This window comes from Pristis pectinata, chromosome 3 (assembly GCF_009764475.1).
Source record: "Pristis pectinata isolate sPriPec2 chromosome 3, sPriPec2.1.pri, whole genome shotgun sequence".
Lineage (NCBI taxonomy): Eukaryota > Metazoa > Chordata > Chondrichthyes > Rhinopristiformes > Pristidae > Pristis > Pristis pectinata.
The window spans coordinates 70,937,377-71,009,465 of NC_067407.1; the positions used below are offsets into that span (position 1 = coordinate 70,937,377).

At 46.8% G+C, this 72,089-nt stretch overlaps 1 protein-coding gene and 1 long non-coding RNA gene across 2 annotated transcripts; one reads left to right on the forward strand and one right to left on the reverse strand.

Annotated features, from left to right (window-relative positions):
- Nucleotides 1-713: 713 nt before the first annotated feature.
- Nucleotides 714-49,059, reverse strand: nt5e (5'-nucleotidase, ecto (CD73)). Its single transcript, XM_052012426.1, has 9 exons — nt 48,648-49,059; nt 27,066-27,288; nt 26,798-26,986; nt 16,618-16,815; nt 14,859-15,013; nt 12,941-13,049; nt 9,196-9,345; nt 1,935-2,135; nt 714-1,845 (listed from the first exon to the last, which is right to left on the reverse strand). Exons 1-9 carry the CDS (start codon nt 48,963-48,965, stop codon nt 1,676-1,678), a joined length of 1,713 nt encoding a protein of 570 aa, XP_051868386.1. The 5' UTR covers nt 48,966-49,059; the 3' UTR covers nt 714-1,675.
- On the forward strand, nt 48,988-52,673 carry LOC127568546 (uncharacterized). The gene is made up of 3 exons (XR_007956025.1): nt 48,988-49,148; nt 50,857-51,052; nt 51,981-52,673. It is a non-coding gene; the product is annotated as an uncharacterized LOC127568546 (long non-coding RNA).
- Nucleotides 52,674-72,089: the final 19,416 nt, after the last annotated feature.

Genomic DNA, 72,089 nt, shown 5'->3' on the forward strand with positions numbered 1-72,089 from the left:
GCCATTGTCTTATGTTGTCGGACCAAGTTCCATGCTGACTTTGTGGGCCATGTGACAGTGGGAACACTGTTATTGCCAAGAAGGGCTGGTTAGACTGGTTAGTTTTTGCCAGTCCCCAAAGTCTTCAGTTTTACTGGAGTCACTCATACCTCTCCTCTAATCCAGATCTTTATCTATGTCAGACAGGGCTGTAATCAGGTCTGGTGCTGCACAGAGTCCACCCAATAGTACAGTTAATGAGTCTGTCCGTGGTCCAGCTATAATTGAGACAGGTGCCACTGTATAAACCAGGTCAGCTTTGAATGGATAGGAGCTGATGTGTACCTGTGTTGGAACAGCTTGGCTAGTATTGCCATTAAATCCCTCCAACAGATTGGGTGGTTTTGTTTGAAGGCTAATCCCCAATCAGAGCTGGATTTAGACCTGCCAATCCCAATTCAAGGACAGACCTTTACACCGTTGGGAAGGCTGGTTTTGACAAAGATGCAAGTGCAGTTCCATGCTCCCAACACTTTGGCTGCTTCTCTGCACAGCTTGAAAAAGAAATAATTAACCCTACAGAGAGAATAAAAAGTAAGGTTTGAATAAAACCCACACCCAACTATATAAAAATATTTTATCTATTAAAAATAATTAAAACAAAATTCATTGTGCTGCTCAAGTAAATTTTATAAGATTATATAAAATTACATTGCATTAGGTTTTATTCATGTTGTAATACATACATACACACTGATCAAAGATGTAGATAATCAACTAGTTTCAAAGTAAAACCGTATCATTAATCCTGTGTCAAAAATAATTTCCATTTATCTACATGTGCCATTAGCAAAATATAGCTCTTGTGCTTTGATTAAAGTGTCTTTATCTCAAAGGAAGAATATCCCTTGTGTACTATAGGGTCTACAGTCATCATGTCTGGGGGTTGTGTATTCTGTACATTCTGCAGGGTCCAACAGCCACAGTTCTGATGCTAAGGATCCTGTTTAAAAACAAGCCTGTGTGTTTATGAACAATGGGTTCTTCTTGCAATAACACAGCGTCAGTTGTGGCTCTGTGTCAGCATGCTTCCTTCCCGAGTCAGAAACTTCGTGATTCAAGCCTCAGTCCAGCAAGGTGAACAAGTTCGGGCTGACACTCCAGTGTGGTACTGAGGGGATGGGACTGTTACAAGTGCTGCCTTTATAATGAGATGTTCTACCAAGATCCAATCTGCCCAAACTCAGCTGGGCTTTAAAGATCTCATTTCATAGAACTGAGGGGCAAGGATTAACCATCATCCTAACCCAGTGCTCAGGTCAGTGATTATCCCTCCTGCAAACACCAAAGGCGGGATATCTGGTTACCCCTCTCAATGCCCTGAGAACTCTGTGTGCAAATTGGCTGCTGTATTCCACCATGAGAGTAGTGACAGTTCTCTGGATACACCACAATGGCTGTAAAGTGCTTCTGAACATACTGAGGTCAAGAAAGATGCTAAATAAATTACGGTTCTGTGATTGAATTTGGTGATTGGATTGTCCCTGGAGTGTACAGTCAGTTTGGGGACCAATTTGCCACTGGTTTAAATAGAAAGTTAGATCCATTGCTGTCAATGTGTCTAAATCATGTTGAATTATTTGAAAAAGGCAAGGAGCTACTTCAGTGAATACTCCACTGCAGCTGGTCTGAATTGCTAAAAGTGTAAGAGCCAGGCAAGAAATGAGAAGAGAGGCAGTGTGATGGTCAGTTTAATACCGGAGCGGGTCGCACTGTTATCTGTGAACAAGATTCGCCCTTCTACTGCAGGGTAAACCATCTGCATCTGCCTGATGTAACTTGAAACCACCGAAATATCAGTGCTGCCTAGAATGGCAAAAGAAAAATAAAATCCACATTAAAATTAGATTTCATATAAATATCATTGGTAACATTGATTGAAGGTGTGCAGTTACCGGTGTCATGTGTCAGCTTCTCATTCTTGAGCATGGAATATCCATCTCCCCCATTGGCGATGTAGGAGTTAGTGACGATTTTGTAAATCTTGGTATCATGGAGCGGTTGGTAGTGAGGCACTCGGCAGTCTGCACACAGTACATTGAGCTTGACCACCCGGGAGCCTGGAGGTCTCTTCAGGTCAAATTCCACCTGCAAACCTTGGAAATTCAGCACATCTGTCAGTCAGAGTTATACAGCTCGGAAACAGGCCCTTCAGCCCAACTCATCCACGTCGACCAAGGTGCCTACCTCAGCTACTCCCATTTGCCTGAGTTAGGCCCATATCCCTCTAAACATTTCCTATCTATGTACCTGCCTAAACATCTTTTAAATGTTGTAGTTGTACCCACCTCTACCACTTCCTCTGGCAGCTTGTTCCACATACCCACCACCCTCTGTGTGAAAAGTGTTGGCCCTCAAAACCCCTTTAAATCATTCCCTCTCACCTTAAACCTCTGCCCTCTAGTTTTAGACTCCCCTACCCTGGGAAAAAGACTGACCATCCACTTTATCTATGCACATCATAATTTTGTAAACCTCCATAAGGTCACCCCGCAACCTCCTTTGCTCCAGGGAAAAAAGCCCCAGCCTATTCGGTCTCTCCCTTTAACTCAAGCCCTCCAGTTCTGGCAACATCCTTGTGAAAACTTTCTGCACTCTCTCTAGCTTAATGACATCCTTCCTATAGACTGGCGACCAGAACTGCACACAATATTCCAATTACCTGCACTGTGGTCCATAGACTTCTGTGAATTGGCGATTCAATTGCTTATCTAGACACTTCTTGAATGTTGACAACAGGGACACAATCTGTCTTGGCTGGCACAGTAAATGTGAAAACCTTCTGTTGAACCCTCCGTCTGCTCAACCACACCCTCTCCCCAGCAGTCCTTCCCTCTTCATCAACCCTCATCCACACAGTCAAACCCTGCCCTACTTGCGAACTTCCAATCCTCTTGAACTCAACCCTGCCAAAAATCTTGCTGTCCCAACCTCTTCCACTGACAGCAGGGCAAACTCAACCTGAGGTCCACGTTCTGTGGACTGAAGTGTCAGGTTGGCTGGGCTGGTGGTGATGTTCAGGCCACTCTCTCTTTTTGCAGGATGAGGACATTTAACCACAGACTAAGGGTGATAGTGGGTCTTTCTGGGGGGACAGTTGTGGGATATCAAGGTTCTACCAGACCCCATTGGATACACGTTGGTTGTACCCATTTGGGACTATTTTGAATATCTTAAAAACTTTCTTCAAGTCATTCCTTAAAACTGGTAAATTTCAGAGAACACAGCCCAAATTCATGTAACCCCTCTCCGTGCTGTACTCAGAGTTCAGGTGTCATCCCAGTAAGTCTACACTGGGCTCCCTCCAACATCTCCCACCTTGCCTGTGGTCTAACCGGGCCTCAGTACACTGAAGTATAACTATGTCCCTCATACCACGGTCAGCCAGATGTAAAGGCCACCATTCCATTAGCTTCCTGTTGTTGACATTTCAATAATTTATGTCCATGGATCACAAGACCTTTCGGTTCTCCAATGATTTGTAGAAAAGAATTTTATTACAGGTCCAAAGTGAATCATAGTATTCCCATTCAGTAAATCTGCTTTCTCCTGTAATTTAAAGCATCAATGTCTATGACTTATGAAGACACCTGTCTCTCCCCAGCTCAGAAGCACAACCTTTTATCTGAGTCTCCAATTCTGATATAAATGCTCAGCTGCCAGCCTCAATGAGTATGCCACCACCATCACAGACTTTATCAGCAAGTGTGTGGAGGACTGTGTACCAAAGAAGACAATACAGGTGTTCCCAAACAGGAAACCATGGATGAACCGGGAGATCCACTCCCTACTGAAGGCGAGGACTGCTGCACACAAATCTGGTGATCCTGATCTGTACAAGAAATCAAGATATGATCTTCAGAAAGCTACCAGGGATGCCAAGAGGCAATACCGACTCAAAATAGAGTCCCTGACCAGCCATCAGTTATGGGCAGGGCTTACATGCCAATAACAGGCTACAAGACGAAGTTGGGCTGCATAGTTAACAACAGCACATCCCTTCCTGATGAACTTAACGCATTCTATGCATGTTTTGAACAGAACGGAAGTGGATTGTCACCATCCACCCTGACAGCCTCCAATGCAGCTGAACCTGTGATCACAGTGGAGGACGTAAGATCAGTCTTCCGGAGAGTGAACACGAGGAAAGCACCTGGCCCAGAGGGTGTCCCTGGCCGTGTGCTCAGATCTTGTGCTGATCAGCTGGTGGGGGTATTTGCAGACATATTTAACCTCTCCCTGCTTCAATCTCAGGTTCCCACCTGTTTTAAGAAGACCACTATCATCCTGGTACCGAAGAAAAGCAAGGTAACGTGCCTCAATGACTACTGACCAGTGGCTCTGATATCCACCATCATGAAGTGCTTTGAGAGGTTGGTCATGGCACCCATCAACTCCAGCCTCCCAGACAACCTCGACCCACTGCAATTCGCCTATTGCCTAAACAGGTCTACAGCGGACGCCATCTCCCTGGCCCTACACTCAGCTCTGGAGCATCTGGACAGTAAAGACACCTATGTTAGACTATTGTTTATTGACTACAGCTCTGTCTTCAATACAATAATCCCAAGCAAGCTCGTCACCAAACTCCGAGACCTAGGACTCAACACCTCCCTCTGTAACTGGATCCTTGACTTTTTAACCAAGAGACCTCAATCAGTGAGGATAGGCAACAATACCTCCGGCACAATTATTCTCAACACTGGTGCCCCCCAAGGCTGCGTCCTCAGCCCTCTACTCTACTCCCTATACACTCACGACTGTGTGGCCAGATTCTGCTCTAACTCCATCTACAAGTTTGCAGATGATACCACCGTTGTAGCCCGTATCTCAAACAGCGATGAGTCGGAGTACAGGAAGGAGATAGAGAGCTTAGTGGAATGGTGTCATGACAACAACCTTTCCCTCAATGTCAACAAAACAAAAGAGCTGGTCATTGACTTCAGGAAAGGGGGCGGTGTACATGTAGCTGTCTACATCAATGGTGCTGAGGTCGAGAGGGTTGAGAGCTTCAAGTTCCTGGGAGCGAACATCACCAACAGCCTGTCCTGGTCAAATCATGTAGATGCCACAGCCAGGAAAGCTCACCAGTGCCTCTACTTCCTCAGGAGGCTAAAGAAATTTGGTTTGTCCCCTTTGACTCTCACCAACTTTTACCGATGCACCATAGAAAGCATCCTATCTGGACGCATCATGGCTTGGTACGGCAACTGCTCTGCCCAGGACTACAAGAAACTGCGGAGAGTTGTGGACACAGCCCTGCGCATCACGGACACCAGCCTCCCCACCTTGGACTCTGTCTTTACCTCTTGTTGTCTTGGCAAAGCAGCCAGCATAATCAAAGACCCCACCCACCCAGAACATTCTCTCTTCTCTCCTCTTCCATCAGGTAGAAGATACAGGAGCCTGAAGGCACGTACCACCAGAGTTAAGGACAGCTTCTACCCCACTTTGATAAGACTATTGAATGGTTCCCTTATACAATGAGATGGACTATGACTTCACGATCTACCTTGTTGTGACCTTGCACCTTATTGCACTGCACTTTCTCTGTAGCTGTGACACTTTACTCTGTACTGTTATTGTTTTTACCTGTGCTACCTCAATGCACTCTGTACTAACCCAGTGTAACTGCACTGTGTAATGAATTGACCTGTACGATCGGTATGCAAGACAATAAACCAATACCAATTCCAATACTTGGTTGCAATCCCAACACAGGCCACTGTAGGGCACCACAAGTCACACCTTGCTGCTGAGGCATCCTGCCCATTATCCCGACACTGCTCCTGCTGTTCTAACAGTTTCTCAGGCAGATGGAGAATTTGCCCGCAATTCCAAACACTTCTGATGAGGTCTTTAGCAGGTGTCTTCTGGAAGCACATGTTGGTGACACCCATAGCCCCACACCTTTTCCACCACTACATCCTGATGAGGGGTCTCGACCCAAAACGTCAACTGTCTATTTCCTTCCATAGATGCTGCCTGACCTGATGAGTTCCTCCAACCTTTTGCATCTGTTGCTCCAGATCCCAGCACCTACAGAATCTCTTGTATCTCTTGTATAGAGGAGAAGAGTGTTTGGAAGTGAATATAGTTTTCCACCACTATATTCACTTCCAAACACTCACTCACAATTTTTCAACCATTTCAAACCTGTGCCACTACTTGTTCACCATCTGGAATGTCCGTTCATGCCTACCTTAGTTCACAACTGTAAATGTTGTGTTATCTCTCTCTCCATTTTCTTATGTAGTGGTGTGATGACCACAGGTTTACAGTTTAAAGAAATGGTTCCCAAACGATGGGACCTTTGGAAGATGGGGGGTTTTGACCCAAAACGTCAACAATTCCTTTCCCCCCCACAGACGCCGCTTGACCTGCTGAGATCCTCCAGATTGTTTGTTGCTGAAGATTATAGTTAATGTCTCTTTGAGCCTGGTGGTGAAATCGATCTGGTCCCTGTTTCTTGCTCTCCTTGAATGCTATTATTTCCTTTATTATTTTGTTCTGTTTGTGTTAATTTTGGAGAGTCCTTGATCTAATATTAAGAGCACAGGATGACCAGTATCATATCCTCTGCAATTATGCATACTGTGAAAAATAATAATTGAGCATGGAACAAATGACCTTATTGTCCTTTACAACACCATTTGCAACAAGGGCACATTGCAAAACATGGCATAAATTATGACATTGCTTGTGGTGTCATGAACAGTTTCATCACTTCTTGGTTTGTTTTTCTCACAGTTGCCAAGATGTGAACTCAGTTTTGTGGGTTTTTTTGCATGTTGTTCCTTTAGTTGTTTTTCCTTTTTAGGGAGGGGAGAGGGAGATCGAGGGGGAGGAGAAGAAACATGAGAGAGAGAGAGGAGGGGAAAACAGAGGGAAGTGGGGAGAATGGAGGAAGGGAAAGGAGAGTGTAGGGAGGGAGGGACAGGAAGGGCGGGGAGGAGGAAAGGATAGATAGAGGACGGAGGGAGAAGAAGGAAAGAGGCAAAGGGAATGAGAAAAAAGGGGGAAAATAAATGGAGAGAAGGGCAGGGAGAGAGAAAGGGAGAAAGATGGGGAAGTGGGGTAAGTGTGTGAAGAGAGGTGTGGGGAGAGAGAGAGAGATGAAGGTGACAATGTAGGGAGGGAGGCGTGTGGCACAGCAGTGGGAATCTCTCTCTCTTCACCTTTCCCTCATTCTACCCCTCCTCCTCTCTGTCCATATCCACCCACCATCCCTCACCACCTTGCTCCCTCTGTTTGAATAAGGGAAGTGTGATGAGTGATTGTTGCTGCTGGAGCAATCACTCATTGCGATCGCTCGGTGATTGTTTATTGTAGAGGATTGGTGAGTATTGTACCTCTCCACTCGCTGCTGAACTGCATCAGAGGATCTCTCAGTAGCGCGTGCTGCAGTGTGGAGGGACTGTCCCTTTGCCACTCTCCCATCCCCACCAACCACTCCACTTCTGGCACTCCCCATACAGCTGTAGGAAATGTAACACTGTCCTTTCACCTCTTCTCTCCCCACCATCCAGGGACCCAAACTGTGCGTCCTGGTGAAGTATTCATTCATACTCATACCATGAATGGTTGGGGATTAGTGAGTGTAATGAAACAGAGAGACTTAGGAGGACAAGTGCATAGTTCGTTGAAAGCAGCGTCACAGGTAGACAGGGTGGTGAAAAAAGCATTTAGCACGCTGGCCTTCATCAATCAGGGCATTGAGTATAGGAGTTGGGACATTATGTTGCAGTTGTATAAGTTGTTGGTGAGGCCGCACTTGGAGTAATGTGTACAGTTTTGGTCACCCTGTTATAGGAAAGATGTGGTTAAACTGGAAAGAGTGCAGAAAAGATTTACAAGGATGTTGCCAGGACTGGAGGGCCTGAATTATAGGACGAGGTTGGCCAGGCTAGGTCTTTATTCCTTGGAACATAGGAGAATGAAGACCTTATAGAAGCAATTAAAATTATGAGAGGCATAGATAAAGTGAATGGTAACAGTCTTTTCCCCAGGGTAGGGAAGTCCACAGAACACTATCTGACCTGCCGGACATTTCCAGGATTCTGCATTTGGTTTTGGGTCTCAGGACAGCCCTGGCCTGTTTTAACATGGATCTTTCTATGCTCTTGTATTTGATTGTTGGGATTTGGGCATCATGGGCATTTGTCACCTACCACTAACTGCCCTTGAGGAGGTGAGGAGATGGTGTTGAGATGCCTTCCTAAGGCATTGCAGTCCTTCTGGTGAAGGTGCAGTTTGGTGGGGTGTGACAGCCCTTCATCCTTCTATTAACGAGACGGCTCCTCTCAGGCAACCTTGGCCTCGCCCGACAGATCTTCTCTTTGCCCTGCCTACCCCTCCCTCAGCTTCTCTGGAACTTAAAACTAATTTGTTCTATTGCTTTCCTCGTTTCATTGAAGGGTCATTAACCTGAAATATTAACCCAGTTTCTCTCTCTACAGATGCTGCCTCTCCTATTGAGCATTTCCAGCAAATACACTTTTTTATTTCAGATTTCCAGCATCTCATTTTTTGATTTTCAATGATTGACAAGACTTAGCATGTTGTGGTCTAGTAAGACAATGCAAATGCCGAATTTAACTCACAACTGTCAACGCTACCATGTGGCGATTGTGTGTGCCCAGAGTGACTGCCCAGTACCCATGGTTGAGAGACTGCTGCTGTGAAAGGCAAGCGTGCACAAATTCAGCCAAGGGGAACTGGGAAACCAGGTGTGGAGGCATTCAGAAAAGATGTAAAGTGACAAAGTTTTCCAAAAGTCACCAGAGCTAAAGGCAAGGTTGGCCACACGCTTCTGTAAATAGAAGGGGAGAGGATGGATCTTTTCAATGACTGGGAAATGAGAGAATTACAGAACAAAAGTCCCAACAAGATTTATTTACTGGATAATAACAAGTAAACATTTATCAAACACTACGAATGATTGGTGGAGTATTTTGTTACCACACACGAGCACAGCGGCCGTGTCCCTGCACTCACTGGCCCAGCGGAGGGACACATTGACCACACACGAGCACAGCGGCCATGTCCCTGCACTCACTGGCCCGGCGGAGGGACACGTTGACCACACACGAGCACAGCGGCCGTGTCCCTGCACTCACTGGCCCAGCGGAGGGACACGTTGACCAGCGACCTTACCAGAGACCTGCAGGAACTCCCCGGTGTTCTGCCCATATCTTCTGACTGAATGCTCGAAAGCTGCTCTTATCGTAGAGCCTCGGATTTCGACTAGATCAACGGTGCTGCCGAATGGTAAAACTGACATCAGGGACTCCATTTGTATGATTCCTGTGTGCAGGGAACAAGGTACCAATGCATTACTTTATCTGATTATGGTGCTCCAGTGACCCACCATTCCCACTGTGTGTACCTTATGTCCAGCTGTTCCTGAACACAACTGGAGTCCTAGAGTTATACACCACGCAAGCAGGCCCTTCAGCCCAACTCGTCCATGCCAACTGAGATGCCCATTTAATCTCTGTTTGATCCGTATCCCTCTAACCCTTTCCTCTCCATGAACTTGTCTGAATGTCTTTTAAATATTGTCATTGTACCCGCCTCTACCGCTTCCTCTGACAGCTTGTCACATCTACCCACCACCCTCTGTGTGGAAAACTTTCTCCTCAGGACCCCTTTAAATCTTACCCCTCTCACCTTAAACATGTGCCCTCTAGTTTTAGACTCCCTTACCCTGGGAAAAAGGCTGTGGCCATCCACCTTGTCTATGCCCCTCATGAATATATAAACCTTCATCAGTCTTCTAAAAGGGACTGCATTCTTTCCTGCTGACACCCTCCCTCCCTGCCATGTGTTCCACTGATCTCCAGTATCCCCACAAGCTTCCTCTTCATTTGCTTGGTAATCGTTCTGAATTGATTCCCACTGATTCTCCAGCTGGATGAAACCCCCCTTTCCTGTTCACACTTTGCTTCTGTGCCCTTCTAGTCTGAACACCTCAAGCAGGTTCCCTGATCCCACAAGCTCCCCTCCTGACATCGTCCTGGAGTCCAGTTCTGCTTCAATATTCTTTCTGTAGTGTTGATGTTTCCAACATCTTCTGCCTTATAATCACACAATTCTGATCCCTGTTGTATGGTGTTATCCACTTGTGTTCTCATTTAGGGGATTTCTAAAATTAATGTTCCCTCTCAGCAGAGATCATTCAGCTCATCGAGTCTATGCCGGCTTTCCGAGCATCAAACTCATTTCCCCACCTATTTTCCTGTAACCCATTCTTTCTCATATGTTCATTAACTCCCCTCGATTCTCCCACTCACCTACACACCTACAGCGGCCAATTAACCTACCAACCTGCACGTCTTTGGGATGTGGGAGGAAACTGCAGCACCTGGGGAAACCGACACAGTCACAGGGAGAATGTGACACTCAGCACCAGAGGTCAGGACTGAAGACAGCACCCCCACTTGCTGGTGTCTCGATTTATGCATTTCTTTTGTTATACATGACCCATTCTATGAGTTAACAATTTTGTCCATATCAATTTTTTAAATAAAAAATGTGCTTTAAATCACTGAATGAGGTAGTTCATGACAGATTCTGTGTTCAATGATATGCAGAAAATCATAGGACATAGAACAGTACAGCATAGAAACAGGACCTTCGGCCTACCATGTCTGTGCTGGACATGATGCCAAATTACACTAATCCCATCTGCCTACACGTTGTCCATATCCCTCCATTCTCTGCATGTGCCTGTACCTGTCTAAATGCCTCTTAAACGCCACCATCGTATCTGCTTCTACCACCTCCCTAGCAGCCTGTTCCAGGCACCCACCACTCTCTGTGTAAAATAAACTTGCCCCACACATCCCCCTTAAACTTTCCCCCTCTCACCTTAAACCTATGCCCTCTAGTATTTGACATTTCCACCCTGGGAGAAGGACTCTGACTATTTACCCGATTTACGACTCTCATAATTTTATAAACTTCTATCAGGATCAGAATTAAAAACTCTTATCAAAACTGACACGGCTTTGGGTGGAGTTCTGATCCCAGCCAGTGCAGAAAATCTACCACCACAAACCTTTTGTTTCAGTGCCTCCCTATTCTGAGTGCCACTGAGCACCACAACGCCCTGCACAGATCACGGGCTAATTGATAACCAGCTGCAGTATTGGTGAGCTTTGAGCAGACTAACACTGCTTTATCAACTGACGTGTGCGCGCCTGCTCAGGGAGGCTGAGCTGGGTACGTAGTCCTGATTTCAAGTCCAACACCAAACTCCTCACAAAACAGTGGCTGAGTCACGTCTCTCTCGCTTCCTTGGCCCTGTTTAATCTGTTCACTCATATCCCTGAACAAACTCAATCATACAGAACTTTGCTGCCCAGCAAATTCTTGGAGTTGGTCCAGAAATCTGTCTGGGCACTTGCCTGTGGGATGCAGGTTTACACATCAGCAACACAGTACTCTGTACAGAGCTCCTTCCAAAGTCAAAGTTGAGTTTATTAGCATATGCACAAGTACAGGAGCAATGAAAAACTTACTTGCAGCAGCATCACAGGCACATGGCTCCGTGGGGAGATCTGGACACACTGACCCAGAACTCAGCAGTTCCCACAAACCCGGAGCAACAAGGATTTCATTGTCCAACACTGGCACAGGGACTGGGGTTGGGATTGAGACTGGCACCGGAATTGGGCCAGGGATTGGGACTGGAATTGGAATCGGGACTGGCACAGGGATTGGGATTGGTATTTGGGAAAGGGACTGGGACGGGGATTGGGAGTGGGACTGGGATTACCCCACCACCACCCCCAAGATGAGTCACTCGACCTATGCAGTATCCCATGGGAGCAGCCTGCCCAAAGCATGGTACCGATCCACCCACCCACCACCCACTGATCTCATTCCCCCCATCCTCCCATTACCCCATGTCATTCCAAGCTGTGACCACCCCTGATCCCCAATGCCACTGTCACTAACCTACATCTCCACCCTGCCTCAACATGGCACCAACCAAACCAGCACCCGAGACACTGACACCAGCCCCAGCCCACGATGCATGCCCCCCCTCACCCCCTCAGCTCCACCTCACGATGCCTCACCATCGAAGCTACCCCTCCACCCCATCCCACAATGCCCAGACCCCCGCCCACATCCAGCAATGATCAGGCCATCAGCCCCTGGCCTTCCCACAACCCAGGCATCACACCTTCACATGTAGGAACACAATCAGAACAGGGTCTATGACTGCACTGTGACCTTGACACAGGTCCATCCAGCATGGAAACAGGCCCTTCGGCCCACCGAGTCTATGCCGACCATCCTCAACCACCCATTTATACTGGTCTCATTTTACTCCGCCCCCCACATTCCCATCAACTCCCCCCCAGGTTCTACTACTCATGTACACACCAGCGGCAATTCACAGCGGCCAATTAATCTACTGACCAGCATGTCTTTGGGACGGGGAGGAAACCGGAGCAGCCGGAGGAAACCCATGCGGCCATCAGGAAGACGTGCACAGTCCACACAGACAGCACTTGAAGTCGGGATTGAATTTGGGTCACTGGCGCTGTGAGGCAGCGGCTCCACCAGTTGTGTCACTGTAACGTCCAACCCAGTGGCAAGTCCTGGTCCTGCCCGTGGTTGTTCCGTGCCTGTTGCTCATCCTGGGATCATTTTCTCCTTAGTTCCTGGGTGGGAGCTTCTCCAGTGAATGTTAACCCCTCAACAACTCTCCCTCTCAATGTACAGAGGACTGTCCATAACCTGAATTGGGCAATATTTTCCTTCAATTGAGTTATTTACTTCAAATTGCTCAATATGTGTAATTCCTAGTTGCAATAATTTTTAACCAAAGATATTACTGTTCATTGGAGATAAAATCTTTTCTGGGGCTATGAATTGTTGTACATACCACCATTGGCTCGTTCATCAATGGGTGCACGGATTCCACCGCCTTGTGTCATACAAATGGAGACGTGGTTCCAAGACATTCCATTCAGTCTTCGGATATTTTCCCGGATCTGAAATCATAGAGGGAGGGGAGGGGGGGAGGGAGGAGAGGGTAAGGAGGAGGGAAGGAGAGGAAAGGGAGGGGCAGGAGAGCAAAGAAGGAAGGAAGGGGATGGAGGGAAGGGCAGTGTTGATTCTATCAGTTCACTAGATTATTCTTATCTGATGGTTCTGTGGGACATCGGTGTCATTTGGGAAGTAATTGGTAATTGGCTTATTATTGTCACATGTACCGAGATACAGTGAAAAACTTTGTTTTGCATGCCATCCATACAGATCATTTCATCACATCAGTGCATTGAGGTAGTACAAGAGAAAACAATAACAGAATGCAGAATAAAGGTGCGGTAGTGTAGTGGTTAGCGTAACGCTATTACAGCGCCAGAGACGCGGGTTCAATTCCGGCCGCTGTCTGTAAGGAGTTTGTACGTTCTCCCTGTGTCTGCGTGGGTTTCCTCCAGGTGCTCCGGTTTCCTCCCACATTCCAAAAGACATACGGGTTAGGAAGTTGTGGGCATGCTATGTTGGCGCCGGAAGCGTGGCGACACTTGCGGGCTGCCCCCAGAACATTCTACGCAAAAGATGCATTTCACTGTGTGTTTCAATGTACATGTGACTGATAAAGAAATCTTATCCTTATCTTATATTAAAGTGTTACAGTTACAGAGAAAGTGCAGTGCAGGCAGACAATAAGGTGCAAGATCATAACAAGGTAGATAATGAGGTTGAGGGTTATTGTGCTGGGGGACCATTTAATAATCTTATAACATTTTCTTGCAGTCCCAGGCAGAGCAGTTGCCATACCAAGCCATGATGCATCCAGATAGGATGCTTTCTATGGTGCATCTATAAAAATTGGTGAGGGTCGACGGGGACATGTCAAATTTCCTTAGCCTTCTGAAGAAGTAGAGGCGCTGGTGTGCTTTGAGGAAACTGAACAATGGAACAGATTCTGTTACCACATATCCTCTCCCTACTGATGGCCAGAGACAGACAGCACTTGGACACAGCCTACACCTAGTTCCCCAGTGTGTCGATGGGTGGGGGAGTCTGGGGGAAGTTGATCGGAATGTGGGCTAAGTAAAATGGATTAGTGTGAATGGATGGTTGATGGTCGGCACTGACCCGGTGGGCCAAAGGACCTGTTTCTGTGCTGGATGAACCTATGTCAAGGGGAGGTGATGAGATCACAGCCTGGACCTTGGGACAGGCCGTGATGGGTGGTCGCTGCACAGTGCACGGATGGACCCAGTTATGGACCCACCACTCCAGGCATCAATGCTGCATGTTTCCTTGCATGTATAAAGGAAGTAGCCACTTCCTTTGTGTGTTGTGCACATGGCTGGTGCAGTGTAGTGACTAAGGAAGATCGGAGGTTGATTCAAAGTACAGTCCCTGCCTCAGCTGCTTGAAAAGGGACACCTCCTGTTGTACAGTGCGCAGGAGCCCACCACTGTCACCTGATCCCATTCACAGGAGAAACATTCCCTCTGGTGGACGTGAGTGGCTGTGGACAGTGAAGCTGTCCAGCAGGTTGCTGGCTCTGTGCACACGCAGGGGGTGAGGGTGAGAAACCAGGCGCAGTGCCCAAGTGAGGAGCAAGCTTCCAGCTCCCAGAGGTCCACAGGTCCCTCTGCATCTGAAGGAGGATGGGAAGAGAACGCTTGTAAAAATACCAGGTCTTTAGACCACTGGGCCAGACAGTGGCAGCTCTCCACAGGACAGGTGACAGGTGAAGCCACCCTTCCAATGATGCAGGTAAACAACAGCAGGGACACAGGGATGTTTCCAGTGTTTCCTGGTCATCACGTTTTGCTCACCATAGCGTCACAGATTAAGTTCCCCATATTGCATTCCTGATTCCGACAAGCCTCAGTCGTTCCGTTCAGGTAGACCAACGTTTGCCCAACGACTTTCTTCCCGAAATTGGCCAGGGCTGCTTTCCAGGTGTTTACATCTGCCAGCAGCTCCACATCTGAAGGGAGGTAATGTTTCATCGACACTGATGTGTGGGGTTAAATGAGCGCCCCCACCTTCCCACTCCCCACTACCCAGTCCCTCCCAGTTCAGTCCTTTCCTCAGGCCCTATCTCCTCCTCAGCTCTGATGGTAACAGCACAGCTTCCATCCCCAAAGAGGCACCCTTCACAATCAGTCCCAGCAGGTTATTCAGCTGCAGGAGCCAGCACACTTGGGCCTCAGCCTGCCTCCCCACCGCAGGTTTAACCAACAATATGGGGTGTTCAGTTTAGGTAATGCATTACTCTGCACCTTACACCTCCTGAGCATATACCAAAACTTCAATGTGGCCAACAAGACACGACTGAAGTGTGTTCACTATTGAACACCGCAGCTGATTTGTATGAAAACTCCCACAGCTGTAGCCTGCTAGCACTGGCACAATATGACTGGCAATGTCAGTTAAGGGATAAACATTAGCCAAGCTGCTCAGGGTCAGAGTAACTATTCAATGGCGAGAGATTTGAAGGGTGTTGATGTTCAGAGGGTCCTGGTTGTCCTTGGATACAAAGTAGAGTCATAAAGTCATAGAGTCATACAGCACGGCAGCACATTCCAGGCACCCACCACTTTTTCACGCAGAGGGTGGTGAGTGCATGGAACGAGCTGTAGCAGCGGTTGAGGCAGGTACAATAGTATCATTTAAGAAGCACTTGGATAGGTTTGTGGAGGGGCGGGGCTTAGAGGGATCTGAGCTGAACGCAGGAATTTGGGACTAGCTGGGTGGACCTGGTCAGCATGGACTTGTTGGGCTGAAGGGCCTGTAAACGTGCAGTATTGCTCTATTATTCTATGAGATGTGCAGGGCAGGTTTTTTTTACACAGAGAGTGGAAGGCACCCAGAATGCATTGCCAGGGGTGGTGGTGGAGGCAGATACAACAGAGGTGTTTAAGAGGCTCTTGGATAGGCACATGAATGTGCAGAGAATGGAGGGATATGGACCATGTGCAGGCAGAAGGGATTAGTTTAGTTAAGCATTTGATTACTAGCATAATTAATTCAGCACAACATCATGGGCCAAAGGGCCTGTTCCTGTGCTGTACTGCTCTATGTTCTATGTTCCTGCCTCTAGTTCCTTGTGCTGTTAGAGGTACCGAATCCAATGGCCAGTGGGCTTGCCTGTTGATCAGGGAGTGGGAGCCCAGGTTGAACCTTTAGTTGGTGATGAGTTGGGTAGTCAGTGTCAGTGAGGTGTTCACTCTCCTATATACCTGCCCACCTCCAGGACAGGATGGGCCAGTGAGGGAGCGTTGACAAGTGGACTTACCCCCATGACCCCCTGCAATCCAAACTCCAAGTCTAGGCTTGGCACCAAGACAGCCTGTACGCTGTCTGACAGGCCAGGGCTAGCAGGGGAAGGATGGAGCCAAATCGAGCCGTGCTGAGCTCCCGACTTTATAGCCCTGCGCCCATACCAGCAGCCTCCAGAGAAACAGGCAGCTGACTCTCCAGCTGCGGCCAGCGCCTCCACCAGAGAGCCCGGGGAGGGAGGGGGAGGGTGGCTTTAGTTCAGGGCACCAGAGCTCAGCAGAACCAGATGATGGTGCAGGTTCACATTACCCTGAGGGATGCTGCTGTCCAACAGTATTGGGTTCCCTTCACTCTTGGTCACCACTCCCTTCTTGTCGAAGGTCAGCTTCAGGTATCCAAGGTACTTTCCATATGCATAGGCCTGTACTACAGGAATCTTTTGGCCATAATCTGAGTGGACCATGAACGGGTAAGGCCCAGCCGGGACATCGTTGGAAGGAGCCTTGCCTGTGAAGACAAATAAACAACATAAGCAATGCAGACAGACGTGGTCTATGTAATTGTCCTCTTACAGTCCGAAGATTAAGTCTGGAAAAAGGCACAGGAGATCAGTGGTGTTTGGAGGATGAGAAGTGCAGAGTGTGTTTATACCATCCACAGCCTGTCTGAATAGATCAGCCTGACGGATGCAGTGCAGGCACTTGAGTGGCCTCTGTCCAGCCAGCAACAAACACACTGTTCACTGCACATCTAGAACATAGAATATTACAGCACAGTACAGGCCTTTCTGCCCACAATGTTGTGCCGACATCTCAGGGGTACTTGTCCAGGAGTGAGGGAGTGCCCAGTAACACAGAGTAAATCCAATACGGGAACAATGGGCTGGCACAAGATGGAAGGCTCTTGGTGGAGGAGATGGAAAGGAATAGAGATCTTGTCCTGTACCGGCTGGCCCCGGGTTATGAATGGGTTCCGTTTGTCCAGATGACCATAAGTCAAATTGGTATTGGTTTGCTACTGTCACATGTACCGAGGTAGAGTGAAAAGCTGTTTTGTGTGCCATCCAGACAGATTATGCCATACATAAGTACATTGACATAGTAAAATAAACAATGCAGAATATTGTGTTATAGTTACAGAGAAAGTGCAGTGCATGTGGACAAATAAAGTGCAAGGGCCACAACGAGGTAGAATGGGAGATCAATAATTCATCTTTCAGTGTATGAGAGGTCCATTCAAAAGTCTTAGAGCAGCAGGATAGAAGCTGTCCTTGAGCCTGGTGGTACGTGTTTTTAGGCGTTTGTATCTTCTGCCCAATGGGAGCGGGAGGAAGAGACAATGACTAAGGTGGGAGGAATCATTGATTACATTGGCTGCTTTCCTGAGGCAGTGGGAAGTGTAGACGGAGTCAACGGAGGGGAGGTTGGTTTGCATGATGGACTGGGCTGTGTTCACAACTCTCTACAATTCCTTGTAGTCATGGGCAGAGCAGTTGCCATACCAAGCTGTGATGCATCTGGATAGGATGCTTTCTATGGTGCATCTATAAAAGTTGGTGAGAGCTGTATGCTGAATTTCCTCAGCCTTCTGAGGAAGTAGAGGCATTGGTGTGTTTCCTTTGCCATAGTGTCCACATGTCTGAAAGTCAGAAAGTAAACTAAATCACTCGATATGTTGCCCATATCTCCACAGTATTGTAATGAATGGTATTGATTAACATGAACATTTACTTATTGTCTTCCCCTGTCTAGTTACAGTGGTACAGAATTAGGATGTCCCACACTCAGTGGGCCAGGTTTCATGGATGTTACATTGTTTAAGATAGTCAAGTATCAATAGAAGCAATCGCTCGACAATCTCCAAAGCAGCTCTCATAAGTGGCCTCCCGCAGTGAAGCTGGCAGCTTGTGTTCTTAAAAGACCATGGTGTCTGATTAGTGTGGGGAGGTTACATAGAAATGGCATTTTCCCATCTGGTTCTTGTTTGAATTTAATAATACTTGTGGAACTTGTTTATACATACAGGGTGTCCGTAAATCGGGCATTTGTAACACTGGAGGGCCATATTCCTAGAGCGGCTGACAGTGTTGACAGCACCAAGCTCAGTGACCTGGGGTCAGTTCAACAACCCACAGAAGTATGCCGCAGTCTCAGACAATGCTGACTTCCTCAGCGCCAGCACTCAGCACTCCACCAGTCAGGTCTTGGAACCAGTGTGTTCCTGATAGAACAAATTCACTCACATTCAGCTTCGCCCCACACCTTTCAATAACCAGCCCCAGGGACTGCCTGACACAACAGGCGGCACCACACCCTCTCTCTGCTGCAGAACACAGTGGTCTACAACCAGTGGCAGGAGGGAGGGGCGATGCTGGGGTCCTGTTACAGGGGGACCTGATGAGGGAGGGGCGATGTTGGGGTCCTGTTACATGGGGACCTGATGAGGGAGGGGCGATGTTGGGGTCCTGTTACAGGGGGACCTGATGAGGGAAGGGCGATGCTGGGGTCCTGTTACAGGGACTCTGCTCTCCTAAACTCCATACAGAGACGATACTGCTTGTTATTGGCTGGGTCTATGCTCAATGTGGGCTGAGGGAGGCCTCCTACTCACATCCCACTCCCCTCAGCCCACAACTCTGTAGAAGGGGCAAACACACTCCTCTTCCTTTCTCTCCCACCACTAAACCAGTCTTGTGCTCATTTTAAAGTCTGGTAGGGGTGCAAAGTCCTCCAGCACAGAAACAGGCCCTCCAGCCCACCATGTCTATGCCGACCATCAAATATCTATCTACACTGATCCCATTTACCAGCACTTGGTCCGTAGCCTTCTCTACCTTAGTGATCCAAGTTCTTATCCAGATGCTTCTTCAATGTTGTGAGAGTCTCTGCCTCCACCACCCCATTAGGCAGTGTGTTCCACATTCCAACCGTCCTCCAGGTGAAAATATTCTTCCTCAGATCCCCTCTAAACATCTTATTCCTCAGCCTCGAGTTCTAGACAGCACTGCTGTGGAGAAAGGTTTTCTACCCTATGCCCCTCACAACTTTGAGCACCTCTTTCAGGTCTCCCCTCAGTCTCCTTCACTCCAAGGAAAACAAACCCAGTCTCTCCCATCCCTTCTTGCAACTGAAACGTCCCAGGCAACATCCTGGTGAATCTCTGCACCCTCTCCAGTGCAATCACATCCTTCTATAGTGTAGTGACAAGAACTGCATGCAGAACTGCAGCTGCTTTATAAAGTTGTACTATAACCTCCCTGCTCCTACATTCTGTGTCTGGCTAATGAAAGCAAGTATCCCGTACACCTCCTGCACCACTGAATACGATTGTTCCCTGTCACGGAAACCAGCCTCCCCTCCTTGGACTGTCTTTACCTCTCACTGCCTTGGTGAAGCAGCCGGCATAATCAAAGACCCCACCCATCCAGGTCATTCTCTCTTCTCCCCTCTCCCATCAGGTAGAAGATACAGGAGCCTGAGGGCATATACCACCAGGCTTAAGGACAGCTTCTATCCCACTGTGATAAGACTATTGACTGGTTCCCTTATACGATGAGATTGACTCTGAACTCACGATCTACCTTGTTGTGACCTTGCCCCTTATGTCTACCTGCACTGCACTTCCTCTGCAGCTGTGACACTTTATTCTGCACTGTTATTGTTTTTACCTGTACTACATCAATGCACTTTGTACTAACTCAATGTAACTGCACTGTGTAATGAATTGACCTGTACGATCGGTATGCAAGACAAGTTTTTCACTGTACCTCAGTACAAGTGACAATAATAAATCAATACCAATACAACTCTCAGGTCTACTCGTCAACCCCTCCCCTTCCCATGCAGTCACAGGAGATGCAACACCTCTTCTCTTCCCACCTTCACGCACTAAAACAGTTTTTCCCATTGAAGCGCTTCCTCCAAACTATTGTTTACAATGTGGCCTCCTCTACACTGAAGAAACACAGAAGGGGTGATCGCTCTGTGGAGCACTTGTGCTCAGTCCACAGGAGTGACCCGAACCTTCCCGTTGCCTGTCACTTTAATTCCCCATCCCACTCCCACTCTGACCTCTGTTCGTGACCTCTTGCAAGGCCCAATACAAGCTTGAGGAACACCACCTCATCTTCCTTCTGGGTACGTTGCAGCCTTCCGGATTCAATACGTTTAGCCTTTCCCATTTGTATCTCACATTTCCCACAATCAGTTCTTTTCTCTCCTCTCTGGTACTTCAGATTTCATTGCACTCCTACAGACACACCTTTTGTTATTCAGCAGCCTTCCCCGTCCTCTCTGACTGGCTCCACCCCCACATCTGTCACTCAGTCACTCCTGGAAGCACCCTACCTTCTGTTTCTCTGCCCTTTCCCTCTTTCTTATCAACTGAACAGAACTTTTTAATCTGTAACTTTCCCCAGTCTGACAAAGGGTTATTGACCTGAAACATTAACCCTGTTTCTCTCTCCACAGATGCTGCCTGACCTGCTGAGTGTTTCCAGCACTACTTACCAGGAACCAGTGTCAAGATACCGCCAGTCTGTGTTATTCAGTGGCGAGCTCAGAGCCGGGATTTACACATGATGCAAGGCTGGGCTTGTGGCAGGGAGCAAGGACAGCTCAGGCTGGCTGAAGTCCATCCAGCCCTCCTGCATTTGCATACGTGTTGACCCAACCTCAGCAGTGGGAACAAATGGTTTTAGCCTGGTGGGTTGCCACTACTGCAGCCCCTCAGCTGTACACACACCAGTGAAAGTTGAGGGCAGACCTCTCATACCCAGCTTCACAGACAAGGCAAAGACCAGCGGGAGAATCACTGTGGGGAGAAGACAGTCTGCACAGGGATATGGACAGGATACAAGAGTGGAAAGAGGTGGAAGATGGAACATGACGTTGGAAAACACAAGGTTCATTTGGGAGGGAAAATGGAAAAAAATAGAATTCTTTAAATAGTCTGAAACCAGTAAATATTACTGTGCAGAGGAAGCATGAGTCATGCCTCTCATCTCTGTTCCAGCAGGTTCCAGGAACTGGAATCTATCGAGGAACATTTAAAATTCCCAAAGGATTTCCTGTTATCAAAACTCAGGACATATCCAATCCAGCTAATTATCAACCTGACACCCTGATCTTCCTGCTATCTGTCATGGTAATTCTCCACCCCTCTCCAAATCTGACCTCTCCCTCTGTCACCTCTGCACAGTTACAATGAGGTCTAATTGATGAAGATAGAGCTGTGGATGTTGTCAATGAGGGACCTTGACAAATGTAAGGTATTTGTCAAGCTCCCTCATGGGAGGCTCATACAGAAGCTGCAGATGCATGAGATCCACGGTGAATTGGCCAATTGGATTCAGAATTGGCTTGCCCATAGAAGACAGAGGTTAGTGGTTGATGGGACATATCCTGGCTGGAGGTCTGTGACTAGTGGTGTTCTGCAGGGATCCGTACTGGGACCTCTGCTGTTTGTGATATATATAAATGGCATGGATGAAAATGTAGATGGGTGGGTTAGTAAGTTCACAGACAACAGATTGGTGGTGTTGTGGATAATGTAGAAGATTGCCAAAGGATACAGCAGGATATAGATCAGTTGCAGATATGGGCAGAGAAATGGCAGATGGAGTTTAATCTGGCCAAGTGTGAGGTGTTGCACTTTGGGAGATCAAATGTAAGGGGACAGTACACTGTTAATGACAGGACCCTTAACAGTCCTGATGTACAGGGGGATCTTGAGGTCCAAGTCCACAGCTCCCTGGAAGTGGCTGCACAAGTTGATTGGGTAGTAGAGAAGGCATGTGACATTCTTACCTTTATTAGTTAAGGCATTAAGTTCAAGAGTCAAGAAGTTATATTGCAGTTTTATAAAACTCTGGTTAAGACCGCATCTGGAGTATTGCATTCAGTTCTGGTCACCCCATTATGGGAAGGATGTGGAGGGTTTGTAGAGGGTGTACCAGGATGCTGCCTGGATTAGAGGGCATGTGCTATAAGGAGAGGTTGGACAAACTTGGGTTGTTTTCTCTGGAGCGGCAGAGGCTGAGTGGAGACCTGATAGAGGTTTATAAGATTATGAGAGGCATAGATAGAGTAGACAGCTGGTATCTTTTTCCCAGGGTTGAAATATCAAATACTAGAGGACATGCATTTAAGGTGTGAGGGGGTAAGTTCAAAGATGATGTGTGGGGCAAGTTTTTTTACACAGAGAGTGGTAGGTGCCTGGAATGCACTGCCAAGGGTGGTGGTGGAAGCAGATATGATAGAGGTGTTCAAAAAGCTCTTAGATAGGCACATGAATATGCAAAGTATGGAGGGACATGGATATTGTGCAGGCAGAAAGGATTAGTCTAGTTAGCATTTAATTACTAGTTTAATTAATTTGGCACAACATCGTAGGCCAAAGGGCCTGTTCCTGTGCTGTACTGTTCTATGTTCTGGGGTGAGAACACCTTCCTTGTTCTGTTATGGACAGTCTCACAGCTCCAGCTAGCCTGGTTCAATCCTGACCTTGACACTCTGCAGTGAACCATCTGTCAGACCCTCTCCAGGTGGAAATAAGCACAAAGTTGGGGCTGAGTTTTTCTCCAGGGATCTCTGGGAATGTTTACTCTCCACTGCGGGATCTGGCATGGCCAGCTCACTGCTTGACTTTAGATCTGCTGCTGCAATAGCTGAAGCACTGGATCATTGAAACGAGGGATTTTTAGCCATATAGAGGATTTGATCTATAACTTTGGACAATGACACTTGTCTCTCCCTTGCAACAACAGCAGCTTCAGATACACAGTTTGGGACATAGCAGCATGGGGATAGGCAGTTGGCCACGAGCTGTGATTCTCTGGAACAGCCACAGTGGCGCAGCTGGTAGAGCTGTTGCCTCACAGCTCCAGAGATCTGGGTTCAATCCTGACCTCGGGTGCTGTCTGTGTGGAGTTTGCATGTTGGCCCTGTGACCGTGTGGGTTTCCCCCAGGTGCTCCAGTTTCCTCCGACATCCCAAGGGTGTCTGGGTTGGTCGGTTAATTAGTCACTGTTAATTGCCCCCAGGATGTGGGTGATAAGGAAGTATGTGGGTCATAAGGAAATGAGATGTGGTAAAGAGGACACAGCATCCAAGTTATAGCCGAGGAAAAAGGCAAGCAAGTGAGTGAGATATCACTTCACATATCACTGCAGATCCCTCCAGAACACCACCAGCTCTCCCTCAAGGCAGAGAGGATCCTAATGTGCACAGTGGGGATTAGTGTAGATGGGCAAAAAGGTCAGTGTTGATATCATGGGCTCAAGGTCCCGTGTCTGTGCTGTAAAACTCTATGACTATGACTCACTTCAAAGCTCCAATTTCCCTCCCTCTATAGCCAAGAAAGAATGAATTTTAAAGAGACTGCAACCCTCAGGGGACTGGGTTAATGTGATATTGCAATAGACTGAAACTTCCTGGACACACACGAACCAACCAACCTCTGACAGACGTCTGACTCCCAATGTCCCACTGCTGTGTGTGTCCGAGAGATGGGGTTGTCCCCGAGCGGTGAGTCAGCCTCAGGCAGCATGACTGTGTGGGTTGTAGGTTAACTGGCTGCTGTAAAAGTTGTCCCTAGTGTGTGGCTGAGTGACAGAATCTGGGGGAGTTTATAGAATGTAGGGAGAATGTGATTAATGTAGTGTTAATGTAACTGGGTGGTCAATGGTCTGTGCGGACTCGATCAGCTGAAGGGCCTGTTTCTGTGCTGTATGAATGTATCACCAAGGCCAATGTGTTCCTCTTGAGGTGGGACAATGAGAATTAAGGGACTCTTGGGGTCTAACGAGAGCCTTGTCAACCCAGACCATGACCCTACCTCTTCATACTCCAGCACCGCCAAGATCAAAAGTCCCTGAGCTTTTCAAATCACTGCCTGTACCTGCCCATGAGCTTTCTGTGTTTGTCCCCTAAACTTCTCAGCTTCCTCACAGCCACTAGTGCTTTGTTATTTGGAACACATTCTGGTGCAGGAATAGGCTCAAGTCACAGGACTGACAACGGACAGTGGGCCGAAGGGAAGTTGGCCAACAGGTCCTACTGCGCATCCCAATGGGCAATGTCATCGATAAATGAACCAGCATCAGTGTCCTCCCCCAGCACTGAGGCCAAAGTTACACTCAGGCAGCTCTGTGGGACAGGCCATGTCATTCACATGCCTGGCACCAGATTTCCCAAACAAACTCTCTATCTCAAGCTCTATCATGGAATAGATTACCAGGTGGACAAAGGGCATGCTCAAAGTCTCCTTCAAAATTTGCAACACTCCCACTGACTCCTGGGGAGTCTCTGGCTCAAGACTACAAAGTAGGGAAGGTGTGTTAGGATTGGTATTGAGAACCTTGAGCCCATTGCATTGGGAGCACACGGAAGACCTGCGTAAGTGGAGGAAGGAATCAGTTCACAACCTATCCACCTGGCCTGTCTATAGAAGAGTCTGTGGCTCTCACATTGGTCTCATCAGCGACCCCAGACTCATGGAACCGGAGTGGAAGTGGGTCCCCCTTGATACTGGTCCTGGGACTGTGCCAGAAGTAGAAGTGGGACGACAAGAAGTTGAGCATCCCACGTCTACTGTCCCACTGTAGCTACGGGTAGTTAACGTGGTCTTGGGAGTGAGAGTCAGGGCTGAGGGGGAGGGCAGGAAGAGCAGAAGACAGCAGGAATGTCTTGGGAAGGGGTGACCAGAAGAGTTTTCACTGGAGCAAAGTGAGGAGATAAAGCTTGTTCTGAACCAAAAGGAGATGTGGTAAGTTAAATCACCAAGCTCCACTTGCACAGTTGATGACCAGAAGACACCACCTTCTCTTAGAGGGAAAGTGTATGATCACTAAGAGGTTGTTGAGCTGGTTTAATCAGGACATGAAAGTGTCACCAGCAGCACTGATGAACTCAGAGCCTATCGAACCTTTTACTAATGAGTGGGGATATGGGAAGAGGAGCTGCCAGGGCTGTGGAGGTGGGCAGACTGATGGGAGAAGTTCAGTACAGACCAACATCACTGAATTAACAAATGAGGAGCATTTGATGTCTCTGGGCCTGTACTCGATGGAGTTCAGTAGGATGAGGGGGGATCTCATTGAAACCTACTGGCTACCGAAAGGCCTGGATAGACTGGACATGGAGAGGATGTTTCCATTAGTAGCAGAGTCTAGGATCCGAGGGCACAGCCTCAGAATAAAGGGACATCCCCTTAAAACTGACATGAGAAGGAATTTCTTCAGCCAAAGGGTGATGAATATGTAGAATTTGTTGCCACGGAGGGCTGTGGACGCCAATCATTGGGTGTATTTAAGGCAGAAACTGATAGGTTCTTGATTGGTAATGGGGTTAAGGATTACAGGGAGAATGGAGTTGAAAAAAAATTAGCCATGATTGAATGGCAGAGCAGACTCGATGAGCTGAATGGTCTAATTCTGTTCCTATATCTTATGGTCTGATTAATGTCACAGGAGTGGGAGGTTTGCCCACCTCCCCTAATGCTGAAATTCATCTTTTGGGAAATCTGTACAAAAGATATTTAGATACAAAATGGTTTAGCATCAAACCACAAACGCAGAGACCATGATCTCATACAGTAGCCAGCTCACCGTCATCAGTGCACCTCAACTCCTTACCTGAAACTAAGCAGGGCTCACTCTGGGGCCATGTCTGATTCTGGGGTTCTGCCAGGAACCTTGTCTCTTCTCACCCCCTGGCAGGTGGGCACAGATTTCACATCATTTGCCCCATCTTTTTTCCATGGTAGAAATGTCATGTACTGGAGGGCATGCACTTAAGGTGAGGGGGAAAAATTTAAAGGAGATACGCGAGGCAAGTTTTTTTTTACAAACTTGGTAAAACCCTACAAACAGGGTGGTGGGTGCCTGGAACACGCTGCCAGGGGTGGTGGTGGAGGCAGACATGATAGCGGCATTTAAGAGGCTTTTCGATAGACACATGAATATGAAGGGAGTGGAGGGATATGGATCATGTGCAGGCAGAAGAGAATTAGTTTAATTTGACGTTGTGTTCAGTGCAGACATTGTGGGTCGAAGGGCCTGTTCCTGTGCTATACTGTTCTGTGTTCTATGCCCATGGTGGCCAAGGCTGCCTACTAGAATTGTGGTGTTTAAGAACTGCTCCCTTGGTACAAGGTCTCCAGGCTGCTGACCACATCTGAGAGGTTGATGTGGAATGTGTGGATGGGGCAGAGGGGAGCAGTGTGATTACACGGACTAGCCCAGTGCCTTACCTGGAAATATAACTCGTGGACTCTACTGAGTTTTGTTGTTTAACTTTTCGACACACAGTGAGCTTTAAGAGCAGGTGTTCCCAGAAAGGTAGCAGGTTCAGCCATGCCCCAGAGAGAGCTGGATGAATACTTGAGTGGGAATAACTGGCAAAGCTGTGGGGGAAATGCTGGACGAGCTGCCAGCTGTGGCCCACACTGTGGTCTACTGTGAGCTTCAGATGCACAGAGAGGGTTGTACCTGTGTACAGGAAGGTATTACTGTGTCCTCCCACCACCACATCGACCCCCTTCACTTTCTGCGCAATCAGTTTGTCCGTCTCGAATCCTGAGTGGCCCAGAGCGATGATCTTGTTAATCCCCTTCGTTATGAGGTTGTTGACTTCCCGCTGCACAGCTTCAACCTCATCCTCGAAGATCAGATGTGGCCCTGGAACAATAATAAAGCACGTTGGTGGAAAGTTCGAAGCTCTACACTAGCGTGAGTCACAGCCTGGGTTGGTACCCACCTGGACTTGAAAGTACTGGGACTTCCTTGGTTGTATATCCAACCACACCGATCTTCTCCCCATTCACATCCACCACAGCAGAAGATTCATAGTAGCCTCGGAGGCTTGGTACTTGCTCTTTATCTTCTTTTAGGTTTGCGCTCAACACTGGGAAAGAAACATTCTGGAGAAAAGGCTCCAAAAGGCCCTCTGCACCATTGTCGAATTCATGATTGCCCAGTGCCTACAGAACAGAATAAGAAAAGCAGTTATCAAACATTGGAGCGTAGAAAGTCCTTCGGGAGTTTGGATGCAGGGAATACCTGAAACGTTGACTGTTTATTTCCCTCCATGGATGCTGCCTGACCTGCTGAGTTCCTCCAGCACCTTTGTGTATTGCTCCAGATTCCAGCATCTGCAGAATTTCTTGTGTCTCTGCCTTTCAATATCCAGTAGGTTTCAATAAGATCCCCCCTCATCTTTCTGAACTCCATTGAATATAGGCCCAGAGACATCAAATGCTCCTCTTAGGTTAAGTCTTTCATTCCTGAGATCATTCTTGTGAACCTTTCTGGATCCTCTCCAGGCACATTATCTAAGGCACGTCTTTCCTTAGATAATGGGCCCAAAATCGCTCACAATATTTCAAATGTGGTCTGATGAAGGCTTATTAAGCCTGAGCACTCCAGCCTTGCTTGAATGTTCTAGTCCTCTCAAAATTAATGATGAAATTGCATTTGCCTTCTTTACTACTGACTCAACCTGCAAGTTAACCTGAAAGGAATCCTGAACTAGGATTCTCAAGTCCCTTTGCACCTCTGATTTCTGAATTTTCTCCCCATTTAGAAAATAGTTTTGTGGGCAAGTCCACATCTGAGATGTGGAGGGTGCTTAAAGACCAACTGCATAGAGGACAGGACAGGTATGTTCCAGTAAGAAGGAAGGACAAGGATGGCAAGGTAAGGGATCCTTGGATGTTGAAAGAGGTGATGAATTTAGTCTAAAAGAAAAAGGAAGTGTACTAGGTTTAGGAAGCTAAAATCAAACAGCCCTTGAGGATTGTAAAGAATCTAGAAGAGAACTCAAGAAGGGAAATAGGAAAGCCAGGAGGGGCCATGAGAAGTCCTCAGCAAGTAGGAGTAAAGAGAATTCCAAAGCATTCTATACATACATCAAGAGAAAGAGAATAACTACGAAGAGGGTAGGCCCTCTCAAGGATAACGAAGGGAACATGTGCCTGGAGGCAGAGGATATGGGTGAGGTCCTAAATGAGTACTTTGCTCTGGTATTCATCCAGAGACCCATAGAACCATAGAACACTACAGCACAGAAAACAGGCCATTTGGCCCTTCTAGTCTGTGCTGAAACTTCATTCCGCTAGTCCCATTTACCTGCACCCAGTCCATAAACATCCAGACCTCTCCCGTCCATGTATCTATCCAATTTATTCTTAAAACTTAAGAGTGAGCCCGCATTTACCACATCAGATGGCAGCCTGTTCCATGCTCTCACCACTCTCTGAGTGAAGACGTTCCTCCTAATGTTCCCAATAAACCTTTCCTCTTTCACCCTAAAGCCATGTCCTCTTGTACTTATCAAGGAGAAGGACATGGAGGATAGTGAGGTTAGTGTAGAGCGTGCTAATATGCTTGGGCATATGGAGGTAAAGAACAAGGTAGTGTTGGGTCTCTTAAAAAACATTAAGATAAGTCCCCAGGGCCTGATGGGATATACCACAGGTTACTGAGAGAGGCAAGAGATGAGATTGCTGGGGCCTTGACCAAGATCTTCATGTCCTCTCTAGCCACAGGTAATGTCCCAGAGGACTGGTGAGTAGCTAATGTTGTTCCATTATTCAAGAAGGGAAATAAGGATAATTCTGGAAACTATAGACTGGTGAGTTTCATGTCAGTGGTAGGGAAGCTATTGGAGATAGGATGTATGATCATTTGGAAAACCATGACCTAATTAGGGACAGTCGGCATGGCTTTGTGCAGGGCAAGTCGTCTCTTACCAACTTGAATGAGTTTTTTTGAGGAGGTGATGAAGATGATTGATGAAGGCAGAGCTGTGGATGTTGTTTACATGGATTTTAGTAAGGTGTTTGACAAGGTCCCTCATGGTAGGTACATCCAGAAGATTAAGATACATGGCATCCACGGTGACTTGGCCACTTGGATTCAGAATCGGCTTGCCCATGGAAGACAGAGAGTAGTGGTCGATGGGTCTTTTCTTGCTGGAGGTCCGTGACCAGTGGTGTTCCACAGGGATCCATACTGGGACCTCTGCTGTTTGTGATATATGTAAATGACCTGGATGAAAATGTGGATGGGTGGGTTGGTAAGATCACAGACAACACAAAAATTGGTGGCATTGTGGATAGTGTAGAAGGTTGCCAAAGGATACAGCGGGATATAGATCAGTTGCAGATATGGGCAGAGAAATGGCAGATGGAGTTTAATCCAGCCAAGTGTGAGGTGTTGCACTTTGGGAGATCAAATGTAAAGGGACAGTACACTGTTAATGGCAGGACCCTTAACAGTGTTACTGTACAAAAGGATCTAGGAGTTCAAGTCCATAGCTCCCTGAAAGTGGCTGAACAGGTTGATAGGGTGGTAAAGAAGTCGAGGCAATGAGTTCAAGAGTCAAGAAGTTATGTTGCAGCTTTATAAAACTCTAGTTATGCTGCATCTGGAGTATTGAATTCAGTTCTGGTCGTCCCATTATAGGAAGGATGTGGAGGCTTTGGAGGGGGTGCAGAACAGGTTTACCAGGATGCTGCCTGGATTAGAGAACATGTGCTATAAGGAGAGGTTGGACAAATTTTGGTTGTTTTCTCTGGAGCGGCGGAGGATGAGAGGAAACCTGAGTTTTATAAGATCTCATGAGGCATTGATTGAGTAGACAGCTGGTATCTTTTTCCCAGGGTTGAAATGTCTAATACTAGAGGGCATGTATTTAAGGTGAGATGGGAAGTTCAAAGGAGATGTCTGGGGCAAGATTTTTTACACAGAGAGTGGTGGGTGCCTGGAATGTGCTGACAGGGATGGTGGTGGAAGCAGATACGATACAGGCATTTAAGAGGCTCTTAGATAGGCACATGAATGTGCAGAAAATGGAGGGATACGGACATTGTGTAGGCAGAAGGGATTAGTTTAGTTAGGTTTTTAATTACTGGATTAATTAGGTTGGCACAACTTGGGCTGAAGCCTGTTCCTGTGCTGTACTCTTTAAAGTTCCATCGTCTACACCTTTGTTCTTCCTCCCAAAGTGCATAACCCCCCACTTCCCTGTGCTGTATTCCATCTGCCACTTCTTTGCCCACTCTCCCAACTTGTTCAAATCCTTCAGCAGGCTCCCTGCTTCTGCAGCACTACCTGCCCCTCCACCTGTCTTGGTATCATCTGCAAACTTGGCCACAATGCCATCTGTTCCTTCACCCAGCTCATTAATGTATAAAGTGAGAAGTTGCAGTCCCAACATTGACCCCTGTGGAACACCATTAGTCACTGGCAGCCATCACGAAAAGGACCCCCTTATCCCCACTCTTTGATTTCTGCCAGTCAGCTAATCTTCTATCCATGCTAGTACCTTGCATCTAACACCACAGGCTCTTGTCTTGTTCAGCAGCCTTGTGTGCGGCACCTTGTCAAAGGCCTTCTGAAATCCAAGTAAGCAACATCCACCGACTCTCCTTTGTCTAAACTAGATGTTACCTCCTCAAAGAATTCTATCACATTTGTCAGGCTAAATCTCCCCTTAACGAAACCATGCTGACTTTGTCCTATTTTATCATGTGCTTCCAAGTACTCCAAAATGTCATCTTTAATAATGAACTCTAAAATCTTACCAACCACTGAGGTCAGGCTAACCAGCCTATAACTTCCTGTCTTTTGCCTCCCTCCAGTCCTCTGGAACCTTCCCTGACTCTAGTGATTCTTAAAAGATGACTACTAAGATCACCCCTTATATTTTTAAACAGTCAACCCTAGTTCTAGATTCTTCCATAAGATCAAATGTCTTCTCCACATCTACTCTGTCAGGTTGTTCTTGCATAGTTTCAATCAAATCCCTCCTTGTCTAAACTCCAGCGGATACAAACCCAGCCTATCCAAACCTTTCTCAAAAGGAAACCCACCCGTTCCAGGTATTAGTCTAGTAAAGCAGCTCTGAACTGTCAACATCCTTCCTGGAATAAGGAAATAAATCTGTCCACTCCAGATGCAGCTCCCCAATGCCCTTTATAACTGAAGCATCATCAGCTCCATACTTTTGTGTTCAATTACACTCACAATAAATGATACCACTGTGTTAGCTTTCCCATTTATCCACTGCTCCTGTTTACTGGTCTTTAGTGAATTCTGCACTTGGACTCCCAGATCCTTCAGTATCTCAGAGCACTGCAGTCTCTCACCATTTGGATAAGTTGTGCAATTTGACAACCAATCCCTGTGTTAGTAAATGCCACATTCTAACCCTCTCTCGGTAAAGAGACTTCTCTTAAATCTCCCCCTGTATTTATCCGAATTCTAACACAGCAACCAATCCTTTCCGGGTAAACTACCAAAACACAGGCAGTATTTGACTGGTCATCTTTCACTCTTTTCTGGAAAAGTTATCCAGCCTTTTAATTTCTCAGTTCTGATGTTTTTGTCTGTCACTAGAGTCCTTAACCTTTTGATGATATGGACATCAGAATGAGTGGGCACTCCCTGTATCAGTTAACCCAGCAGTAACCAGGATTGAGTTAAGTTATATGAAGTACCTGCCTCAGTCACTGCAGTGTACTGGAGAAGGGAAGGGACTGCACAGTGCTCCAGAGATGGGCTGCTGTGGTTTTGACTGCGAGATCAGACACTCTGAATTAAAAGCCCAAGTCCTGCCACCAACTCACTGACTGAGATAACTTTACTTCGAAGAACAGAAGAAGATACGAGTGGTGGAATGAATGAATCATCCTGCCTTAGCAACAATACTTCACTGTCACATTCCTTGATGTGAATGCTAATGAGGGCGGCAACCGGGACTTCCCTTCCTGATGAGAACTATAAACAACTTGGCTGTAAACAATTTTCTTGAGTATTTAGCTGTAAAACCTCCAGTGTCAGGGGTGGAAAATGATTCATCCTGCTGTCACTGACTGATCCTCAGGGACCACGGCAACCAAGGAGACTTGCTGGGGGAAAGTTGCTGTCTGGTTGCTGGAGTTAGTTGCTGGAAGTGGGTGGTTGGATTCCACACAGCTGTTCTGCTGAGGACAACTGGTGCTCAATACCCTGGCCTGTGTTCACTACTAGTGTTTACCACAACCGGCTCCACCCTGCTCCTTTATCCTCAAAGCGCTCTTAGATTTGTCCAACACAATTTCCCTTTCATAAAATCATGCAGCCATGTTTATTTTGGGAACTTGGCATTTAATATTGCCTCTAGCTTGTGAGACCTTCTCTGAATATAGTTCAGGGCCAGCTTCTAACTGTCTGCCCATTAATATGTTTCTCTCATTCTCCCTCCCTCCCTATCTCCATCTCTCTATCTTTCTCCCTCCACCTCTCTGCCTCTCTCCCTCCCACCTCTCCTGTTCGCTTTGCCTCTCTCCCTCCACCTCTCTCCTGCTCCCCTACCTCTTTCCCCTCTCTCTGCCTCTCCCTGCTCCCCCAGCCCATCTCCCTCCAGTAGAAGGATCTATTGGTGGGTGAGCATTTGGGGGACAGTGACCATTGCTCCATAACCTTTAAAATTGTCATGGACAGGGACAGGTGCAGAGAGGACAAGAGGTTTTTCAATTGGGGAAGGGCTAACTATGAGGCTATAAGGAGAGAACTTGGGAGTGTAAATTGGGATGTCCTTTTTGAAGGAAAATGTACCATGGGGATGTGGTCGATATTCAGGGATCTTATGCAGGATGTTAGAGATAAATATGTCCCGGTGAGGCAGAGAAGGAATGGCAGGGTGAAGGAACCGTGGGTGACGAGAGAGGTGGAACCACTTGTTAGGGAGAAGAAGGTAGCATACGTGAGGTATAAGCAGCAAGGTTCAGACAGGGCCCGTGAGGAATATAGGGTAGCGAGGAAGGAACTTAAGAAAGGGCTGAGGAGAGCTAGAAGGGGACATGAAAAGTCTTTGGCTAGTAGGGTTAAGGAAAATCCCAAGGCCTTTTTCAAGTACGTGAAGGGTAGGAGGATGGCTAGGGTGAAGGTAGGTCCGATTAAGGACAAAGGTGGGAGAATTTGCCTGGAGGCGGCGGAAGTGGGAGAAGTTCTGAATGAGTACTTCTCTTCAGTATTCACCAGGGAGAGAGGTCTTGATGATGCGGAAGGGAGTGCTGGTAGGGGTAATGTTCTCGAGGTTGTTGATATCAAGAGAGAGGATGTGTTGAAGTTGTTAAATAATATTAAGACAGATAAATCTCCGGGGCCTGACGGGATTTTCCCCAGGCTGCTTCGAGAGGCTAGGGAGGAGATTGCTGAACCGCTGGTAAGGATCTTTGAGTCCTCGTTGTCTACGGGGGTGGTGCCGGAGGATTGGAGGGTTGCGAATGTGGTCCTCTTGTTCAAAAAAGGTAATAGGGATAGGCCAGGGAATTATAGACCGGTGAGTCTCACACCTGTGGTGGGTAAGCTGTTAGAAAGGATTCTAAGGGATAGGATTCATGAACACCTTGAGAATCATGGACTGCTTAGGGACAGCCAGCATGGCTTTGTGAAGGGAAGATCTTGCCTCACAAGCCTGATAGAGTTCTTTGAGGAGGTGACCAGGAAGATTGATGAGGGCAGTGTGGTGGATGTGGTTTACATGGATTTTAGTAAGGTGTTTGATAAGGTTCCTCATGGTAGGCTTCTTCAGAAGGTCAGAGGCCGAGGGATCCAAGGAAGCTTGGCTGTGTGGATTAGGAATTGGCTTGCATGTAGAAAGCAGAGGGTTGTGGTGGAAGGAGTGCCCTCGGATTGGAAGGCAGTGACTAGTGGTGTCCCGCAGGGATCGGTTCTGGGACCTCTACTTTTTGTGATATTTATAGATGACTTAGATGAGGGGGTGGAGGGCTGGGTTAGTAAGTTTGCGGACGACACTAAGATAGGCGGTGTTGTGGATAGTGTGGAGGGCTGTTGGAGCTTACAGAGGGATATTGATAGGATGCAGAGCTGGGCTGACAAGTGGCAGATGGAGTTCAATCCGGAGAAGTGTGAGGTGGTACACTTTGGAAGGACTAACTCCAGGGCAGAGTACAGGGTAAACGGCAAGGTACTTGGCAGTGTGGAGGAGCAGAGGGATCTGGGGGTTCATATTCACAGTTCGTTGAAAGTTGCCTCACAGGTGGAAAGAGCAGTTAAGAAGGCCAATGGGATGTTGGCTTTCATAAATCGCGGGATTGAGTTTAAGAGCCGCGAGGTTATGATGCAGCTTTACAAAACTCTAGTTAGGCCACACTTAGAGTACTGTGTTCAGTTCTGGTCGCCTCATTATAGGAAGGATGTGGAGGCGTTGGAGAGGGTGCAGAGGAGATTTAGCAGGATGCTGCCTGGATTGGAGAGTATTGAATATGAGGAGAGGCTTAAGGTGCTAGGGCTTTATTCACTGGAAAGGAGGAGGATGAGAGGAGACATGATAGAGGTATATAAAATATTGAGAGGAATAGATAGACAGTCAGCGCCTCCTTCCCAGGGCACCAATGCTCAAGACGAGAGGTCATGGCTTTAAGGTTATGGGTGGGAGGTTCAGGGGAGATGTCAGAGGGAGGTTTTTCACCCAAAGAGTGGTTGGTGCATGGAATGCACTGCCTGGGGTGGTGGTGGAGGCAGATACATTGAACAGGTTCAAGAGCTTGTTGGATAGGCATATGGAGGAACGTGAGATAGAGGGATATGCGGGAGGAAGGGGTTAGGTAGTGTGAGGGTGGTCTGATGGACGGCACGACACGGTGGGCCGAAGGGCCTGTTATGTGCTGTATGGTTCTATGGTTCTATGGTTCTATGGTTCACTCCCCCTCTCACACTTTCTACTTCTCACTCTTTTGCTCATCTTCTATCACCTCTCTCGCCATGTTTTTCTCTCTTTCCACCTTTGGTCAGACTCAGCTTGGACTATTTCAGCTGAGTCTGTGGTAAACTGGGGCAAAGAACAGAAGGGATGATTGGGATGAAGCATTGGAGAGAATCACTTCCACCTGCAAGAAGGTTCAAACTCATGTTTGAGGTAATTTGTGGGAACTAAGCCTGTTTGTCTGGTTCCTCCAATTTGACCAAAGTTTACTTCCATAAATGTAGCTCCGAACGGTTTCCCAGCATGGCTGTCAGCCGTAGTTGGCTGACTGCCAACAGCGTAGGTCACAGGAATACAGAACAGAAAATGCTGTAAACTATTGACTCAAAACATTAACATTGTTTCCCTTTCCATGGATACTTGCTGACCTGATGGGTGGTTACAGCACTTGGTTTTATTTCAGATGTCCAGCATCTGCAGTTTTTGATTTTCATTAAGGTTACAGGATATTTAACCAGGATATTGAAGTTATACAAGTCACAAGGAATCCTTATTCTTCAGCAACAAGCTATCTGCTGGAGGAACTCAGCGGGTCGAGCAGCATCCGAGGGGGGAAAGGAATTGTTGACGTTTTGGGTGGAAACCCTACATCAGGACCTGAAACGTTGACAATTCCTCCCCCCCACCCCACCGATGCTGCTCGACCCGCTGAGTTCCTCCAGCAGATTCCAGCATCTGCAGTCTCCTGTGTCTCCAACCTTGCTTTTTAAGGCCAGAACACACATATAATGCATATGTCAGTCCTGTAGTCCCATCACCACCTCTGGAAACACCTCGAGGAAAGCAAAAGTCCCCCACGGGTCTGGATGATTGGTGTACGTCTGTGATCAGACTGAACTGGGTTGGTTAAACCTTTGATCCTTGCCTTGCACTGAATTATCTCATCTTGGGCAGGGCAGCAGGAGTGTATAAAGCTATCCTTCATTCCAGATTATGCAAGAAGAAATGCACTAACAAGTGCTTCCATTTATACAGGACCTTTATTGTACTGAAAGATCCCAAGACAGTTTTAAAGCCCAAATCTAGAAGGGGACAACAGTGCAGAAGAGAGAGAACTTGCTGATGTGCCCTGTACACTGGCTGTTGCACAGCGTTGGCACTGGGGTGGGCTGGATAATGAATGGGGCTGGTGGTGAGGGTGGGGAGATCAGGGAATCAAGGGTGTGGGTGACCAATGAATTGGGGGTGGGGCTGATCAGTGTGTTGGGGAGGTGGGGGTGGGGTGATTTCTTTAATTTATTTTTAGAATTCGGATGTCACGGGCAAGGCCACTATTTATTGCCCATCTTCAACTGCCCTTTATAAGGTGGTAATAAACTTCCTCTTGAACTGCTGCAATCGTCCTAGTGAAGGTGCTCCCACAGTGCTGTTGGGGAGGGAGTTCCAGTATTGAGACCCAGTGATGGTGAAGGACCAACAATACGTTTCCTAGTCAGGATATTGTGTGATTGGAGGTGAACCTGTGGGTGGTGGTGTTCCCATGCACCTTCTGCTCTTGTCCTTGGTGGTAGAGGTGGTGGGTTTGGGTGGTGCTGTTGGGGTAGCCTGGGAATGTAACTGCAGTGCATCTTGTAGATGGTACACACTGCAGTCACTGTGTGCCGGTGGTGGAGGATGGGAGTGTTTCAGGTGGTGAATGGAGTGTCAATCGCATGGCTCCTTTCTGCTGGATGTATCCTCTGTATGAGAGGGATCAGAGTCATGGCCTGGTGCTGATGCAGACGGAGGTAGGTAGGGAGGCTTACCTGGGCCATGTCCCAATAACACAAAGTGCCCAACAATGACCAGGATCCAGATGGGGTGTGGCATGAGGAATGGCATCACTGAACCTCCTGGGCCAATCTGGGCTCGCCCGTAACAATTTTTTTAAAGTAGCGAGTACTAGGTGCCTGGAACGCACTGCCAAGGGAGGTGATGGATGCAGATACAACAGCAACATTTAAGAAGCATTTAGACAGACACATGAAGAGGTGGGGAACAGAGGGATATGGACTATATCCAGGCAGATGGGATTAGCTAGATTGGCATCATAGTCGGCACAAACATTCCTGTGCTGCACTGTTCTATGGTCACATGTTTGAGGATTTTAAATAGGAAATCGAGGTGATAAGTATGAACTGTTCAGGAGAGGAATTCTGGAACAATGATTCCTAAGTTTATTAAATGAAAGCCACTTGTTTTCTGGTGAGCCTTCATATACACCTGATGGGCTGCTCCTCTTCAGAGTTGTGGGCTGTCCTGGTGTCAAGGGCTAACATGCCCAGGGTATATTTATATTTTTCACTATTTTGTGAACTTTCTAACAAAATTGCCTTATTATTGAGACCTCTTGGAGCCCCTGTAGTTTTTGGCAGCACTGCAGGTTAGGCACCTCAGGGACAGATCACAGGCTCTGGGGAACAGTCATCGGTGGTGATACAATGTTTATACTGATAACCTCTCCCAGCTGATAAACCAGTGGTCCTCCATGTTGACCAACACTGGGAGGAAGCACAGTAATTAGCAGGGGCACCCTGTTTTGGCAGCACACCCTGACATGGCTGAGTGGTAAAGAACAGAGCTGCCAGAGCAGGTCTGCGGTGGGTATTGGTGTTGGTTTATTATTGTCACATGTACCGAGGTACAGTGAAAAACTTGTCTTACAAACTGATCGTACAGATCAATTCATTACACAGTGCAGTTACATTGAGTCAGTACAGAGTGCACTGATGTAGTACAGGTAAAAAACAATAACAGTACAGAGTAAGGTGTCACAGCTACAGAGAAAGTGCAGTGCAATAAGCTGCAAGGTCACAACAATGTGCTGCAGGAACTCAGCCAGGCTCCTCTGACATCCCCTCCCAAACCCACGACCTCCAACAGCATGAGCGACGAAGGCAGCAGGCACGTGGGAACACCACCTCCAACAGGTTCCCCTCCAACAGAACACCACTGTGGTCAGATGATATTCAGAGTGGCTACCATCGGCTCAGGGCTGGGTTGGGATTGGCTGTGATCAGCTCAAAGCTGGGAATGGCTCATCAGATGGACTGGGTTCAGGCTGGCTGCGACTGGGTCAGGAGAACGAGAGAGAGGGTGGAGAGAGAGAGAGTGTGTGAGTGAGGGTAAGAGAAGGTGTGTGAGAGAGAGACAGGGTGAGAGGTCTGGAGGGTTATGGACTGGGTGCAGGTCAATGGGACTAGCGGAATTCTGTGCTGTAGTGTTCTATGGTTCTATGATAAGAGAAGGTGAGAGAGAGAGAGAGTGTGTTAGTGAGGGTAAGAGAAGGTGAGAGAGAGAAGAGAGAGGGGGTGAGGGAGAGCAAGACCAAAGAAGAAAGAGCAAGAGAGAGAAAGAATGTGAGGGAGAGAGGGAGAGAGAGGGGGGGTGATCAGAGGGAGGGCAAGCAACAGAGAGAGGATAAGGGCAAGAGAAGGTGAGGGAGAGAGAGGCTGAGAGAAAGAGAGCAAGAGAGGGGGGTGAGGGAGAATGAGAGGGAGAGGCAGAGAGTGTGTGTGAGAGAGAGAGAGTGAGTGAGAGGACGGGTAAGAGATCAGGGGACAAGGAGTGGCTGGGAACAGAGCAAGGGCACATTTGAGTTTCAGATGGAATCAGAGAACGTGGCCTCAGAAATGGAAAGTACATTATCTAAGAGGCTGCTGAAGGAGAAGGGAGCGGGGAGAGTGAGGCTGTGTATTGCAAGCAATGTGGAAAATGTTGGAGATGAAGTCAGCCAGTGGACGAGGCAGTGGTGGGGAAGTGATTAAACACATTCAATACAGCAGATATAGAAAGGCTTCTCTGAGTAATTGCCTTGGCTGTTCTTGTTTATGCTGGCATTTTTGATCAGGAATCTTAGCATCTGACTGGATGATCAACGGAAGTACACACCCTTCTCTGGCCCATCTGGCTGGCACAAGCTAGGTATGCCACAGAAGTCGTATTACAGCAGATCTATTATCTTCCATTGCAAAAGACACTGTGAACCATTTTGGCCAGGTGCCAAATGGTTGCAGCACTTTTTGAGATGCCGGTGTGATAGTCAAGGTCAGCACACAGCATTGGTGCTACCTAATAACTGCAGGTTAATTGGTGCAGTGTGCCATGGAGTGGCCCCCACACTCTGAGTGCTTGGGCTGTGACTGCAGGGTGGCTCAGGAACCAGGTGAGGGATCTCATGGGCTTTGGAATGTGACACTGACATCACCTCACCCTCCTGTCCTTCAGCCCTGCCAATGTACTCATGTTCTCCACCTGTTCCTCACCCTTATGGTCAGGTACACCCCTGCTAACTCCCTCATCTGGGCAGCACAGCTCCTACTCCAAGGTGAACCCTTGGTGAATTTCCAGAAGAGGTGTTTCCGAGCTTTGCAGGTATCCCAGAGAGACTCCTGACCCATCTCCACCTTCTGGGGAGGTGGTAGAAGTAGAAACGGTAGCCATGTTTAAGAGGCATTGAGACAGGCACATGAACAGGCAGAGGATGGAGGGAGATAGGCCACATGCAGGCAGATGGCATTAGTTAGATTGGCATCATGGTCGGCACAGACATGGTGGGCTGAAGGGCCTGCTCCTGCCCTGTACTGTTCTATGTTCTTCCTCACAGCTCCAGCAGCACTGGGAAGGAAGCGGTGGGTATCCCCAGTTGTGCAGTTTGTATCCTTGAAAGTGGCACTTGGAATGGACAGCACTACTGTGTACACTCATAGAACATGGAACATAGAACAGTGCAGCACAGGAACAGGCCCTTTGCCCCAAATTAAACTAAATCTCTTCTGCCTGTAGGTGATCCATATCCCTCCACTCCCTGCATATTCATGTATCTAACAGCCTCTTTAACACCATTATTGTATCTGCTTCCACCACTACCCCTGGCAACATGTTCCAGGCACCCACCACTCTCTCGGTCACTGTTAGGAGATGGTTCAAAGCACTGATATTTTGGCATGAAGGCACCAAAAAAATACCACCGGGGTGACTTGAAGGGCACTAGTCATGGCAAACTGTTGTTTAACAAAGCCTCCAGCTGATCACTCCCAGGGCAGCCTCAAAGCCCTTATGCAAGATGATGTTGTGCACTAAACATGGGCAAAACTGGCTGTCAATCAAGACCTCATCTTGACCGTCCCAGAGCATCAAGGGCCAAATATTTACCCCTTCAACCAGTCATCACAAACAGAGGAGGCAAAGGTCCAGCAATGATCTGTGGTTAGAAAAACTCTTTAAATGCAAATTCCTTCATTTATCACATCCACCTGGGGCTGATATTGTTCCTGATATTGCAACACAGACCTCATCCCAACCACTACCTTCATGCCAAAATATCAGTGCACAGCTGATGAAATGGAGACATAATGACTGGCGTGGCGTCCGGTTTGACTCCAGACAGGAGGCCTGCAGGGGCGGACCACCTGCTATCAGTCCAGTGAGTTACACTGTGCCAACTGTGTTCACACACATTAAGTGCAAAGAATGTTCTGACCAATGATCTCCTTCTCCTCCCCCTCCCACACCATCTGCCCATCACCCACACACACCACCCACTGGGTCCCCTCCCTCCCAACTGTTCCCATCTGCCCCCCCCCCCCACCTCCCTTATTTGGTTCCATGCTCCACCTTCCTCTCCTATCAGATTCCATCACCTGCAGCCCTATGTCACCTCCACCAATCACCTCCCAGCCTCTGTCGCCATCTCCACTCTCCCCTCCTCTGTCTGCCAATCACCTCTCCTCACCGGGATCCTGTCACCTGCCAGCTCTTGGTCCCCCCCTTCCCCTCACCTCTTCATGCTGGCTATTTCCCCTCTTTCTTGCAGTCCAAATGAAGCGTCTCGACCCAAAACATCGACAGCCTATTTCCCTCCACAGATGCTGCCTGACCCGCTGAGTTCCTCCAGCAGATTGTTTGTTGCTCCAGATTCCAGCATCGGCAGTCTCTTGTGTCTCCTGTCTTTGTTTAGGTTACACAATGAATCAGCCAAGTTCTGGCACCTTTCCCACACATTCCTGTTGTGAACAGTGGCCTCATCCTGCCATGATGCAGTGCCCCAAGATGTGACAGCCTCACTGTGCGAAGGTCAACAACAACAACTTGCATTCGTGAACAGCCAGCAACAACTGCTTTAGAACATCACTTTCTTCAGAACATCAAACAAATGCCCAAGGACAAAGCACAAGGAGCAACCCTAATGGCAATTAATCTTTGCAATTTATTTATTAATAACATTGTATTAATATTTAACTTAGAATTAGGCATTGGAATGGATACTGAATAATCTCAAGCATTTATGAATTTCTGGGAATAGAAATTCCCTACATAACACTTGGTACTGGTCATGCCAGATTCTCCCTAATGCTGCTTAAGCATTCACTGACCTATTTATACTAAACTGATTAACAGAAAGATTAACAAAATAGTATGACACTGAAATTTAACGTCATCACAATGAATGATGTGAGTTATAAACAGCAGAAACTCATGAATTCATTGCTCCTGGAGCAGATATAGTGGGTAGGCACATTGGAGTACAAAGGTGAAAGGACACACGTTGGACAGCAGAAGTTGGGAGGTCATGGAGCTGGATGCTGGTGAGGCTGCACTTGGAGAACTGTGTTCAGTTTTGGTCACCCTGCTTTCAGAAAGATGGAAAGAGTGCAGAAAAGATTTACAAGGATGCTGCCAGGACTTGAGGGACTGAGTTACAGGGAAAGGTTGGACAGGTTAGCACTTTATTCCTTAGAACATAGGAGACTGAGAGGTGATCTTATAGAGATGTATAAAATCATGAGGGGCATGGATAGGGTGAACACACTCAGTCTTTTTCCCAGAGTTGGAGAATCAAGAACTGGAGGGCATAGGTTTAAGGTGAGGGGGGAAAGATTTAATAGGAACTTGAGGGGCAACATTTTTTTTTACACAAAGGGTGGTATGTATGTGGAATGTGCTGCCAGAGGAAGTGGTTGAGGCAAGTACAATAAGAACTTTCAGAAGATAGTTGGACAGGTACGTGAATTGGAAAAGATTAGAAGCTTATGGGCCAAATGCTGGCAAATGGGACTAGCTCGGATGGGAATCTCGATTGGCATGGACCAGTTGGGCTGAAGGGCCTGTTTCTGTGCTGTATGACTCTATGAACTTGATGAACTAAGATCAGTTGGATCTTGAAGTGCATATCCCAAAATCCCTGTATGTCGCAGTCAGGTTGATAAAGTACGTCAGAGGCCTATGGGGTGCTTGTCTTTATTGGTCGAGACATGGAATACAAAATTTGGGAAGAGGTGCCAGAACTGTAAAACCTTAGGCCCCAGTTTGACCACTGTGTACAGTTCTGTCACCAAACTGCAGGATATGATGGCACTGGAGGGTACAGAGGAGATTCCTGCAGGTGTTGCCAGGGCTGCAGAGTATGTCGAGGCTGGGATTGTTTGTTTAGGAACAAGGGAGCCTGAGAGGAGATTTAACTGAAGTGTGAGATGCTGAAGCAGTGAACAGCCAGGATCCATCTCCCTAAGCAGAGCGGTCAGTACCTGGAGGGTGCAGATTTAAGCCAATTGCATGAGACGGCAGTTAAGAGAAACAATTTTTGTTCAGTGAACGGTGGGGATCAGAATTCTCTGCTGACAGGATGTGGAGGCAGAAGTCCGCCACACACTTTTTGCTGGGTGTATTGGCCTAGCAGTGGTCAAGGGCCGGATAGTGGGAATAACTGAAGTGTGTAAAATCATGAGGGGCATAGACAGGGTGAATGCACACTGTCTTTTCCCCAGGGAAGGGGAACTAAAAACTAGATGGCAGAGGTTTAGGGTGAGAGGTGAAAGATAGAAAAGGGACCCGAGGGGCAACTTCTTCACGCAGAGAGTGGTGAGTATATGGAACAAGCTGCCTGAGGAAGTGGATGAGGCAGGTACAGTAACAACATTTAAAAGACATTTGGATAAGTACATACATGGGAGGGGTTTAGAGACATATGGACTAAATGCAGGCAAAGGGGACTAGTTTAGTGGAACAGGGACAGCGGGCCTCCTCCCTCTGGGTATCGGTCAACCAGGAGGGCTGTTACCACAATCTGATCAGCTTCTGGTCACCAATATCAAGGCTACCTTTGGCTTTTTACACAAGAAACTGAGAAAATAGGAGCAGGAGGAGGCCACTTGGCCCCTCAAGCCTGCCCCACCATTCAATGTCATCGTGGCTAATCTACATCGGCCTCAACTCCTCTTCTGTGCCAGTTCCCCATAACCCTCGATTCCCCAACCTTTCAGATATTTATCTACAGTATCTCCACCTTAAATACGTCTAATGATGTGGCCTCCACCACCCTCAGGGGCAGAGAATTCTGGAGATTCACCAGCCTCTGAGAAGAAATTTTTCAAGTTTAAATGACTGGCCCCTTACCTTGTAACTGTTCCCTTGTTCGTGACTCACCCATTGGTGGAAACATCTCAATAACAACCACATCAAGCCCCCTTCTTCTAACTCAGAGGAATACAGACCCAAACTGTCCAGCCTCTCTTAGTAAAGACAACCCTCTCAACCCAGGAATTAGTCTAGTGACTCTCCTTTGGACTGCCTCCAATGGTTCCATATCCCTTTTTAGGTAAGGAGACCAAAACTGTATGCAGTACTCTAGGTGTGGACTCACCAACACCCTGTAAAACTGTAAAAATACCTCCCTAATTTTAAACAACCCCTTTGCAATTGAAGGCCAAAATGCCATTTGCCTTCTTAACTTCTTGTTGGACTTGCCTGTTAACTCTTTGTGATTCATGCACCGGAACAGCTAGATCCCTCTGAACTTCACTCATTTTCAGTTAATTATTTTAGATAATAATCCACCTTTTCTTTCTTTTTACCAAAGTGCACGACTTCACACTTCCTCACATTGAACTCCATTTGCCAGGTTTTCCCCACTCACCTTATCCATGTCCTGCTGCAGAATCACAATGTCCTCACAACATGCCCTTCCACCTATTTTTGTATCATTGGCATCCTTGGAAACCTTACATCTTATTCCTTCCTTTGGGTCATTAACGTAAATAGTAAACAACTGAGAGCCAAGAAATGACCCCTGGGATACTCCACTAGTTACATCCCTCCAGCCTGAAAATGACTCATTAATACTAACTCCTTGTTTTGTATGTAACAGCCAGTTTGCAATCCATGCCAACACACTTCCGCCAATATCTTGGGCTCATAATTTATGCACCAGCCTCTTATGGCAGCTTGTCAAATGCCTTTTGGAAATCTAAATACATTACATCTACAGATCCCCCGCTATCAACTCTCCCTGTCACATCCTCAAAGAGTTCCAGCAAATTTGTCAAACGTGATTTGTATTCGATAAAATCATCTTGACTAGGTTAGATTTATTGCTTAAGAAAGCTGAATATCGTATCTCTACCTGAATCTTTGATTGTTGATTATTCGTGTCTTATCTTTGGTTATTGACTCTGGCATCTTGCCATCAACAGATGTTCAGTTAACTGGCCTATAGTTCCCTGCCTCTGTCTTCCTCTCTTTTTGAACAAGGGAGTCACATTGGCTGTTTTCCAATCTTCTGGTACCTTCCTTGGATTTAGTGAGCTTTGAAAATTTTCAACCAATGGGGCTACTGTTGCTGCAGCCACTTCCTTTAAAACCCTTGGGTTCAGGTCATCAGTCCTGGCGATTTATCTGCCTTTAGTCCCGTGACTTTCTCTAGTACTTTATCCTTCATGACTGGGATTTTTACAATTTCCTCCCTGTTACTTGAAATAAACCCATCTGTTATCTTAGGGGTATTTGTAGTGTCCTCCATGGTGAAGACTGATGCAAAAATTGATTTAATATACCTGCCATTCTTTCTTGCCTCTTATTAATTCACCAGCCTTGTTCTCTGGAGGTCCCACACCAACCTTAGCCACTGCCTTCCTATTAGTATATCCTTACAAACTCTTACTGTTTGCTTTGATATTACACACACATTTTCTCTCAAAATCAATTTTCTTCCTTATGAGCTTTTAGTCTTTTGCTGCTGGATGCAAAGAACTTCCCAGTCCTCTGCCCTACCACCAGCCCTTGTCACTTTGTATGTCCTACTTTTCTATTTAACATTATCCTTGACCTCCTTTGGTAACTGCAGATTGTGTTTCTTTTTCATGGCATCCCTCTTTCTGATTGGGATAAGTTCCTGCTGAATGTTATGGACCAGCTGTTTGAATACCTGGCACTGTTTGGATACTGACCTGTCCCTTAGCTTATTTTCCCTGTCCATTCTCCGCCTTCATACCATTGTAATTGTCCTGATTTAAGATTAGCTTTGTTCCTGTGATATTCACCCTCAAGTGCATCTGCATTTCTACCATATTGTGGCCATTACCTCTGAGTAGATCTTTGACCACAATATCTCTTATTAATCTTTCCTCATTACTCATTACCAAATTTGAAATAGCCAGTTCCCATGTAAGTTCCCTAACACATTGTTAGGGAATGTGTTAGGAAAAACATTGTTTTAGGAACATTGTTTCCTAACATGTGTTAGGAAAAACATTCCTAACATTGTTAGGAAAAAACTCAACAATTTTTTTCTTCTACAATAGCCCTGTTAGTTTGCTTAGTTGAATCAGTATGTGGATTAAGATCTCCCATGACAGTTGCAGTTCCCTTCAAGCATGCCCCAGATATTTCTGCTCCACCCTACTAAGAGGTCACATTTTTGGGGCCTATAGACTACTCCCACCCGTGTCTTCCTTCCTCTGCTGTTTTAGGTGAAGTAACCTACCTGTTGTGGCAGGATTCAAACCCAGGAGTCCAGATCTCTGACAACTTGTTCAGGGATTTAATTACTGCTTCACCATATCCTGCTAACAGCATTTTATTGAAGTGTTGCTGAATTTCGGGAAGTGACTAGTGTGTACAGCGGGGATCGATGCTGGGACCCTTGTTGTTTGTGATCTACATTAATGACTTGGATGCAAATGTCGGAGGTATGATTGGTAAGCTTGTGGACAACATGAAAGTTGGTGGTGTTGTGGATAGCAAGGAAGGTTGTCTGAGACTCCAGCAGGATATGAATCAGTTGGAGAGTTGGGTGGAGCGTTAGCAGATGGAATTTAGTCCTGACAGGTGCGAGGTGATACATTTGGGAAGTCAAATCGAGGTAGGACATGTACAGTAAATGGTAGGGTGCTAAGAAATGTTGATGAACTATGCGGTGGGGGAGAAGGGGGTAGAGGATGTAAATGGTTGGCAGGGGGATGTAGAGGGAAGGGAAGGGGTGTAGAGGGATAGCTGGGGTGTAGCGGGAGGGGAGAGGATGTAGAGGGAGGGGGTTTTAGAGAGATGAAGAGGTGGAGAGGGAGGGGAGAGGGTGCAGAGAGGTGGGGGTTAGTGTAGAGGGAGGGGAGGAGGGGTGTATAGGGAGCGGAGGGGATGTAGAGGGATGGGAATGTAGAGGGAGATGAGGGGGTGTAGAGGGAGACGACGGGGTGTAGAGGTAGATGAAGGGGTGTAGAGGGAGACGAGGGGGTGTAGAGGAAAAGGGATGCAGAGGGGTGGAGGTGGTGTAGGGGAGGGCAGGGGTGGTGTAGAGGGATGGGAGGGTGTGTAGAGTAAGGGGAGGGGTGTAGAAGGAGTGGAAGGGTTGGGATGTACATGGACATGATGGGGGTTGTTGAGGGATGGGGCCAGGTGCACCAGGCAGGTGTTTGAATAGGCAACAACTGGGGGGCGGGGGGGGGGTGCTCATGAGGGACGGGGGAGGTTATGTAGAGGGACAGAGGGTTTGTTGAGGGAGGGGAGGGTGTAGAGCGAATAATTCGAATAATCCCTCCTTTCAACAGAGTACCCTGAGATCACCTATAGCCTTATAGAACTGCCCCCACAGATCAGGGTGCAATGAAATTCCTTGCTAGCGTGAAGCTCACAGACTAAACAGTGCATGTGGTAATAATAAATACAACAATAAATACAGTGACCAGTGCAAAAACAATGGAACCGCTCAGCTGGCACTGAAACACCCACCCATGCCATTGTTACCTCTAGATCTGACCATTCCAACATACTGCCAGCCTGCCTCCCTTATTACACTGAGAACATGCAAAACAACGTTGCCTGTGTCCCGACCCCTGGCAGCCCCTGTTCACCCATCACCCCTGAGCTCACTGTCCTGCACTGGCTTCTGGCTGAGCACCACCTCAGGTTTAAATTGCATCCTCTGTGCTCTCACCCTGCCCAGCGCCGTGAGCTCCCCAGCCTTGTCACTCCTCCAGTTCTGACCTGCCTTCCACAAATGGAACCTCTGCACTGTCAATAGCAGCCATGCCTTCGCTTGCAGAGAGCTGCTCAATTCCTTCCCTAATCCTCTCAACTCACTTTTCCTCCTACGTCATTCCTTCAAAGCCACCACCTCTGTAATTTGCTCAACCATCCCTGTGTGGGGCCCAGCAATCACTTTGTTTATCTGAGAAAATGTCTTCTGATGGTTGCTGGTGTAAAAGAGGTCCATCTCTCGGTGGGTCTATGAAAGGCAGCCGCACTCTCTGAGAGTGCTGACTCACCCCAGAAGTCGAACCGTGCATTTGAGGGAGGTCACTCACTGAGCACAGGTCTGACCTTGTCGCTCTGACTGTCTTGAGTTGGGAACTGATACCGAACCTCACTAAATGAGATTCACGCCAGCTGATACCCCGTGCTTCCACCGGCAAACTGCTGGGCGCAGTAACAGTTATGTGGAAGGGGCTCACAAGTAGTTACACCAGCTGGTCATTTTGTGCTGCTTTGTAAATCTGCGCTTGCTGAAGTGGCAAAAGCAGAACACTATCATTCTTCTTAGAACACAGAACATTACAGCACAGTACAGGCCCTTCGGCCCACAATGTTGGGCCAACATGTTATCCTGCTTTAAGATCTATCTAACCCTTCCCTCCCACATAGACCCCTATTCCTCTATCATTCACGTGGCTATCTAAGGGTCTCTTAAATGTCCCTAATGTATCTGCCCCCACAACCTCTGCCGGTAGTACGTTCCACGCACCCACCACTCTGTGTAAAAAACCTACCCCTGACATCCCCCTTATAACTTCCTTCATCACATATCTTCCCTTATATCTTCTTCTTACAATACATGTTCTAATGTGCAGTGTGAAAGTGACAATGTTTTAATTTACTAAAGTGCAAACGCACTGGTTTTCACTTAAATAAATTGTAATATATCTTGCTCATGCACCAGGCTCACACCTTTCCCATCCTATGGGCTAAACAGGACCCTTGGTTGCAGGGGTGTCCACCTTGACCCAGGCCCGGGTGGACGGTAGGGGCGGCAGGCGGCTCCTCTACACTGTCCCGCTCCCACAGCACACGTTAGAGGGGAGACTGTCCAGTGCTGTAAGTCCCACTGGGTTTTAGCACCACCCGGTCGGTGAGATGGGTAGAGTCGCTGCAGGGTGCTGACTGCCCTGCCGTTCCCCTGCGCTGTGGACGGGCTGGTTCAGAGGAGGCATAGTTTGATGCGCTTTGACACATCCCACTCAAGATTCGGGGGGGGGGGGGGCACGGGACGATCCCAGCTCTCCAGGAGTGGGCAGAGTGGACACGGGAGCGGCTCTTTACCATCACGTCGTAGCGCAGCTTCTTCATGAAGTGTGCAGCCTCGGTGCCCTTGTAGTAGTTGAACCAGATGGTGCCCTGGTACTGGTCGCCCGCGTCCAGCAGCAGCACGTTGCTCTCCTTCGCACGCACCTCCTTGATCTTCGTCAATCTCCGGGCGACCCCGGCAAAACACTTGGTGATGCACTTGCCCGAGTCCTCGCTGGTCTCCTCCACTCTGGCGTGCACATCGTTGGTGTGAAGGATGGTCAGCTGAAAGGACGCAATGCGCCCGATGCACAGCACACACTGCAAGGAGAACAGCGCGAAGGCGCAGCCCATGGTCGGCGGAAGCACTGACTAGCGCGGAGCCGCTCAGTAGTGCGGAGGCGAAGCGCACGGTCGTAGAGTAAAGCCCAGCACTTTCTCCACTCACCCGTGCCGGACAGAGCAGGACGATAACAGACTGGGAGGAGCCCATTGGTCACCTCTCGGAGCCGTGGCTCACTTCCACACTTTGATAAGGTAAAAACAGCGGGGGGAAAGCGGCGTCAGCGGCTGGAGAGTTTCAGACTCGCAAAAACAAAGTTATTTTCCCCGCAGGAATTTGAAGACTAAAGGTGTTTTTAATAGTGAGAAGTTTGTTTTGTTACTACAAGCTAAAAACATTAAAGACTGTATGTAACGTTGTTTAATAGAATATCGTCGCACAAGCATCAATAGAAACGATTGCTTGTCAATTTCCAATGGTATCCGGCGGTGAAACTAGCAGCCTGTGTTCTTAAGAGACAACCGGCTCTGATTACTGCGGGGCTAATTCCCGATGGGAATTGCGAACTTCAATTCATCCCGCATAATAGTGTTCCCCAACTCGTCAATTGCGTTATATCCCATTGGCGTTATGGAAACGTGTTACAGCAGAACTATCCGCACCAGATAGGGCAGCTGCTACCTCACAGCTCCAGAGACCCCTGCTCAATCCTGACCCTGGCTGCTGTCTGTGTGGAGTTTGCACGTTCTCCCTGTGACCGCGTGGTTTTCCTCCCACATCCCAAAGAGGTGCTCAGTGGTAGGTTAATCGGCCGCTGTAAATTGCTCCTGGTGTGTGTGGGGGTAGTGGAATCTGGGGGGAGTTGATGGGAATGTGGTGCTTGATGGTGGGCACAGACTGAGTGGGCTGAAGGGCCTGTTTCTGTCTATGACTCATTGAAGAGTGTTCCCACTCCTGCCACTGGGCTGGCCCTCCAGAGTGTGCAGCTGCTCTGATGCACTCGGCTGTGGTCAGGTAGTTTGGAAAATGATGAGTGAAGTTCCTTCAACAATATTTATCCCCAAACCAACACCAGCTGAAACAACATTCCTGGGGATTCTCACTTTTGGTGGGGAGCAGCCTGCACACAAATTAGCCACCTTATTTCCCGCATTACAGCAGGCTGTAAAGGCTGGAAGTCCTGAGGTCAGGAACGGCTTCATCCTTCACTGAATGTATGTGGTGCCCATTCCCTGAAGCCTACACTCACTGCCCGCATGTCCCATTCCCCCACACTCACTGCCCACATGTCCCGTTCCCTCACACGTACCTTCTCTGGATCCCAAATCCCACTTGGTGCTGAGTGGTAGCAGGGCCTCAAATCATGTAACAGGGTGATATGGGCTGGTGAGGACAGACCCCACCACAAAACCCTCTGTACACCTTTGGCAGTCAGTACAGCTATGCCCAGCTTTGCAGTCTGTCAACTGAAAGGCTGAAATAAATGAAACATAGAGTTATACAGCACGGACACCGGTCCTTCAGCCCAACTCATCCATCCTGACCAAGGTGCCTTCCTGAGCTCGTCCCATTTGCTTGCATTTGGTCCATATCCTTCTAAACTTCTGCTATCTATGGTCCTGTTTAAATGTTGTCTAAGTGTTGTTATTGTACCCACTTCTACCACTTTCAGTGGTTAGCATAATGCTTTAAAGCACCAGCGACCCAGGTTCAATTCCAGCCACTGTCTGTGAGGGGTTTATATATTCTCCCCGTGTCTGCGTGGACTTCCTCCGGGTGCTCCGGTTTCCTCCCACATTCCAAAGACATACAGGTTAGGAAGTTGTAGACATGCTATGTTGACACTGGAAGCGTGGTGGCACTTGCGGGCTGCCCCCAGAACACTCGACGCAAAAGATGTATTTCACTGTGTGTTTCGATGTACATGTGACTAATAAAGGTATCTTATCTTATCTCTGGCAGCTCGTTCCATCTACTCACCACCCTCTGTGTGGAAAAACCTGCCCCTCAGATCTCTTCAAACCTTTCCCCTGTAGCAGTCAGGACAATGTCAAATCTCCCATCACACTTTGGGAGGATATTCTGCTGCCTGGGAAAAGATGTTGGAAACCACAGAACAAAGAAGCATAGTGAAGGAAGGTCATGGAATCAACATCTGGTCAGTCTCATTTAAGAACATGGTTGGGACAGCTTTACAGTCCTGTGGACTATCCCACTGTAAACATCCTGCTACAAACATCCCGCTGTAAAATGTCCTGCTGTGAGCTATCCAGAGGACAGAACAAGCAGATGGGGGTGTTAGCGACAGGACATCCTGAGGAACAGGGCATTTCATGGATTACAAATCTCAGATAAACACTCCAGTGTCTTATTTTATCTTATCAGTAATTTAGGAGCCAAATGGTTAAAGTAATTGTAGGGTGGCACCAGCAGGAATTTCAAGTTAAGGAAACACATGCTCGTGTGGATAAGGATTGGAATTAAGGCTCTGAATCGCTGACTCAGGGTCTTGTTCAGTGGCTGGTCTCTGGAGTCACTGTTGCTGAGCATCCCATTAGGTACCTTTTATACATTTCTTCAAACACCTCCCATACTTTGCTTAGTTCTTTATTGCCTTTACACAGCCTTAATTCCAATCCTTATCCACACGAGCATGTACATCAAGAACGGGTGGTATCTGATTACAGGTAGTGGGTTTTGGAAGTTGTGAAAGTAAACTAAAAGACTTGTGGAAATGAAGAGTTAATGAGTCTTGTTTGAAACTACATGGTGAATCTTTGAGTTTGAATCAATTGTGATTAATATAAGAAGCATAGTTGTTAGGCAAAGTGATTGTGTTTTACTGTGTGCTACATATAATTGGCAACACCCCTCTCACTTTGAACCTGTGCCCTCTAGTTTTGGACTCCCCTACCCTGGGGAAAAGACTTTTACTATTCACCTTACCTGTGCCCCTCCTGATTTTATAAACCTCTATAGGCTCACCCCTCAGCCTCCTTTGCTGTCTGCAATTTCTGCAACAGGCCCAGAGTTCACTGATGTAAGGTTGCCAACTGGAAATGTTAACTCTGTTTCTCTTTCCACAGATGTTGCCATGAGCTGCTCAGTTTTTCCAGCATTCGCTATTACTCTGCCCGAGACCACAAGAAACTGCAGGGAGTTGTGCACAGCTCAGCACATCACGGAAACCAGCCTCCTCTCCATGGACTCTGTCTACATTTCTTGATACCTCGGTAAAGCAGCCAACATAATCAAAGACCCCACCCACCCTGGATATTCTCTCTTCTCCCCTTTCCCATCGGGCAGAAGATACAAAAGCCTGAAAGCACATCCCACTAGACTCAAGGACAGCTTCTACCTCACTGTTATAAGACTATTGAACGGTCCCCCAGCATGATAAGATGGACTCTTGACTTCACAATCTATCTCGTTATGACCTTGCACCTTATTGTCTGCCTGCACTGCACTTTCTCTGTAGCTGTGACACTTTATTCTGCATTCCGTTATTGCTTTCCCTTGTACTACCTCGATGTACTGATGCGATAAAATGATCTGTATGGATGGCATGCAAAACAAAGTTTGTCACTGTACCTCGGTATATGTGACAATAATGAACCAATTTACCTCAAATTTACCTCAGTTTAATTCCAGGATCCAAAGGGAGATTCCCTACTCCACATGGTGAAGTGCAGAATGAAGTATTGCTAGCAGTGCTCTTGGGAGACACAAAAGTTATTTGTCTTATGTTGAGAAATGCTGGCAGTTCCATGTAACCTCAACAAAATTCAAGCATGTGTGTATTTTTCTTTGCATTTTAAAGCTTTGCTCTGTGAGATTAATCCTCATTGTCCAATGGATATTGTTCCGATGAGCTCCACCAAATAGTTTAAAGTGAGCCTTGCAAGCCTCACGAGAGCAAGGGAGAGGGATTAGTATTGTGCCCTTTGACATTGGAGATTGGTATTGTCCACTGTGGCACAAGGACCAAGGTGGTCTTAATGGCAAGTGCATGAGACCACCTTGGTCCTTGTGAGAGTTAGAAGGGCGCATGAGAAGTCCTTGGCAAGTAGGATCAAGGAAAACCCCAAGACATTCTACACACATGTGAAGAATAGGAGAATGACTAGAATGAGGGTAGGACCGATCCGGGATAAAAGAGGAAACCTGTGCCTGGAGTCAGGAGAGGCAGGGGAGGTCCTTAATGAATACTTTGCTTCACTATTCACCAGTGAGAGAGACCTTGACGTTTGTGAGGATGGTGTACTACAGGCTGATAGGCTAGGGCATGTCGACAGGAGGAAGGAGGATGTGTTAAAACTTTTGAAAAACATTAGGATAGATAAATCGCTGGGGCCAGACGGGATATATCCAAGGTTATTATGGGAAGTGAGGGAAGTGATTGCTGCGCCTTTGGCGATGATCTTTGCGTCTTCACTGGCCACAGAAGTAGTGCCGGATGATTGGAGGGTGGCAAATGTTGTTTCTTTGTTCAAGAAAGGGAGTAGGGATAACCCTGGGAATTACAGACCAGTGAGTCTTACTTCAGTGATGGGCAAATCATTGGAGAAGATTCTTAAGAGACAGGATTTATGGGCATTTGGAGAAGAATAGGCTGATTAGGGACAGTCAGCATGGCTTTGTAAGGGGCAAGTCGTGCCTCACGAGCCTGATTGAATTCTTTGAGGATGTGACAAAGCACATTGATGAAGGTAGAGCAGTAGATGTGGTGTACGTGGATTTGACAAGGAAAAGTGTGAAATGATAAACTTCGGGAGATCGAATTTGAAGGCAGAATACAAGTAAAGCATTTGCTAAGGTTCCTCATGGAAGGCTCATCCAGAAAGTCAGGCGGCATGGGAACCAGGGAAACTTAGCTGTGTGGATTCAGAATTGACTCGCCCATAGAAGACAGAGGATGGTGGTAGATGGAGTGTATTCTGCCTGGAGGTCGGTGACCAGTAGTGTTCCACAGGGATCTGTTTGGGACCCCTGCTCTTTGTAATTTTTATAAATGACTTGCATGAGGATGTGGAAGGGTGGGTTTGTAAGTTTGCTGATGATACAAAGTTTGGTGGTGTTGTGGATAGTGTAGAAGGTTGCTGTAGATTACAACAGGATATTGATAGAATGCAGAGCTGGGCTGAGAAGTGGCAGATAGAGATCGACCCGGAAAAGTGTGAAATGATACACTTCAGGAGATCGAATTTGAAGGCAGAATACAAGGTTAATGGCAGGACTCTTAGCAGTGTGGAGGAACAGAAGGATCTTGGGGTCCACGTCCATAGATCCCTCACGGTTTCCATGCAGGTTGATAGGGTTGTTAAGAAGGCGTATGGTGTGTTGGCCTTCATTAGTCGAGGTATTGAGTTCAAGAGCCGCGAGGCTCTATAGAACTCTGGTTAGACCACACTTGGAGTATTGTGTTCAGTTCTGGTCATTATAGGAAGGATGTGGAAGCTTTAGAGAGGGTGCAGAGGAGATTTACCAGGATACTACCTGGATTGGAGAGCATGCCTTATGAGGATAAGTTGAGTGAGCTAGGGCTTTTCTCTTTGGAGAGAAGGAGGATGAGAGGTGACTTGATAGATGATAAGAGGCATAGATTGAGTGGACAGTCAGAGACTTTTTCCCAGGGTGAAAATGGCTAACATGAGGGGCCATAATTTTTAAGGTGATTGGAGGAAGGTATAAGGGGGATGTCAAGGGTAAATTTTTACACAGAGAATGGTGGGTGTGTGGAATGCACTGCCGGCAGAGGTTGTGGGGGCAGATACATTAGGGACATTTAAGAGACTCTTAGGTAGGCACATGAATGATGGAGAAATGGAGAGCTATGTGGGAGGGAAAGGTAAGCTAGATCTTTGAGCAGGATAAAATATCGGCACAACACCTGTACTGTGCTGTAGTGTTCTATGTTCAATGAGAGGTTTGGGCCTGGTCTTCACACAGCTGATGACCCTGCCCCAAACTTGTTTTTCAACCTCGAGCAACAAACAACTGCTGGAGGAACTCAGCAGGTCAACTGGCTTCTGTTGGAGGTAAGGAATTGTTGATGTTTCAGGTTGGAAAACATCGGCAATTCCTTTCCTCCAACAGATGCTGCTTGACCTGCTGATTTCCTCCCAGATTCCAGTATCTGCAGTCTGTTGTGTCCCCCTTGTTTATCAGTCTGACAGGTACCACTGGACACCCAAGTTTCCTTTATTATGGAATGTGGGAATAAAATTTCCCTCAGTATAAGTTCCACCACTGTACATCATGTGAACACAGCAAAATGTTTCTCTTACATTATTCAATCTTAATGCAAAGAATGGTACAATAGTTTATTCTCATTGTGCTTTGATCCAGTTAATAAGGTTGGAGTATGGTTTCATTCCAGCAAAGCTTTCGACAGTGGCTCCTATTTTGTTGATACCATTAATCTGTTTAATCCTCCATGGGAACTAATGGCCCCATTTTTGTCCACAACATTCTGGACATATCGTTGTGCCCATCCTGTTCCAGATCTACTGATTTGGACAACCTGCAAGGGCTAACATTACACAGTTCATTGTATAAACCAAACAGCGGTGGCACAGCATGTTCTTCCAAGCATTAGAACCATGTCTCACTTCTTCACCATTGGTGTAGACAATGCCAGACTCTGCAGCACTGTGTCATCACTTTGTCTGTGAGAGATGAGAGTTGCTCAGTGCAGTGTTGATGGGTTGGGGGAGTGGAGGTGGGGATGGAGAGGCCTGGACAAAGCTGGGATTTCCCCTCTGTCACATCATTCAGAGACTTTGGCTCAGCAGTTGAACATTTCCTGGATGGAGGCACAGGCTGGGTTGAAGGCAAGCTGAGGTTGCTGATTACTGGAAGCTCTTCTGTATCCACCACATGACTAAGTGAGAGATTCCGGAGCTGGTTCTGTGAGGCCACTTCCCGCGCTGAGCTGGAGCCCATTTATTCCTGGGATCTACCACTCAGCCAGAGACCTCCTGACCCCAACCCACCAACGTCAACTCCAACAGCCTCCCCCGAACGTCCGGCCCACTGAACCACAATCCTCTCAGTGATCCCCTTCCCATCCTTTCTCTTGATCCCACAGTAAATAAAACATCTCTCCCGCAGTGTATGCAGCCGGGATAACTTCCACATTGCGTGACCACGCACACAACGTGTGGTAAAACGTACTGATTGAATTTACACAATTAAACTAACAATAAGCAGCCGGTGCGTTAAAAAAGACACCCTGAGGTCTTGTCACAAGAGGAAAAAGCAGAAGTAAAAATCCTAACCTCAGCTCAGCCACCGACGGTAGCAGCTGAGGAGATCAGTTAGATCTGACAAGTGAAGGTCGGTCATATGGAAACAGTTGCTGGTACTTCCTGCAGTCTCAGCAGTTGCTGCAGCATCAGCCTCAGTCACTCGCACTGCACCCTCCCACCGCCCACCCCGCAGTGGTGCCGAACAGTCTCGAGTGAACTGTCCCACCTAGGAACCACAGCGGCGGTGAGAAGGAGGGATTGCAGAAGGACACAGCGGTTATAGCACAGCAGAGACCACTCGGACTTTCGAGTTTGTACCAGATCTATGACGGAGCAATCCAGCCGGTCCGACTCTCCCGCGTTCTCTGCACAGCCCTGCAGCTGACTCCTCCAGCTCCCTTCTGAATGCTGTAATTGCATCTGCCTCTAATACTACCCCAACCGTTCATTCCACACCCCAACCACTCACTCTATGAGATGGTCTTTCCTCAGATCACCTTTGGTCCTTTTCTTCTTCTCACAGCCACCTTCTCGCAGCCACCATCGGGCAGGAGGTACAGAAGCCTGAAGCCCCGCACTACCGGGTTCAGGAATAGCTCCTTCCCTTTAACCATTCGGCTCCTGAACCAACCGGCACCACTCTAATCACTACCTCAGTTTAGCAACACTATGACCACTTTGATCACCTTGCACTAAAATGGACTTTGTTTTTATTGTTTTAACTGTGCTCTTTCCTGTGAAAATTGTGTATAATTTATGTTTAATTTATATTTTTCTTGTGAATGCTGCTTATCTGATCCAATGTCCCTGTGATGCTGCTGCAAGTAAGTTTTTCATTGCACCTGTGCATACATGTACTTGTGCATATTACAATAAACTCCACTTTGACTTTCGCTGATCACCTACCGACCATGTCCACTGGTTGTTGACCCCTCTGCCAATGGGAAGTTTCCCTGCGTTTAGACCCTTCATGATTTTAAATACCTCTATCAGACCCCCTCGCTACCTCCTCTGTTCCAAGAACAGCCACAGCTACTTCAGCCTATCCACAGAACAAAGCCCCTTGTCCCTGGAATCATTTTAGTATCCTGAGCCTCAGCCTCCACTGTTCTAATGAAAACAACACTGGCCTGGTCAGTCTCTCGTCATAACTAACATCCTTTAAACCAGGCAAGATCTTCGTAAAGCCTCTCTGTTCCCTCCCCAGTGCTATCACATCCTTCCTGTAATGTGGTGACCAGAACTGCAGCCATTACTCAAGTTGTGGTCTAACTAGTTCTAGCATAGCCTCCCTAGAATTAAACTTTGGCCAATAAAGACAAGTATCTTGTATGCCTTCTTATACACATTGTCCATCTGTTCTGCCAGCTTCAGGAATCTGCAGACGTCCTATCCTGCTACATCACAGCTTGTCTGGGTGGGCTTCCTCTGGGTGCTCCGGTTTCCTCCCACATTCCAAAGAGTTTCTGATCGGCAGTGAGAAGCAAGGGAGCGAAGAGAGCCAAAGACTAACGAAGCGATAATTGTTTTTTTTCCCTTAGCATTCGAGGATAGCAGGGAGTGACTGCGCAGGCGCATGATGCCACTCGGTAGCGCACGCGAACAGATTAAAAAGACCGCCATATCCAGCGGGCAGCGTTGGAGCGGGCAGCAGAGTGAGAGGGAGCAGAATGATTGGGCTTTGGCTTAGGCGGTAACGGGTAAGAGGCGAGATTTATAGAGAGGGGATAACTTACTAGTTTATTTATTGTAGTTGCATTAGACAGTGCCATAGCAGTATGCATCTGGGATTAGTGTTATGTTTGGAGTGCCAGATGTGGGGACCCTGGGAGACTACCAGCCTCCCCAAGGACTACATCTGCGCAAAGTGCATTGAGATATGGCTCCTTTTTTTCAATCTTTTAATTAAATTTCAAATTAATGCACATAACAATAGTGATTATACACATGGTGTGAAGAGATCGGGATTACAATAATAACAGTTGACATATACAATCACAGGGAGTAAAATATATAATCTGAACCTCCCAGTCTCTTACTAAATGAACATGATACAAAAGAATTTGAAAAGAAATTTGATTATATGAAAAGAGAACCCCAAAATTAAAAAATAATAATAAACAAAAGCAAAGCAAAAACTTCAAAAAAAAGGCTGGACTGTTATTTCTTAGGTTGAAAAACATTATTATTTCGTTAGCTCCGCTCCTCTATATTCAAATAGAAGGTTATTGAAAGGGATTCGAAAAAGGTCTGCTTACATCATATGGAAATACTGAATAAATGGGCTCCAAATTTCCTCAAATTTAAGCAAACGATCAACAGTACCACTCCTACTTTTTTCTAAGTTTAAACATGTTATAGTTTGAGAAAACCATTGAAATGTGGTAGGGGGTATAGGGTCCTTCCATTTAAGTAGAATGGATCTCTTGGCCATTAATGTAACAAAAGCAATCATACAACAAGCTGAAGTGGATAGATGGCTGGAATCCATCATTGGTAACCCAAAAATTGCAGTAATAGGATGAGGTTGTAAATCAATATTCAATACAATTGAAATAATATTAAAAATGTCTTTCCAATACTTTTCCAAAAGAGGGCAGGACCAAAACATATGTGTCAGGGAAGCCACCTCCGAATTACATCTGTCACATATAGGATTTATATGGTGATAAAAACAAGCTAACTTATCCTTAAACGTATGGGTCCTGTGAACCACCTTAAACTATAACAAAGAATGTCTAGCACACATTGAAGATGTATTAACTAATTGGAGAATTTTCTTCCATGTCTCTATAGGAAAGAATATCTGAAGTTCTCTTTCCCATTCATTCTTAATTTTATCAAGTGTCTCTAGACGTATTTTCATAATCAGATCATAAATTATTGCTATCAAGCCCTTCTGATAAGGATTAAAACCTAAAATTTTTTCTGTAACTTCAATTTTATATGGTATTGGAAAAGTAGGTAAAATAACTTCTAAAAAATTTCTAATCTGTAAATATTGAAAAAAATGCGATCTAGGCAAATGTATTTATTAGACAACTGTTCAAAAGACAATTATCAATGAATAGATCATGAAAGCATGTTATTCCCTTCATTTTCCATAAAGAAAAAGCTAAATCAATTCTGGATGGTTGAAAGAAAAAATTGGATTGGATAGGACTTGATAAAATGAATTTATTCAATCCATAAAGTTTACGAAATTGAAACCACATTCGTATTGTATGTTTAGTTATTGGGTTAATCATTTGTTTACTCAATTTAGTAAGTGCAAAGGGGAGCGAGGCTCCTAAAATAGAAGCTAATGAAAACCCTTGCACTGACTCATGCTCAAGGTACACCCATCGGGGACAGTGAATTACATCTAAATCTTGTGTCCAAAAAACTAAATTTCTAATATTAATTGCCCAGTAGTAAAATCTAAAGTTAGGCAAAGCCATACCGCCATCCTTTTTTAATTTCTGTAAATATTTCTTACTTAACTTTGGGTTTTTATTCTGCCATATATATGAAAGAATTTTAAAATCAATAATATCAAAAAAGGATTTCAAGATGAAGGTTGGAACTGCCTGGAATAAATACAAAAATTTTGGTAAAATTCATCTTAACCACATTGATTCGACTAATCAATGATAGAGACAATGGGGATCATTTAGTAAGGAATTGTTTAACATGATCGATTAAGGGTAAAAAGTTAACTTTGAATAAGTCCTTATGCTTCTTGGTAATTTTAACACCCAAATAGGTAAAATAATTGGTCACTAATCTAAATGGTAATTGCCTATAGATTGGGACTTGCATATTTAATGAAAAAAACTCACTCTTATTAGGATTTAATCTATAACCAGAAAAAAACACTAAACTGAGCAAGCAGTGATAATGCTGCAGGAATGGATTTCTCAGGGTTAGAGTATAAAGTAACAGGTCATCTGCATATAGCGATATCTTATGCATCCCCTTTCCACGAATAATACCAAATATGTTAGAAGAGTCCCAAAAGGCAATTGTCAAGGGTTCCAAGGCAATATCAAATAATAAAGGCCTGAAAGGGCAGCCTGAAAGCCTGAAAGAGGGGGGATCTCTGATTATTAGTAAGTATTGAAGCCAAAGGTGTATGATATATCAATTTAATCACGGAAATAAAATTTGGGCTAAAATTAAATTTCTCAAATGTGTTAAATAAATATTCCCATTCGACTCTATCAAACACCTTCTTGGCATCAAGTGAGAGAACACGTTCTGGAATTGTAGATGAAGGGGTCTATACAATATTCATTAACCTCATAATATTAAAATGCAAATACTAATTTTTAATAACTCCTGTCTGGTCGTCAGAAATAATTTGTGGAAGTACCTTTTCCAGTCTAGAAGCCAATATTTTGGAAAAAATTCTGGAGTCCACATTCAATAAAGAGATAGGTCTGTAAGATGCACATTCAGTAGGATCTTTATCCTTTTTAAGAATTAAAGAGATAGATGCCTCATAAAAAGATTGTGGTAATTTACCTACTGATAGGGCATATTTAAAAATGTTACCTAACCAAGGAGAAAGAAGATCAGAGAAAGATTTTAAAAATTCAGCTGTATACCCATCGGGACCAGGTGTTTTACCTGAATTAATTGAAGAAATTACTTTCTTTATTTCTTCCTCCGAAATGGGTTCATCTAATATTAAACGTTCATTAAGTGATAATTTCGGAATCTTCAAATTCCTTAAAAATTCATGCATTAATGTAGAATCCTTGGGAAATTCTGATTGATATAAAGAGGTATAAAATTCTTGAAAACATTTATTAACTTGATCAGTTTAGCTCATGGAGCAGACTCGATGGGCCGAATGGCCTACTTCTGCTTCTTTGTCTTGTGATCTTGTGACGTATGGGTTAGGAAGTTGTGGGCATGCTATGTTGGTGCTGGAAGTGAGGCAACACTTGCAGGCTGCTCTTAGAACACTCTACGCAAAAGATGCATTCTATTGTGTATTTTGATGTACATGTGACTAATAAAGATATCTTATCATAACTGTTCTGCCCGACACCGCAGGAAACTGCAGACAGTTGTGGACACAGCCATTGGGCAGGAGATACAAAAACCTGAATGCAAGTACTACCAGACTCAAGACAGCTTCTATCCTGCTGTTAAAACACTATTGAATGGTCCCCTAGTACAATAAGATGGACTCTTGACCTCACAATCTATCTCATTATGGCCTTGCACCTTATTGTCTGCCTGCACTGCACTTTCTCTGTAACTGCCGCACATTATTCTGCATTCTGTTATTCTTTTCCCTTGTACTACCTCAATGCACTGATGTGAAGAAATGATCTGTATGGATGGCATGCAAAACAAAGTTTTTCACTGTACCTCAGTGCATGTGACAATAATAAACCAGTTTACAAGTTTACATACAGTATGCTCCAAGCTCCCTCTCTTCCCCTGCACTTCCCTACCATTTATTACTTCCCAGTGCCCCTTTATCCAGCATTAGAGGTTAAGGTCATGTTTATACTCGGCCATGGGTGTCAGTCACCTGCTGTGCAGATGGTGTGGCTGACGCTGGGATGAGAATGTGCACAAGGGACATCTGCTTTGTTTGCTTCAATCTCTGTGGAGATAGTGGAGAGGGACAAAGTACAACAGTCAGCTACAAAAGCACAACAATTACTTGTCCAGGCTACTCCCAAACCCACGGCCTCCACCACTAAAAAGGACAAGGGGAACGCCACGTCCTGCTGTTCCAAGTCACAGAGCTGACAAGAGATGTTCCAGGAGACTGCAGGCGCTGGAATCTGGAGCAACAAACAACCTGCTGGAAGAACTCCGTGTATCGAGCAGTGGGGGGACTCTGCCTCATTGAGTCATACAGCACGGAAACAGGCCCTTCAGCCCACTGGTCCATGCCGACCAAGGTTCCCATCTGAGCTCGTCCCATTTACCCACATTTGGCCCATATAAGTTGTGGGCATGCTATGTTGGCGCCAGAAGTGTGGTGACACTTGCGGGCTGCCCCCAGAACACTCTACACAAAAAGATGCATTGCACTGTGTGTTTCGATGTACATATGACTAATAACACCTTATCTTATATCCCTGTAAAGCTTTCCTACCCATGTACCTGTCCAGATACCTTTTAAATGTTGTTAATGTACCTGACTCAACCACTTCCTTTGGTAGCTGATTCCATAGACTTACCACATTTTAGGTGAAAAAGTTGCCTTTCAGTTTCCTATTAAATCTCTTCCCTCTCACCTGAAACCTATGCCCTCTAGTTATTGATTCCCCAACCCTGGGAAAAAGACTGCACATTCACCCTATCTATGCCCCTCATAATTTTATATACCTTGATAAGATCACCCCTCAGTCTCCTATGCTCCAATGAAAACAGTCCCAACCTGCTCAACCTCTCTCCATAACTCAATCCCTCAAGTCCCGGCAACATCCCTGTAAACCTCCTCTGCACTCTTTCCAGCTTTACGGCATCTTCCCCACAGCAGGGTGACCAAAACTGAACACAATATTCCAAATGCAGCCTCACCAACTTCTTGTACAACTACAACGTAAGGATCCCGCTCCACATCAGGACTGGGAGTGGAGAGGGGAGATGGCCAGTATAAAGGGAGGGGGAGTGCCGAGACAGGGTCCACTGGTGGACTGAGGAGGGATGAAGGACGACGGGCAGACATAACCAAGTGAGGGGAGGGGAGAGTAAAGGTGGAGACAATGAGGAGGGTGATAAGCAGGGACGTAAGGGATAGAGATGTTCCAGTGCTGGGCTAGAGCGAGCTTTGGGAAGACGGACACAGCTGGGAGTCAGTAGAGGGAGGTACAGATGGGTCTTGATGGAAAGAACAGGTGGGCTTTTGAGAAGTTAGCTGTTGATGGCAGTTTTGTAAGGTTGCTGGAAATCTGAAACTAAGCCAGAAAATGCTGGAAAGACTCAGCAGGTCCGGCAGCCTCTGCAGTGAGAGAAACTGTTCATGATTCCAGCATTTTCTGTTTTTGAAAGTTTAATGACTTGAATGAAAAAAAGCTGAAGTAGATTTTTCACTGATAGCATGCATGACATTAGGACAGGGTGACATTACGGCATTTAGACACAGAGTGTAGCAGATCTGGTGGATCTAGACATCAGGAAGGAGGGATCCAGGACTTGGATAAAAATAATTCCTGTCAGCTTTTAATATCATCAACTTGTTCTTAATTTTCCCAAGCCTTCTGTGAGTAGTCACAGAGTCATAGAGTTTGGGATTACAATAAATGGTGATGTTCTGAGGGACCATTCCAACTCCCACTGGGTCTTGTGGCCAGGTTTTCTGTTGGTTGAGTTCTGCCCATTTGCAGCACAGCAGGAGGCCATTGTATTCGTCCTGACATAGAATCAAAGAGTAACAAAGCACAGAAACAGGCCCTTCGGCCAAACTCATCGGTGGCAACCATGATGCCCACTAAACTAGTCCCCTCTGCCTGCATTTGGCCCATATCCCTCTAATCCCCTCCTATCCATGTACTTAGCTAAATGTCTTTTAAATGTTGTTACTGTACCTGCCTCATCCACTTCCTCAGGCAGCTTATTCCATATACTCACCACCATCTGCGTGAAGAAATTGCCCCTCGGGTCCCTTTTCTGTCTTTCACCTCTCACCCTAAACCTCTGCCCTTGAGTTTTTAGTTCCCCTTCCCTGGGAAAAAGACAGTGTGCATTCACCCTGTCTATGCCCCTCATGATTTTACACACTTCAGTTATTCCCACTATCCGGCCCTTGGCCACTGTTCAGCCAATACACCCAGCAACAAGTGTGTGGCGGACTTCTGCCTCCACATCCTGTCAGCAGAGAATTCTGATCCCCACCGTTCACTGAACAAAAATTGTTTCTCTTAACTGCCGTCTCATGCAATTGGCTTAAATCTGCACCCTCCAGGTACTGACCGCTCTGCTTAGGGAGATGGATCCTGGCTGTTCACTGCTTCAGCATCTCACACTTCAGTTAAATCTCCTCTCAGGCTCCCTTGTTCCTAAACAAACAATCCCAGCCTCGACATATTCTGCAGCCCTGGCAACACCTGCAGGAATCTCCTCTGTACCCTCCAGTGCCATCATATCCTGCAGTTTGGTGACAGAACTGTACACAGTGGTCAAACTGGGGCCTAAGGTTTTACAGTTCTGGCACCTCTTCCCTAATGTTGTATTCCATGTTTCGACCAATAAAGACAAGTATTCCACAGGCCTTCTGATGTACTTTATCGACCTGACTGCTACATACAGGAATTTTGGGATATGCACTTCAAGATCCAACTGTCCTTAGTTCATCGAGGTCATAAAGTCATACAGCACAGAAACAGGCCCTTCGGCTCAACTGGTCCATGCCGATCGAGATTCCCATCTGAGTTAGTCCCATTTGCCCACCTATATCCCACTAAACCTTTCCTATCCATTGTACCTGTCCAAGTCCCTTTTAAATGTTGCTAATGTACCAGCCTCAACCACTTCCTCTGGCAGCTCATTCCATACACTGACCGTCCTCTGGGTGGAAAAGTTGCCCCTCAGGATCCTCTCTAGAGTCAATATGGGTGGAAGTTAGGAAGAAGAAAGGGGCAGTTACCCTCCCGGGAGTATCCTATAGGCCCCCCAGTAGCAGTAGGGATACTGAGGAGCAGATTGGGAGGCAGTTTTTGGAGAGATGCAAAAATAACAGGGTTATTATAATGGGAGATTTCAACTATCCAAATATTGATTGGCACCTACTTAGTGCCAAAGGTTTAGATGGGGCGCAGTTTGTTAAGTGTGTCCAGGACGGATTCCTGACACAGTATGTTGACAGGTCAACTAGAGGGAATGCCATCTTAGATCTAGTTTTAGGTAATGAACCAGGTCAGATGACAGATCTATCGGTGGGTGAGCATTTGGGGGACAGTGACCATTGCTCCATAACCTTTAGAATTGTCATGGACAGGGATAGGAGCAAAGAGGATGGGAAGATATTTAATTGGGGAAAGGTGAATTATGAGGCTATAAGGCGAGAACTTGGGAGTGTAAATTGTGGTGACATTTTTGAAGGGAAATGTACTATGGAGATGTGGTTGATGTTCAGGGATCTCTTGCAGGATGTTAGGGATAAATTTGTCCTGGTGAGGCAGAGAAGGAATGGTAGGGTGAAGGAAACGTGGGTGACAAGAGAGGTGGAACAACTAGTTAGGAAGAAGAAAGCAGCATACATAAGGTGTAAGCAGCAAGGATCGGACAGGGCTCGTGAGGAATATAGAGTAGCAAGGAAGGAACTTAAGAAAGGGCTGAGGAGAGTGAGAAAGGGACATGAAAAGGCTTTGGCAAGTAGGGTTAAGGAGAATCCCAAGGCTTTTTTCTCGTACGTAAAGAGCAGAAGGATGGCTAGAGTAAAGGTAGGTCCGATTAAAGACAAAGGTGAGAGGGTGTGCCAGGAAGCTGTGGAAGTGGGTGAGGTTCTCAATGAATACTTCTCTTCAATATTCACCAAGGACAGGGGTCTTGATGATGCTGAGAACAGTGTAAGTGAGGGTAATGTTCTAGAGTATGTAGATATTAAGAGGGAGGATGTGTTGCAGTTGTTAGAAAATATTAGGACAGATAAGTCCCCAGGGCCTGACGGAATATTCCCCAGGCTGCTTCGTGAGGTGAGGGAGGAGATTGCTGAACCGTTGGTTAAGATCTTTGAGTCCTTGTTGTCCACTGGGATGGTACCGGAGGATTGGAGGACGGCGAATGTTGTCCCCTTATTCAAAAAAGGTAGTAGGAATAGTCCAGGGAATTACAGACCAGTGAGCCTTACGTCTGTGGTGGGTAAGCTGTTTGAAAGGATTCTAAGAGATAGGATCTATGAGCATTTAGAGAATCATGGACTGATTAGGAACAGCCAGCATGGCTTTGTGAAGGGAAGATCTTGCCTCACAAGCCTGATAAGGTTCTTTGAGGAGGTGACCAGGAAGATTGATGAGGGTAGTGTAGTGGATGTGGTCTACATGGATCTTAGTAAGGCGTTTGACAAGGTTCTGCATGGTAGGCTTCTTCAGAAGGTCAGAGGCCAAGGGAACCAGGGAAGCTTGGCGTGTGGATTCAAAATTGGCTTGCCTGTAGAAAGCAAAGGGTTGTGGTGGAGGGAGTGCATTCGGATTGGAGGGCTGTGATTAGTGGTGTCCAGCAGGGATCGGTTCTGGGACTTCTACTTTTTGTGATATTTATTAACGACTTAGATGAGGGTGTGGAAGGGTGGGTTAGCAAGTTTGCAGATGACACAAAGTTCGGTGGTGTTGTGGATAGTGTGGAGGGCTGTCGAAGCTTGCAGAGGGATATTGATAGGATGCAGAGCTGGGCTGAGCAGTGGCAGATGGAGTTCAATCCAGAGAAGTGTGAGGTAGTACACTTTGGAAGGACAAACTCCAAGGCAGAGTACAAGGTAAATGGCAGGATTCTGGGCAGTGTGGAGGAGCAGAGGGATCTGGGGGTTCATATCCACAGATCACTGAAAGTTGCCTTGCAGGTGGTTAGGGTAGTTAAGAAAGCTTATGGGATGTTAGCTTTCATAAGTCATGGGATCGAGTTTAAGAGCCGCGAAGTGATGATGCAGCTCTACAAAACTCTGGTTAGACCACACTTAGAGTACTGTGTCCAGTTCTGGTCGCCTCATTATAGGAAGGATGTGGAGGCATTGGAAAGGGTGCAGAGGAGATTTACCAGGATGCTGCCTGGATTAGAGAGTATGGATTATGAGGAGAGACTAAAGGAGCTAGGGCTTTACTCATTGGAAAGAAGGAGGATGAGGGGAGACATGATAGAGGTATACAAGATATTGAGAGGAATAGATAGAGTGGACAGCCAGCGCCTCTTTCCCAGGGCACCAATGCTCAAAACAAGGGGACATGGCTTTAAGGTATTGGATGGGAAGTTCAAGGGTGATGTCAGAAGGATGTTTTTCACCCAGAGAGTGGTTGGCACATGGAATCCTCTGCCTGGGGTGGTGGTGGAGGCTGATACATTGGACAAGTTCAAGAGATTGTTAGAAAAGCATATGGAGGAATGCAAGTTAAGAGGGATATGTGGGAGGAAGGGGTTAGATAGTCTTAGGTGTGGTTGAAGGGCGGCACAACATGGTGGGCTGAAGGGCCTGTATTGTGCTGTATTGTTGTATGGTTTTATGGTTCTATGGTTTAAATCTCTCCCCTCTCACCTTAAACCGATGCCCTCCAGTTCTTGATTCCCCAACCCTGGGAAAGACGCTGATTGCATTCACCCTATCTATGCCCCTCATGATTTTATACACCTCTCTAAGATCACTCCTCATTCTCCTACACCCCTCACTTACTTCCATCCTCCAGGCACACAGAAGGCCTTGTTGAAGGTGACACCCCAGCAGTATTTGGGCAGAAGGTCCCATCCCACCAGGAGCTGAAATATGTGTTAGATCCTCCACTGCTGGGATGGGACCATGTAACTGAGTGTCCGTCACCTTCTCAACAGTCTCAGAGTGACTCCTGCCCAGTGTAAAGCCAAACAGTCCATTCGATCATCTGATAAAGTAGAGTTTTACACTGTGCCTCCACAGTGTGCAGTAATAACCATGCCAGCTGCTGCAACCTCCTCCTCACGAGTGGGACCAGTCACATCTGCTTCCAATCCTGTCCAGTCATTACATCTCCATCCAACCTCCATCCAAGCTCCCTTGCCAACCTCATACACCGCACAATCCTTCTACAGCTTACTTCTGCATTTTGACCCTCCACTTATTATGAGGAATGTGGAAAATGTTCAGATGAGGTTACAAATATTCCTAGGAGGAGTGGTGGAACATGTGCTGCTCAGCTCTATCTCTTCATGAACATTCTTCTCCTATCCCTGTAATCTTCAAACCCTCAATGAGAAGACTACATTGACCATGCTGAGATCCCCTGGACTTTAGTGTGAAGTCAGTCCCAGTCCAGATCTCATCCTGCATGGACTCGGTGGGCTAAAGGGTCTGTTTCTGTGCTGTCTATGAATCAATGGAATATATCAGGTTCCCTGTGAAAGGGCCTTCCATGTGAAAGGGCCACTGAGTCTGTGCTGCCCATCAAACACCCATTTACACTAATCCTACCCTGACCCATTTTATTCCGCCCAGAATCCCACCAACTCCTCTCCAGATTCTGCCCCAGGGGTAACTTACAGCGGCCAGTTGACCTACCAACCCACACATCTTCGGGATGTGGGAGGAAACCGGAGCATCTGGGGGAGAAGCACATAGTCACAAGTAGAACATGCAAAATCTCCACACACACAGCACTCAAGGTCAGGACTGAACTTGGAACGCAGGAGCTGTGATGCAGAAGCACTACCTGCCACACCAACAGCTGTAGCATATGAGTGCTACCACAATCTGCGGACTAAGTCAATTTTTGTACAACAAAACAGACAGTGCAAATTCTAAGCTAGGGTGTTTTTAAACTGGGAGTATTTGAGGCCTCATCTGAACATTTTCCACATTGCACAAAATAAGGGGAGGGCTGGGAACAAAAAGTGGTTGGTGCTTCCAAAATAATGGTCTTACTAACATCTTATACATTACAAATATTAGGCTTTGTTTAATATGAAACAGGTTTGCCAGTCACTCAAATTACAACCTCATACCCTATTTGGAGGAGAGTTTCAGCACTGCCTGTTACATATTAAAATGTTTATGAACCAGCAATAAAACAGAGAAATCTGGAATTAGCGGGTCAGGCAGTTTATGTGAAGGGAGGAATGGAATTAATGCTTCAGGTCCCTAAACATTTTAAGTCACGGAGAAAGGGGAAGAGTTGGAGACAACAAGGATGGTTTGTGAGAGAGGGAGATCAAGGGGGCCCGAATGCCTCAGGTGGTGATGTCACTGGTGACGGCTTGTGAATCGCTGCTGATCCGTCCACAAGAGATGCAAATAGGAGATAAATGAGGAGAGGGAAAAACACAATGCAGGAGCTGCGAGTGTTTCATTTCCAATTTACAGCAAGAGTTACACAGTTGCTGTAAATTGGAAATGAAGAAGAATGCCTCACCACCCTCTGCTGGTGATGGAGCTCTGGTGAAGGTGAAGTTCAACCATGGTTAAATAATGAACATATAACCTCATCCTGTACCCACCTTCCTGCTCCTCTCGTTTCCTTGCAGAAGGAGGGGGGTAGTTCCTCTGGGAGGCTGCTGAGGCTGAAGTTAAATTAGCTGTTCTGGCTCAATTACTGTGAGTGGATTGGTGTGGGTAGATTGGTGTGGGTGGATTGGTGTGAGTGGATTGGTGTGAGTGGATTGGTGTGGGTGGATTCGTGTGGGTGGATTGGTGTGGGTGGATTAGTGTGAGTGGATTGGTGTGGGTGGATTAGTGTGAGTGGATTGGTGTGGGTGGATTGGTGTGGGTGGATTGGTGTGAGTGGATTGGTGTGAGTGGATTGGTGTGGGTGGATTGGTGTGAGTGGATTGGTGTGGGTGGATTGGTGTGGGTGGATTGGTGTGGGTGGATTGGTGTGGGTGGATTCGTGTGAGTGGATTGGTGTGAGTGGATTGGTGTGGGTGGATTGGTGTGGGTGGATTGGTGTGGGTGGATTGGTGTGGGTGGATCAGCACGGTTCAGCAATTAAGACCCTGCTGGTTTTGGTGGGCAGATCCAGATGCATCCAGTGACTTCTATTTTTTAATGCATGATCCACACCTCAGCTGTTCCTGCAGACCACAGGTGTTTTGTCCTTTGCAAGCGTTTCCCTCCGTTGCCCCACACCGGCTCACACTGACTGATGCTAAGTTCCCTCTGCTAGGCTACCCACTCCATCGCATCACCTCCCTTTCCAGCTTGACTCTCACAGATGGTCACCTCACCAACGATGATCTCAGTGACTTCAGCTCGTTGGAGACAATTCCACCTGGGACCCAGACCACTGACGTAAGCGGTAGGAAAGAGGAAGCAGTAGGAAATTGGTACTCATTACCACAATGACAAACTCTGCAGCCTTTGTCAGTGTTCCTTCATATCCTTCACTTTCATTTGCTTTAATTTCCTGCACAGTCCTTGCCAAAGCCCTTGGTGTACAGGCTCAGTTGGGAACACCCTTTCTGCTCATTGAAAGGATCTGGCCTCCTCTCTCCAGTGCCCAAGGGGGGCCGTGCAGGAGGCACAACCAACAACCACTGAAACAGGCCAGTGGCAATCCTGGCACAACAGTGCAGCAACATGTGTTCCAACTGCATTTGACTTTTCAGTGAGTGGTGCAGCTGACAAAATCTCCGAACGAACAAACAATCTGCCAGAGGAACTCAGCGGGTCGAGCAGCATCTCGTAGAGTAATACAGAGTGGAAGCAGGCCCTTCGGCCCAACATGTCCACACCGACAGGAAGCTGTGGGAGGAAAGGAATTGTCGACGTTTCGTGTCGAAACCCTGCATCAGGACAGAGAGTGGAGAGGGGGGATGGCCGGTATAAAGGGGAGAGGAGGAGGGGTGAGACAGGGGTTCAAGGCAACTGGTGGACTATTTGGTAATTGGTGTAAGATGAGAGGCAGGTTGTGTCAGGTAGGGGAGGAGGGGTGGAGGTGGGAGACGGTGGCAGGTGAGTGATAGATGGAGGCAGACAGAGAGCGAGAGGAATATGAAAGATTGACGGGCAAAGGTGGGGGGAGGCGAGTGTGAAGGTTGGAGACAGCTGTTGGAGAGAGAGAAGCAGGAACACAAAGGGCTGGTTATCTGAATTTGTTGAATTAATGTTGAATCCCAAAGGCTGCACATGCTGAGTGGGAAGAGGAGGTGCTGTTCCCCAAGCTTATTTCAGGATTCACTGGAGCAGTGTAGGAGGCCCATGTGAGAGAGAGAGACAGAGAGAGAGAGAGAGAGACAGAGAGAGAGAGAGAGAGAGAGAGAGAGAGACAGACAGACAGAGAGAGAGAGAGAGACAGAGAGAGAACCTTTGCAGAGCACCTCCATCTTCAACCTGACGCATTGCTTCTGCATCTTCCTCCACAGATGCTGCCTGAGAGTGTTTGCAGCAGTCAATGGATTTATTTGTTGGCTCTGAGGAACGTTTGCAGGCTGGATTTTGGAAGTCAAGTGGTGCGCCTGCTTCTCAAACAAGGCAAGAAGTTCACAAACAGTTTGCACAAAGACTCAACAAGGAAACAGTTAACAATGCTGCCCTGTGTATGAACTTCTATCTCTTTGCAACTGTATTTAGAAAAAAAGTCAAAGCATTCATGAAAATATCAGGACAATCAAATATTTATAGAGCATAGAACAATACAACACAGGAACAGGCTCTTTGGCCCTCAATGTTGTGCAGAAATAATTAAGCTAATGACACCTGATTCCTTCTGCATGCAAGTGGTACATATCCCTCCATTCCACCTCTGGCAGCACATTCCAGGATCCCACCACTCTCTGTATGAAAAATCTTGCCCCACACATCTCCGTTGAACTTACCCCCTCTCACCTTAAATGCATGCCTGCTGGTATTGGGCATTTCAACCCTGGGAAAAAGATACCAGCTGTCTACTCTATCTAGCCTCTCATAATCTGATAAACCTCTATCAGGTTTCCCCTCATCCTCCGTCGCTCCGGAGAAAACAACCCAAAGTTGCCCAACCTCTCCTCATAGCACATGTCCTCTAATCCAGGCAGCATCCTGGTAAACCGCTTCTGCACCCTCTCCAAAGCCTCCACATCCTTCCCATAATGGAGTGACTAGAACTGAATGCAATACTCCAGATGCGGCCTAACCAGAGTTTTATAAAGCTGCAACACAACTTCCCGACTCTTGAACTCAATGTCTTGACTAATAAAGGCAAGCATACCATACGCCTTGTTTACCACCCTATTGACTGGTGCAGCCATATTCAGGGAGCAATGGACTTGGATCACATGATCCCTCTATACATCAGCACTGTTAAGGGTCCTGCCATTAACTGTGTACTATCCCTTTACATT

Coding starts and splice junctions, on each gene's coding strand:
- nt5e (XM_052012426.1), bottom strand. CDS start 48,965: ATGGGCTGCGCCTTCGCGCTGTTCTCCTTGCAGTGTGTGCTGTGCATC. Junction 15,014..16,617: donor GGACAGCAGCATCCCTCAGG/GTAATGTGAACC, acceptor ACCTCCCTTCAG/ATGTGGAGCTGCTGGCAGAT. Junction 13,050..14,858: donor ACTTAATCTGTGACGCTATG/GTGAGCAAAACG, acceptor CTATGATTTCAG/ATCCGGGAAAATATCCGAAG.